Consider the following 72089-nt stretch of genomic DNA (forward strand, 5'->3'; position numbering starts at 1 on the left):
CATTTAGTGTGATGTATGACCAGAATGAAGTTCATACCAATTAGTAAACCAATGTGTAATCATCAACTCTGATACAGCCATGGTACAATACAACACTTAAGCACGTTAGAAGGGCCCAGTGGGGCAAAATTGCAGTATTCGAAATTGTGTAAATAACAGCACTAGTGTTGATGAAAGTGGCTATAAATCACATGGAGACTAATAGGTTTTAAGAGCTGTGTACTTATTAATTAAAGTGAGGCCAACTTACATTTTAGAAACCTTCTTCCCAACATGGCACACATTCGATGTACTGTAAAACATGCATTTATTACTGTAGCATCCTACTCACGCACCACCTGATCTTGGCTTCCATAACCATCTATATCCCGTCATGCTGATGGAAACATCATTATTGGGTAACTAATTGAAACAATTCATGGAGGTTTACAGTATTGGCTCTGTGTGCTGCCCTTTCACCCATGGGTTTGAAAAGTTCTGCAAGTAGATTTTTAGAGTTAATTTTTAGTTAGATTTGTACACAAAAGATTGGCTTAGGTTTGATTTTGCTGTGATCGGTTTCACAGGTATTTTGGAAGTTCTGCCCTGTGATCTAGGAAATATTGATGGTGTTCTGTAAATAATTATTTGCAATAACAACTAGATTGCAAATGACTGCCCTTTTTCCTGTTGAGTAAGCTATGATTGAGAATATCTTATGACTATATAGGTCTATATATTATAGAAAATAAATGTCAGATATTATTGCAAATATTCTACTTGCTAAATTGTCAGTAGATAGTGATCATGATTGTATGACTTTCAGCTTTTCCCCTACACTAAAAACAACTGACATCAAAGGTTTGAAGTTACCACCTACTGTTGAGTATGTTAGGTTGGCAAAGATTTATTTTTCTTTTAATATTGTTCATTTTATTTGTTTGTTTGAAGCTTTGTGTATATAGTTGAGTCCTTGCTCACACTTTGAGTTGATATGTTTTCTCTTCACCGGTGGCAAAATTCTCACTAGTGACTGCTTGTTGTATGCAAATGATAATCTGGGAGGTTTCATTTGTGTACATAATATTTCTCAGCAACTCTGATGAGCTGTGTGAGCAGATGGGTTTGCACTGAACAGTTAAATACATTCTGCAGTGCTTATGACACTCAAGGACTGGAATGAAAAATTTTAAAATTTTATGTGCAGCGTTCTGTAGTAGATTTGTGTGGCAAAAAACTCATACAATAGTCTGACCTTAAAAAGTATAAATGTGTGTACACACATGCATATAAAAGAAATATTAGTAGGGGTATGGTGGTATAAGGCTATGTTTTTGTTTGTTTTTTGTTTTTATGTTAATAACTATGACGACTCTGACAATAGAGGCAGAATACGGACTGGGAGCAAATGAGGAAACCACGTTTCATTTGAAATGGCATTTCTCTGTCCCTTTGTAAAGACTAAAATTGCACGCCACAAAGCTTAAGTGTGTGGTTTTTTTTCCTATATTGTCTGTAGAATTTATTTAGAATTAACTACAAATGGACTAAACCTTATCACTTTGTAAAAATTGATGGCTGTAATATTTTCCGAAATTCTGCCATGTAATACTGAGATGTAACAAACTGAATACAGCTAATGCATTTTTTTTATGTCTGTACAGATTGTCAGTTTAATAAGACTATATGCGATTTTCTTACTTATGGTCTTGTCTGAGTGATTTGCATTGTAATGCAGTCCTAAATTCAAATCCACAAACGGGTTCATGGGATAAAGGTTTCGCCATCACTAATTATAACCCAGAATGTGTTTCACACCAATTCTCTAAGATGCAATCTCTGCCAAATTCCAAGTCAGAGGTATTTTTATCTGTTCTCTGCTGACCCCTATTGAGTATTTTCAGTACTGCAGCTATTGAGCAAGGTCCAAGCCTCTTCTCACGCACACCTTACCAGTCCTCCGAGCTGGTGTTCCAACATGTTCCTAGTGGACCTGTCTATAAACTGTCCTTACTGGGAAAAACACGAAGACCCTTTAATCAACATCATCTACATTTTATGAATTGAGGGAGCTGTGGAGATGTGGCATTCATTTCACTCACAATTGTTACAGGTAATCATCCCCTGCTATAATTTAAACTGACGTTTCAGTCTTTTTCTTCAGTATTATCCAACCTTTCCTTAGTCTGTGATGACAGTGAACTGGTGCATGTTCTTCCTTTGGATCTTCTCAGCATGATCGTCCTGAAGGCCCAGAGGTGCTGTGGTAGAAGGATCCACATCCGTCCAGCCATCAGCTTGCTGGTTAGGCTGCTGTGGTCCTCCACTTTCCCATGATCCTCGGAGAAACAGTGCTGCCCCTTTCACAGTAATGAGAAACGTGCCTGTAAGAATGGCCTCATGTTGGAGCAGTCAGAGTAGACTGGATATTTGCAGAGGTGGGTAGAGTATTCAACAATTTTACTCAAGTAAAAGTACAGTTACTTGAACCAAATGTTACTCAAGTAAAAGTAAAAGTATGCATCCCAAAAATTTACTTGAGTAAAAGTAAAAAAGTACTTTGATTAAAAGCTACTCAAGTAGTCAGTAAATGCATGAGTACTGTCTCGTGTCAGTAAATTACATCATGGGAAATTGAATTACGGGAAACAATGACTTTTAATGATAACAAAAATAATTTATTATAAATAAATATTATATATATAAATTATTTATTATAAATATGTATTTTTGTTTGTTCCTAATTATTAGGCCTGTGTAACTTTAATGTGTTCCACAAAGGCACTAACTGATGAGACTGTCAGTCAATACGTGTAGCTACAACTTGACGCCAACTGAATCAATTTGTAGCAGACTTAATCATCATATATTGCTAGTGTGTACAATCAGTGTGAGAACTGGTTTTTAGTATTGCACTGCGTTACATTTAATAATTACATTATACAAACGTTATGCCTCAGAGATATAGCATTACACAAAATTATACATACAGCAAACGTTATCGCATCGTGTTTCCTCATATTTGATGTTGAGTTCTTGTAGGCTGAAATGTCCACACGTTTGCAGACAGAATTGGCAACGCCAAGGTTGCAAACTCTCACGCATTGAGCGTGAGACACACGCATTTGGCTGTCTTCACACGCTTACACGCCAAACATCCGATTTCTCACGCCGAAAAAAATCTAGTTTATTTACCTCTGATCCATATCTATGATTCAATGAGTTACTAGTTCGCTCTGGCGCCAACCACTGGCGATCGATCGATCGATATAATACTTAATTTGTGTTCATTTTACACCCCGCCCCCGTCAGCAGTTTACATTCACCACCCAAACCCCCACGCCCACCCCGGTTTAAATCTCACTAAAAGTGATCTTGAAAACTTGGCAACCCTGCAGCGCATTATACAGCTGTCCCTTTACACGTTTGTAATGTAAACATTGGCTGTATGAGGTCAGGGATGCTCGGTAGGTTTTTCTGTCACTTTCTTGCTACGGTGGAGAAAGTTTGCGTATGTGATCACGTGATTGACCGGCTTCATTTGATTGGTCACTCATACACGGGTGAGACGTTGGTCAGTCTTCTCACTGAAAAGACTAATTATTTAAAAAACGAAAGTAACGGTAATGGTAGCGCGCAGCTCAAATCCGATTGTAACGGAGTAAAAGTCTCGTTTTTCTCACCACATATTTACTCAAGTAAAAGTAGAAGTCTTTCATATTAAAACTACTCCTACAAGTACATTTTTGTCCAAAAATTTACTTGACTAAATGTAGTGTCTGTGTTGCTTGCTCAAATTCAATTATATATATATATATATATATATATATATATATATATATATATATATATATATATATATAATTTAATGTGTACGTATGTGTGTACACATTTTATATACGATATAGGTCAAGTAATTGCATTGCGTTGTTGATCATAACCAATCAAAATGTTGATTCAATGTCATCTTTTCAATGTTGAATCACAGTTAAGACTTCAACCCAATAACAATATTGATTTATAGTTGATTTATGGTCATCAACCAAAACCAACCAAAAAAACCCAAAATCAACATTGATTCAATGTTCCTTTGCTATCTGGGAACCGAGTAAATGTAACGCGTTCCTACCCACCTCTGGATATTTGACACCACCAAACAGGAACTAGCCTTTCGAGAAGAATGTAAATAGTTTCACCAAACAACTAACACTGCAATTGAATTACTGTTTGAGTCTTCTAATTTTACATAAGCATGGTTGCCATGAAAATCACCTTAAAAGACATTCTAGGCCAGTTGGAATAGTTTGATGACTATTTTAAACGGAAACTTAGGTTTACTGGAACGTTTGTGGTGTTTAAGCTTATTATTAGAGTAACAACAAGTAATAATTGCAAAATTTGATTTAAAAAAATCCCTTAGTTAAAAAAAATTGTAGTAATAATTTCAGATGATTGAATGTTCTGTTCTTTTGTATACACTATGGAAGCATCCATTCTGGAAATTGATTTATGCCACTATAGACCATCTTTCAGCAGTAAATTAATTGTTACATTGATACAACAGCAGTCATGGTCTGGTTGGGGAACCGGTCTTGTGACCAGAGGGTCGTGGGTTTGATTCCCAGATCCCAGGCCATGACTGAAGTGCTCTTGAGCAAGGCACTTAACCCCAACTGCTCCCTGGGTGCTGGGCTAGGGCTGCCTACCGCTCTGGGCCCGTGTGCACCACAGACCCCTAGTGATCACTAGTATGTGTTTGTATTCTCACTGCACAGATGGGTAAATACGGAGGATTATGATTGGAGTGGAAATCACAATTGACAAATGTGGCACGATTACATTACGATAGTATTTAAATGTTTATTTGCATTACTTGAAATGTTTATAACTAATCAAACTGACACCCACTCACAGAGCAGAATAGAAAATTATCGAATAGAAAAAACATTTAATGTAATTCAGTCTTAGAGAAACATACTTAAACTTTTTGATCACATAACATTCAAAGTATAATTCCTGGAGAGGGAAAATCACCTTTGTAGTGCACCACTACCTTATGGATACGGGCTACTTTCTGTCGCAATCTGCAATGCAGATGTAATTGGAGACCTCCTTAGAGAAATATGAATTAGGTTATACTGTATCACCAGTTGTAATAGACATTCTGTTCATGTGTACGATTGGCCTGAGGAGTATTCAAGAAAGTAGGATTTCTCAGTTTAGCCAGAAACAGCCAAAGTCAAGACTAATCGAGAAGATTCGAGGTACATGCCTACTGGACAATCACGTTTGACCTTATCTAAACTAGCTAAAAAAAAAAACAGGAAACCCCTGCTTCAGAACAACCCCACCCCAAGTTTAGATTTTTTGCAGTTCTTCTTGTATCCAGGAGATGGCGAGCTTTGAAAACACTTTCTTGTTAGTAAACCAGCGCCATCCCAATAAGTTCATTACCGTGCAAATACATACACAATCATATGGCCTATGTAATACATCTTTGATTTTTCTCTTGTTATTTTTAAAGCTGGTCTTTGGCGTGGAGTGCTGTCTTAAATGTAAAACATTAAGGTCTTTATTCATACAGGACCGCAGCTGCATTGCTGCATTTTTTACTTAGTGTGGACCAATAGATTTAATTCAGTTCATTCTGAACCATGATGGCAGCACACGCTCCTGATCAAACACCGACACGCCACGGAAGAATACAGCTGTTTTGTCTAGAGATGTCCTGGAAGTAAGCAACGCAGCATTTTATACGGGTTGTTTTCCCAAGAGGAAATCCATAGCCTCCTTCGTTTATTTGGGCAGACTTTTCTGTGACCGTGGTATTATTCACGCATTCATACGTTTTCTTGTTTCGCACAGCTGTGTGTGTGTGTGTGTGTGTGTGTGTGTGTGTGTGTGTGTGTGTGTGTGTGTGTGTGTGTGTGTGTGTGTGTGTGTGTGTCTGGCAGGCAGGCAGAGAGAGGGGTCTGGTAGGGTAATCAGAGCTATTGTTGTCCTGAAGGCCATGAACTTGGCCTTTTGTCTGCGTTAACGCTCCCGCTACGCAGCTGCACCACGTGCCCCGGAACCCCCGCCGGTGTCGCCGTATGCGCTGCAAAACGGACTGGAGTAAGATGAGCAGACTGTGGTACAACTTAGCTTACAGCTTTACAAATGTATCGGTAGACTGCTGACCGAAACATGTCCGGCCACATGCCATTAGGGAGAAAACAGTACAATCTGAATGTGGCAATTCACAACAGTTCGATTTAAGAAATGAATGGTTAATAGGCTGCCATCGGCTTTTAATTCAGCGCTATTAGGCGACATGACTATCACAGGTTGTTGAGGTTTTTGTTCAGGACTCTCCTCTCTCTCTCTCTCTCTCTCTCTCAACGACGCAAACATGTAATTCATGGTAGGCAAAAAATGATCTGTTGTATGATTGACAAAGGTTTACGCACATATAGCCTGATATTTTAATATTTCATATCCCTCCATATGACAGATTCCTTACCGCGTTTTGGTTAATTATTCTTGAAGAATAAAAACAGAAGGAAAAAAAGTTTTTGCTTGACATCCCACGAAAACTGATCGAATCTTTCCAAGCATTGGTCTATAGTAGTAGTAGCTAATAATAATAATAATAATAATAATAATAATAATAGCCTAATAATAATACAATGTTACTGTTCAAATTCATGTTCAACAATTGCTATTAAATGATGATTGGTATTGTGATTTTATTGGACATGTTGTGGTCTAAACATTAAAAGCATTGAATTTGGGGGTAAATAATTAATACGAGCTATTTTGCTGCAGTATACGCAACGTTTAACTCGAATTGAAGTTCAAATTGGGTGAACAGAATAATTTTTAACGAGTACAATATTGTTTTATTCTTGCTCGTGGCGCACGCTGTAAACAGTATTCACATTCAAATGAAATCGACTTTGGCACTGGCACAGACGCAGACAGGCACACGGCAAGACACCCAGTAAGTCTGAGCGGCTTAGAGGTCTATTCAGGATTTGCACGAGTCATTACATTCTGCTCGACACGGATCATCTTAAGATATTCTACGTCAGAGGAGAACAGTTCTTGTAGGGGTGAGTCTATTGTTTAAAAACAATCTCGCATGTATACGATAAAACAGTAACACTGTCACTATACAAGAGTAAATGAAATGAAAGACATCAGATCCTGCATATTAATGAAACGTGTCTAAATACATTAGTATGAAACCCTGTTTTTTTGTCACTGGATCACAGCGATGTTCCACCAAATCGTACGAAATGAACATACAGTATGAAGGCGTGAAGGATGAACGTGTACTCTACCGAACCGAAGAAACAACTTCATTAGGCTAAACTAAACAGGCTGTATTCTCACACACCAGACAAGCACAGACCCTGTTGAACATCTGAAAATCTGGTGCTATCTTATCTTTTTGTTCCTTGAGTTTTCATGAAAGTTATTGTTAGCAGCAACATACATAACTTTTTATATATATATATATATATATATATATATATATATATATATATATATATATATATATATATATATATATATATGTGTGTGTGTGTGTGTGTGTGTGTGTGTGTGTGTGTGTGTGTGTGTGTGTGTGTATATGTGTATATATATGTACAGAATGTTAAAATATACATACAGTGCCTACACACTGTAGAGTATGTTTAAAATATATTTTATATATAAAATAGCTGCATAAAATAGTTTAGATATTACAGTCTAGAAATATAGTAGCTATAACCACATCAGATAACTCTACGATGTTAGAATGTATTTGATAGAATGTGTAGATGTCAGAAATAAAAGGTTTTTACAAGAGGAAAGATAAGAGATGAGAGCCAGTCACAACAGCAGAACACAAGAGAAACGCTGTCCCACCGCAACTATCTAGAGGGGAAAATCAGTAATATTTTCAGAGGTTTGCACAAACAAATATATGATTTTAATACCATAACATGAGATAATAAAAATGGAAGTTTTGCTTGCTAATTAAATTCAGCGTAGAAATCTGGAAATATTTGTGTGTATGCAGTTTACTGTCCCTATTTAAGGGTAAAGCTCATAACATCTTGTTAAATTTACAGATCAGAGCAGTTCTTCTGTGTCTGAAAGAGGAAACGCTTTGAAGAGGAAGCATTTTGAGATACACTTCATGATCAAGTGGTGTATTAGTCACCTCCATTTTGTTTCTTTCTTTCTTTTCCTCTTTATGTTTTTAATAACTTAATAAATAAATCTTCAAATTCCCTTTGATGCTTTATTACTAATGATAGGTGTATTTAGTTTTTTCTTTCAGTAAAATAATCCAGTGTACTACTGGGACAGTATTTCCCCAAACCCCAAACAAAAGTGTAGTACTGGGTTAATCTTTTCAGCCTTCAAAGTGTTCGGTGTATTAAACATTTTTATTTAAAAGTGACAACATTGCATGCAAATGAGCATAATTCTCCTGGGGCTAGTGCATTATTTGATTTTAGCATAAGAAAACAACACAGCCATTACTTTCTGTAGGACAGTTCACATTCTGAAATATGAAATATACTGCAGAAATATAATAGATCTATTGCAGTAACTCTGAAGACATATTCCACTCTATTAATGTGCTACTTCCACTCCCAATTTTCTAAGGGCATCATGGTAAAGGTGAACACACATGGCAAATTTATGTTTCAACAAACTCTTGATTTCACAGTAATCCAAAATTATACAGATTGTCCTTTTCACAGATTGAGTATTTCAGCCAATACTGCAGATCCGAAAAGAAAAAAAGAAAAAAATTCTGTAAAAATAAATCCGCCTGCTAACATTTTTACTGATTTTATGAGGAAAATCTTAAATTATCCTGGTGCAATAATTGAACCTGGTGCTCCAATGACCCTAACCTTGATCATTCTTAATTGTATTTATGTAATATGTATTTATGTAATAAAATTGTTTTCTGTGTTTATAACATTGACACAAAATGCAAGTGACAGAGAGAATAAAAAAGATTGTTAGCCTATAGGGGTAATTAACTCATATGAGATAAATCTGAAAGGGAGATAATTGAAACACAGTGACCCAAGTACAGCCTTAAGGCAGATAGCTGGCATCAAGCCAGTCAGTCACACACACACACACACACACACACACACACACACACACACACACACACACACACACACAATTGCAAAAAATGAAATAAAGTGTTCAAAGTGAACACACTTCACGGTGTTTTAAACTAGCAGAACAACTAACGTCCTATTCTTTTGACATTCTACAATGTGTATATTTGGCAAACAGTTTGACTGCTTTCTTTGATTACAAAATCCAGAACCCCTGAACTATCTCGAAAATTCAGTATTTTAAGCTCACACAATGCCTCCAATTAAAGCATAAAAACATTTGCCTTCTGTGTCCTTAAACAGTCTTAAACAGATTGTGAATCTATCTTCCTAATTTTCTCATTATTGCTAACAATGTCATGAATAACCACCGACTTCTTGCTTCCTGTATCACACTTTCCGTTTATATGTCGATCTAAATAAATGTAAGCGGGACCAGATCGCTTTCCTGACGTCGGTAGTAGCTTTTTGGCGGTGATGACGAGTTTACCCAGTTTTCAACAACAGAGGGCGCTACAAGAGCATTTGTTTTATACTGGGAGATTACCAACTAAGTGGAATTTTAAAATCGCATATTTAGCCGTGTTTTTATATTTTAAACTTTTGTTACAGTGTGTTTTGTAGAGCTATGATTATGTTATATGAGTGCTATAAGAAGAGAATCATTTTATTAGCGACGGTGCTGGCATTATATGATGTGTTGGTTGAGCGACTAAGGTAATTTTTTACAGGCCCTCTGACGACGATCTGACAAGCAAAGGTGCTGGAGACACAGAAAGATCCTTGTGCGCACCAGAAGTCCATCGAGGCATCTATCAATTTGCTGTAAACCTCTAATGGTCACTAAGAATAACAGATAGACTTAAATAGATGTAGCATATACTTAAAATTGCTTTTGAGATCACGTGTTTGTTTTTTTGTGATTTATATTTAAGTGTTGATTTCAGATCTATCATTAGCCAGAATTTGACCAAAGAAGTTACCGGATTCGTAAGGCCTTATTTATCCTAACGACCGTGTTTTAATGACTCAGTAAACTTAGATCTATCGGTTATCTATAAAGTAGTGTTTACGCTATTTTAATGAACTTTCATTTAATGAAATCTAATTTGTTTCTGATTATGTAGAACACGATAGAAATGACGATATAACGTAGCATAGAACAGACAATAACTGAACGAATTTTAATTATCCCGCGAAGCTCCCTATAATCAAGTCACAGCTTTAAGTCTTTCGTACAGTTGTGTTTTTACAGCGTCTGTGTGATGCCACACCCTCAGCTGAGAAAATGTATCGACAAACATACAACCAAACAACTAAAACAATAAGATAGGGATTGAAAAGCAAATTTTGTTTTTAATAAACACTTACAGGGAAAGACGTACTTCCAAGAAAACAGGTGGATCTCCGCCTGCTCGTGCAAATTAGTGAATAAAACTAGCTAATTTAAAATAAAATATATAACAATAGCAGCATAAGACTGAACACTACTATATGACTCGGACAAACGTCAAACATTTTAGACCTAATGAATGATCAAAACGTAGGATTGGACAAGAATAACACAGGCATATTTAGTAATATGTCGTACCACACAAGTAATTCTTAATTGTGGGTCAGAGTAAAGAACATCCCATGGTCGTGTAGGCTATTGCTACAAAATACAATATATAGGCCTATTGATAAAATACAACTTTTACCATTAAAATTTGTGAAATTAAGAAAATATGCTAATGTAGGAAACTGGCAAATCGCATTCGAAGTCAACAGTTTGAAAAGAAGCATATCAAGGATTTATGTCCATACGAAACATACTGCAGACTTTTATTTACCAAGTTCTTAGGTTTAATTCAACATTTTTTCCTCAAAGCGAATCTCATGGTGACTTTGCAATGAAAAAGTAACAGATTGTCAGTTTAATTAGGATGCAAGACGGACATGAAGACACACTCGTGCGCACACGCATATATGAACACAAAAGAATTATCATGACAAAAGCAGTGAAAACGGTCAGAAATAGAAGTCACCGCTTGAATATGAAATGTTTGACGTACAAAAGATTGTATACAGGTAAATAGCAGCTTATCAGTGCACCTGCACCTTTGCTACGGACATTAAGCCTAGAGGCCTAAAGTACTTTTGCAACTGTTAATCAAAAAACGTGTTATTAGTCTGCGCTTTTTACTAGACCTTTGACAGTCAATAGAATCCATAGACCATTGATTATCCCTTGTGTTCCTTTTGCAGTGGGAATTCTCTAGCGGAAAAAATTCAAATGTGGCTCGTAGCCACACATATTAATACAATACGTAATACATAATGTGACTTACAGTTGCATATTAACAGCGTAAGAAGAAGAATAAGAAAAATAACAAAAAGAATAATCTAATTTCTTTTAAAATGTATAATTCATAAGGAATTTGGGTTACTGTATTTCTATCGTCCGAAAATATATATAACTCTTCATCTGGTTGTCACTTATATAATAAATATATACCATGTTTTATATGCATTCATTTTAGGTTTATACTTAAATCTAAAATTAGATTGAATATTATTTTCACTTTGGCTAACCTATATTTATGCCCGCAGCCTATTCTAAAAAGTAATAAGGTAAGCTAGAGTGTTATAATCTTAGTTGTACTAAGGCTATAGACCTAATTAAAATCCAGATAATGAACGCAATGTTCATCCTCGATAAATATCAAGCGTAATCCAGCACATTTCTTGCCTTGTGGGTTTCTTTGTATAAGCTAATAAAAACAAAATCTCATATTATTCAATTATTTTATCGAACCCAGTGGCAAAGGATATATGTCTACTCTAATATTTAAGATACCTTACGATAATCTATAAATTAAATAGGCCTGTAGCGTAAAAAACTGCATAACATATTATGCAGGCTCGACTTTCCGAATGGGATCCCAACATACATCTTACAGCATCGACATCGAATCTTAAATATCTTTTAAGTTTTGATTATGTGTACATGTGTTTAAACCTAAATGAAGGACGCAGACTCTTTTGGGAAGGTTATAACATATAAACAATCGTACATGCTATACTCTAATATGGACTCTCATCTCAACTTTCATTAGTTTACTTTTCTCTTGTCTATAAATTTACGCTTAATATATTTACTATGAAAAAATGTTTGACGTTATCGCAATGTAATTCCATCACTTTGCCCCTCCGTGCCGCTCCCTCCCTCTCTCCTTCCCTCTCTCTATCCCTCCCTCTCTCCCTCCCTCTCTCACCATCGTCGAATCTTATTGATCCAGGAGGCGCTAATTAGCCCTTCCCGCCGTGACTGTGCAGTACTGCACATGCGCACTGTGTTAATTCCAGCCATTTTTTGCAGGAAAGTAATTAGCAGGAATAAAGACGGAACATTTTTTTCCCCTGTGTCGTCAAACACCACTTTCGCCTCTTCCCTCTAACCGAGCCACGGCACGTCGTCTGCGTTACAACCAAATACTCTTTTTAAAGGCTTTAAAAATAAGGATATACCTCTTCGAATAATAATTTATAAGCTAACTGACCAAATGGAAGTACGCGAATGGGATCTGTAACCGCGACGTGTGTTTACTGGAATACAAAGCAAGGGTAGCGCAGACGTCGAAATGTAAGTTTGTGTGGGGCCGGCTGTGATCCTCGGTGGACTTCAGCTACATGTTTCGGGTTGATTCACGCTTGTCTGCACTGTAGATTTGTGCTCGCACACTGTTTTCATAGTTGGAAGTTGCGTTTGCGGCCAGTTCCCTTGTTGCATACCTGTTTTTATTAGTCGTGCTGCTCCTGTCAGCTGTCGGGGCGACAAGATCCTCTTTTTTGGGGGTAAAGTCGACAGCTTTTTGTTTTTCGAAACATGGAGGTGGTACGTGGGGCCAGCAGTGACGGGTTCGGCGGAACAGTTGTGTAAAATGGTGTCCGACGCCGTTCAGCACCGCGGCTGGAGCGGAAGATCCCGATAACCGGAATCCAGTACCGAGCGCGCAGATCCGTGTGTGACCGGGTTTAAGACGTCCGATCGCAGTTTCCTCAAGTCTTCGGGTTTGTTCAAAATGCCTTTTTAGTGCAATTTCATGTAGCTTGGCCTGCACGGGATGGTCAAAACAGACAAACTTTCTGTTAGCCGGTTATAGTTAAAAAATAATAATGAAAAGCGAACGTATCTGCGCAGTACAGAAGAAGTAACATTGTCCTAGATAAATATATTTGGGTACGAATGGACCACCTGTTTCTTTTTTTTTTACCTCGTTTCACAAAAGTGTAGCCTAACACTGCTTATGCGCTCGACAGACAGCTGTTATGATCACAGTGTTTACATTTCCCCCCAAAGGATACACACTTTCCGTTTTGGTACAAGGAAAATCGGCCACTGTCACTCCCGTAGGAAACGGCAGCACTTTTCCTCCAGCGCTTCCTGTATGGTGAAGGTGTGGTGATGCAGGACACGCAGCGCACATCGTTTCATGTTTAGCACATGATGGGTTGGGGGTGGGGGAGTGGAGGGTCAGGGAGCTTTGACTGAAAGGTCAGAGTTCAAAGTGTTGGAGAAAGAATGGTGAAAAAGGCAGATAGGATGAAAGAGGGGAGAGTGAGAAACTGAAGATACACGCTGACATGCTGAAGGGGAACAACGGAGTCCTCATCAGAGGGATCAAATGGGGTGTGTGTGTGTGTGTGTGTGTGTGTGTGTGTTTGTTTGTTTGTTTGTTTGTTTGTGCTATATGTGGTTCAGTGTGTTAGGATCATTTATGCATTGATAGAGTTTTATTTATTTATAGTCCGGCATCATCAAATAATCACATTTGACAAATGATCTGTTCCTAACATAGATCGCAACCAAGCCTACATGAATGAAAAAGTCATGCAGAGCACAATATGGCACCCATAGCGGTCATGGCAGTTTTGCTATGACCTGTTCTGTTTTACTTCAGACACCAAACACCTATATGGCCGACATGTTGTCAATGAATCAGATAGTAGTCATTTTCCACTGTGTGCAGCTAGTGTAAGTAACTTCTTAGCACTGTGAATGGGGGTCAGTGGGAGGTGGCTGTGTAGCTCTTTTACAGAAAAGCTGTGGAATTGACTCCATACCAGCTTGAGAAGTCAACTTTGTTACGCTTAAGTGTTGGATAAAATAAGCAGGGTGTTTGGTTCTTGTTGACTGGTGTTTGTTATGCTGTTTCCCCCAAGATGATGGTTTATAGTGGTTAACATAAATGTGCTATTTTATTCACATTTTAAATGCAGATCTTTCATGCCAAATCATTTAGTTCTTAAAAGTGTTTTGTTAGGTAAAACAGACGCGTGCATTTCTCTAGCTTTGGCTAATATGTTTACTTGTCACATTCAAAGTGTGATATGAGGTGTCCTTGTAAAGTGTTCAGGCTTTTTTTGTCTAACCTTTTTAGAGACGCACTTAACAAGGATTGGTATTGCGCATTTTAACCTTTTCAAGCTTTCTAAAGGATTTCATTCCTTTGTATCCCCAAAACGCATTGTATTAATATTTTATTACTTAATTCATAACATAATCGAGAATGCTGTATTCAAACAGTGTATTTAACATTTTGCGACACATTTTGAGCTCTCCCAAGCCTAAATTTCAAGTTAGACCACAAGCTAGCAGGGTGGTGTCCTGTTCAACCACCCATTCACACAGTAAATTGCTAAAAGTGAAAGACTTTAGTTTAATTGAGAACACACACACGATAAAGGGGATTTTAAAGTAAATGGGTGTGATTGCTACATTGCTGGGGGGTCAATAAATTAATTCCATCAGTATGAAATTAAGTGAAATATTAATGCATTCTATGTAACAGTTAAGTATTGCAAAATATAATCAGTTCTGTCTTTACTTGTACTACTTTTAAATATTCCTGGTTGTTTTTTTTATTTGTTTATTTATTCACAGTGAGAGCTTTAGGCCTAATTGAAATTTGTTCCACCTTCAGTCACATCCGTGCTACTGAGACTATTGCGGCTTTCTTAGACCACTGCTTCTCATGTCGAGCTCTAGGAAATGAAGGGGCGCTTTTTGGGGGGTAGAATCTATTGTACATACATTACACAGTTAAAAAATAAAACATGTAAATCACGATTTGTGTTCATCTCCAAAGGGTGAAAATTCAATTTTACTAAGCAAAACTAAAATATCCATGGCCTTTAAAGTATGGTGTATTGCTAAACCAAATGTCTGGAAGTTGCTGGATGCTAATTTTGTTTTCACCAGACTATTAGGTAGCATATTATTTTGGTGTTGCAGATCATGCAACTGATATGCTAAAGCTCCTTTTCTGTGAATAGTACATATCATTTTCCAGTGAAAATAAACAGCATTTATTTTATGTTGTGGTTCTAACACTGACAGAAATGCTCATTGCTAACATATTCATCCCACCTTTGTCATATACCTTTTTTTATTGTGATGGACCTCTGCAGTAGGCTTAGTAGTAGAGTAGTATTGATAGCTATTTTTTAATAACAGTTTAATAACAGTTTTGCTTCCTGTAATCAATTTCTATATGAGAGATTCATAGATTGTTTGTGCTGTGTTATGAAAACTATTGTATAAAGTGGTGTAAAAAATTCTTAGTCCTTATAAAAGGTGTATTACCATTTTTACGAACTGTTAGAAAAAATACTTGCAATATCTGCATATTGGCTTGGCAAGGCTGTTAAGATTTTCAAAAGAAAACACAAACCTGATGAGGTTTACTCTTCTGATAATATAATGTAAAAAAAAAATAGCAGTAATATGTGATCGAGCTGTTCCCGTTAGCTGTGTTTGGCATTGATTGGAGCAGACCTGGTGGTCAGTGGTTATTGTGTTTGCGGTCCTGTGCACGCATGCGTACGCCGCATTTCTCCCTGCTTATCATAACAATGGCTGGGGAAGGGGTGAGCTGAACAGACTTGCTGATCAGTTACTACAGCCTCTGCCCCCCCTCCCTCCTCTCCCTGCTCCCCACACACACACACACCCATGCTCTGCACAATTGCTGTGCGCACACACACACTGCCTCTCTTCCATGGGGCCCCTGTTGTCAGTGTAAACCTGCTCTCCATTACATTCTTGGTGTGAGGGAGTGCATGTGTGTGCGCCCCCGTGGAACACTGTGGACTCTACACAGGCTTAATAAAGACAGTCGCGTAACAGAAATGATTCACTGATTGAGTTTCTCAATTCTCATCAGAGTCCTCAGCAAATATTGAGCCACACAGCACTGTCTGCCACAGCACAAGTGGAGGATCTGTCGTAGTTCTGCGATTGCTGAATGGGTTGCAGTTTATATGAGACGTTCAGAGTGGCGTCTGTCATTATGGGCACATTTATATAACATGGTCTTCCAGAGGTTGTGACTTGTAGTTAGAGCTGGGCGATATGGCCCTCCAAAAAAATCTTCGATTAATTTTTTTTAAATCCGATTTTCGATTTTAATAGATTTATTTTCCTCTACTAAAAAACTAAAGATGATAAAGGAATGGTAAAAAAAAGTTTTAATTTATTTTTCACTTAAATTTCCCCTTTGGGGTTAAAGTGCAAGCAGAAACAAATTGTAAACAAGTGAGAACATTCAGTAACTTTTAGAAGGTTTTCTCCAACATACTTTAAGCATTGACACAATGCAACCTCAAACTTAAAATAAATAAATAAAACACACCCTCAAAAAATAAATAGATATAAATAATTTGGTGCCCTTTAATAAAATGGAAAACAAATACAATTGAACAATTCTTGCATGTTGTACTGACAGTCACGCTGTCTACATTCTGATTAAGAACAGGGCTCCCCTCACTTTAGCCTAAATTCCAGCACTTTTCAAACCTGAAACACAATGTAACATTAAAATTCGTCAGGTAAATGTTCCTTCCACTGTTTCTTTATACTACCACAGTTTATACTTTATACTACAATAGTTGCCAGGTTCGCGTTTTCACGCCAAATTGGGCTTGTTTGGAAAATCCAGCCGCGGGTAAAAATTATGGGGTCGCGGGGTGCGGTTTTTTGGTCTACTTTTGAGTTGGGCTACCGCAGGAGTTACAAGTCAACACTAATAATGGATCGCGATATAATACTTAATTTGTCTCCATTTTACACACTCGCGAGGTGCCCGGAGCCGCGCGCTACGGTCACTCGCGAAAGTATAATCCATTGAAGCGGGTTCGGTGACCGAGGCAGAAACTGCTTAATCCAAAATATCCCGCGGAGGGAAACTTTATTGACAGCGCAACTGAATAGCACTCTTCGCTCTCTCCCTCTATCGGTTTCAAACACCTTACAGCGAGGACTTGTTTGGTCTACATCTGACGCCGCAAAACCGAACCAACTCCAGATCACGGAGCTAGTTGCTCTTTTCTTGGACACAAGTTCCGCCGTCATGTTTGTGTGTGTGTGTTTTGAGGGTGGATGGGTGGGAGGTGCTAAACTCACTGAACTACGGGAGCCCACAGTGCAGCGTCGGTGGTGAAAATTAAATCTCAGAAAATCGATTTTCTTAAAAACACATCGTCCTTAACTGTAAATTCGAATTAATAGATAATATCGATTAATCGCCCAGCTCTACTTGTAGTTCAGAATATGTTAGTTACTCAGTTACAAGAAGCCTTTGTTAGAATGGCTATAGGACACCCAGTATATGTACAGTCACAGGCACACATTAGGATTCTTAATTAATGTAAAGTTATCAACATTTGAACCTCAGCATCCTCTCATATATTCCTTTAACAGTACACTTAGTTTTTAGTGTTCATACATAAGGGCGGGCAAAATGGATTCCAGGTATGGGGTGGTCCATAGGTATGTGGACAGTGACTCTGTGTTTTGCTTGGTGTGGAGCATTTCAGGAGTGTTAACCTTTTCTTTATTATTTGAGGCCTTTTTGTTTGAAGGGGATAAAAATGAATTGGACTGCAGGCTGGGGAGATGTTTGCTGTTCAGCTTGTTTGTTTGTTTGTTTGTTGTATGTGCACATGACTGCTAACAAAAGGTCTGGGCTGGAGAGCTCTGGCTTTTGCGTCTGGCGTCTGTTCCTGTGGTTTCTGAAAGTAACGACCAAAAAAGCCTTTAAATCGGATAATTAGAAGGCTGATTGGTGAGAATGTCAACCAGAAAGATAGCCAAAAGATTAGTTGTGTGGAAATATACTGCTGGGTTCATGGTAAGAATGCTTCACTGAGGTTGGCAATAGTAGCCGACCTGACATACCACCAGAAAGGGTTGAAAAGGTCCAGAACACCATCCAGGATACAGGCATGATGTGTGAGGTTTGGGCGAAAAAAACGCAGAAATGTTACCTTTATAAAATGCAAACAGTACAGCCAAGATACATTTTCTTATAAAGTACATAAAAAAACTTTGGGTTGTTTTTGGAGGAGATAAAAACAAAATCTGTGTGTATTGGAGTACTGCAAATTGTAGACAAAAAAGTAGCTAGTCAACCTATGTGAGAAGTGGTATTTCCCAGTGATGTGTCAGCTAGCAGCAGAAGCAGGATGAACTCTGGTGTACCTCTGTGTGCAAAACGCTGAGCAATGTGCACATACAGCAAGGCCTGTACTATACGTCGACAGTATTTTAGTTTCAAGTGCTTGGTATGATGATATAAGGTGACCAATAGAGGACTAGTTTATACATGTATGATTCAACAGTTCAAATTCGTCTCAATTGGTAATACAGTGCAATCCCACTGACATTCGTTTCTTCTAGATGCTTGATGCTGGATGTCCACCCAGGTGAAGGTCTGCCAGGTCTGAAGTGCATTCACATTCAGTCCTGAGTTGAGTGGCTTTTTGACTTCAGTAGTTTCACTAGTGCAGGGATGTCAGACTGCATGTCACTGCCTGTCAAGGACGTTGTGAAAAAGTCCAAATTTGCGTTAGAATCGTATTTTGGGTTACTGTCATGCTGCAAAGTGAAGTTAACTGTTAACCAAGTTCAACGTGTTAGACGTGGCTCAATATATATACAGTTATCCTAAACTTATGTTCATTCATCATAGACTGTTGAGCAAATGGTTTGTTTTTTGTAAGTGATACATTTGTCCAGTTAAGATTTGATTGTTCTGAAAGACCTCATTATTGTTAGACAGTTTCAGAATTCTTATGATCGTGTAGTTACTTGTTAATGCTCAGAATGCGAACAAAAACGGGTCAGAACTGAGGGATGTGACGAGGCAGATGAAGGGTTGAAGCACTTGGTCATTGTTCATACAGGTCCTTCATGCCACATGCAGATGTTTGGTGTGAGCAGATGCAGTCATGCATTCGACGTTGATCATACCGCATCAAAAGTAGTCATGCCATTAAAGTGCATTGAACCAGAAATGATACAAGTAGAGTCCTTTGCAGCCATGGCATTTTGTGGGCTCACAGAGCCTTCAACAGTCAGAAGAACCATAGGCTACTCTGTTTCACTGTTCTGCAGCTGTCATCCACTACCCACCAAGAAGTTCACAAGTTCATTTTACCATAGCCACTGAATACTCATTGTTTCCCTATGGTTTTTGACACTTGTGTATAGACATGAATCTGAGCGTTCTTTGACCTTGTGGGGTCACCTGCATGTTCAGTTTCTCATCAGATCTACACGTTGCACCCATGTTTCCTGTTCAAGTGAGGGTATTTTAACTTTTGGCCTTTGACCCCTATGTGTGCATGTCATTTAAATTTTTCTGGTATGTCGTTTAGGAAACACATCAGCATTCTGTTTTCAGATTCTGTTCTTTGTTGATCTTCAAGGTCTGGACTACAGTCTTTTGTCCTTTTTTATAGAAAGACCCCTTTTTCACTATCACCTATTCTGTCATGCTTGGCTTGACTGATTTAGTGTTTTTCTGAGGTCTTCCAGCCTTTCTCTCTCCACTAGTCTTTTTCACTTTTTTTTGAAGTCTCTCTTTTGGCTTGTGAATGGATTTAGTGTTTCTAATGGAAATGGTGCATTAAATCAAAGATCAAAGCCAAGCACACAGCAGAGGGGACAGCTGTCCAAACACACAGAGACTGAGAGAGTCTGAGAGACACAGAGACTAAGAGAGCAAGAGCAAGAGAGGAATTTAGTCAAGTATATTGTCTGGTAAATTTATTCAAATGTATTGTGGCTTAGTAAAGCTAGTATCTCAAATATACATTCACAGTAAGATGTATTTGTTTTTGCTAGAGTAGTGTAGTGTAAATGCATATTTTTTGTAATATCATAAACAGAACCTGATAACTTCATGTAAGACACATAAAGCAATGGATGTTATGTGCTGAGAATACCTGTTCAGCCTTTCTACTGAATACTTTATGCAGAATCTTTACAAAAACGCATGTGTACACACATGCAAATTGGTTTGAAATGCATCTTGTCTCCTGCTGTGTGCCCTCATGTAAGGTGTCCCAAAGATAAGACTAATTAACCTAGCTGCTAATAAGGTATGTTATTAATTACAACACGCACATACAGTGTGCATACAGTTTCTGTGCAGTATCATCGATAGATACAGGAAATAAACATGTATTTATTAAGCTTTGTGTATGTGTGTGTGCGCATGATCAGACTACTTTGTGTGAGCACCACTCTCTGCTGTTGGGATACTTGTGTTCGACTTGCCTTCAAAGCCTCTTGATCCAGGCCTGAGGATTGGATTGAGCTTAAATCAGTGAACACATCCTTAGTACTGTGGTAGCATCCTGCTCTGGCTTCCAGTAAGTTGCTTAGCATTCATGCTATTGATTTTTCTATAAGCACTTTAACCCCCTCCAGCAGCCAGGATCAGAAAGAGCTCAATATAACCATCTGAATCTCGGCACAATCTGCACTTTTAAACTGGGAGGTTGAGCAATTACCCCAATGTGCATGCACACACAGACACACACGCACACACACACGTACAAGAACATAAAATGTAATTTCCTCAATTCCCAGCAGATCCCCCTTCAAATACAAATATCCCTCAATCCTCACATCCAACTGCGCATGCTTTAACTATAAAAGTGCCCGAGTTAGAACTCCAAACATAAACTAACATAAGTGCAGTGCGGCTTTGCATGTATGTACATACTGTAGGCCTATACACAAATATATCTGTGACGGCAGATGTTGAAAAGCTCCATGTAAATAGAATTAAACTGAAACCACTTCTTAGTCAAACAGCTCGGGGGCTTTTGCAGCCGAGGTCTCTGGAGAAGCCACAGATGTCAGGGAGTGCAGCCCGAAGGCACAGACACTGAGCAAACCACTTTAGACGGAGCACCCTGTACTCCGTGGCCTTCAGTTTACTAATAGGGAGCTTACTGCAGATGGAGGAAGGGGAAGGCAAGGGGACAGGCTTCACAAGACATTCATTGAAGAGATTTTTGTGATTCCAAGAAAGTTTCCTCATGTAATATTCAGTTTTCAGCATTGCAGCCTGGCAAAACGCTATTGATCGCACTGTAGCCTTTTTTACCCAGTTTTTTTAAATTATTTTTTTATTTTGGCTTGTTCACTCACTCATTTGGTGAACAGCAGCAAGTTCATAACATTCTGGGGCACCGTAAAACACTACTCATTTTAGCACCAGCCTTTGTCTTCTTGGAGGCGTATTGAGTTGCTTGTATATACTTTTGCACAATAACTCTTTCCAGCTATTGGTAGTTTTACTATGGACAACGCATCTGAAAATGTCACGTATTCTCAGTCAGGATGTTACTTAACAACCACCCCCCCCCCCCCCCCCCCCCCGATCTCTCTCTCGTTCTGTAGGTCAGGGTGGGATGAGTGTGTCCAGTAACTGGAAGGATGGAGTGCTGTGACTCTTTCTCAGATGATGGGACCTCCAGCCCTTACATGAACCGGCCACCAGGGTTCTGCAGCTCATCTCCATCCAGCCTGCTACTCTTGCCTAGAAATAAAACCTCTGAGCTGAGTTTGCTCACCCCATCCAACAAGAGGGAACTGGGACAGAATACAGGAGTAGACGGGGAAGGCTCGGGTAAAAGGAGGACCTTGGGAGGCGGATGTGAACGAGGAGTTGATGAAGAGCAGGTTGACGAGTTTGCGGCAGGTGATTCTTTAGAGAAAGATGTAGAGATGAGAGAAGAGAACGATAAAGATGAGGAAGATGAAGATGACGAAGAGTGCGATGATTTAGAACATCAGATTGGAGAGATAATATACCAGGCTGATGGATCTGTTTATGTCCTAGAGAGCCAGAATCAGCTGCCATTTGAAGTGGTTCCATCCTCTTCTCGTCCCCCCATTATTAGCACTTGCCATTTTGCTTTGTCCCAGAGCTCTTCGTTAAAGAGCTTTCATGTCTTCCACCTCCGTAACCCCAAGAACTGGTGCCACCTGGCTGGAGACGCCCCTGCTTTGCTGACCTGCCTATCCAAAGATGGAGCGCTTGCCCGGACGGGCCTTTCTGAAGCGGGGCGGGTGCCTTCTGCTAGCCCCCCCATCCTTCTGTGCTTTTTCTGTCACCTGTCGTTCAACTGTGTGCGTGCATTCCGAGGTCACATTTTGCAGCAACATGACGTCACACTTGACGCGGACGAACGGCACCTGCTTTCGCTTCGGCACACCTGTGCCATCCTGCAGCCTGTAGGCCACAGCGGCCACCCGTTCCTCAGCTTCCTAGAACCAAAAACAAGCAGCGAGCGTGCTGCGCCAAGCCAGTCAGCGGCCCAACCAGGGCACCGTGCGGTAGGCGTGCCGAGTCGGCAGGAGAGTGAATGCCTACAGATGTCTGAGACGGGACTCCCTCTCCAGCCCTCTCTACCCAGAACCCCCCTTCCTACCTCAGCGCTGAGCCCTGCCAAAGACCCTTCAACCCTGGGGAGAGAGGGCACAAAGTGGAGCAAGGACGATTACATGTGGAAAGATGGCACAAGTTGCAGAGAAATGGACGAGCGGCCAAGTTCAGAGGTCATTTGCTCTGCAGACCATAGAATGAGTAGCATTGACGGCAGTGGCGGACGAGAGCACGCAACTGAAGTGGCTCTTTCAAACCAAAGCATTCCCAATTCTCCCAACTCTGTCACCACAGCAACCAGCTTTATGAATAACACCAAATCTCGTACAGACTCTGAGTTAGAGTGTGGAACAAGCTTTAACTGCCACGGCCGTGCTCCACCTTCCCCTAGTGTGCAAACCCCGCCCATAGTCACTACTACAAAAGACCTTGCTGACCAAGAGAGTGTGATGGACACTGAACCAAACAACTTGTCGAAGAAGGGCTGTGCCATGGCAGATGGAGCCAGAGGCAGAGTGTGTGACGACAAGCCAGCTATCACTTACTCTGACCTACCGGAGAACTTTAGCAATTCTCAGTCACCAGCCGTCAGCCCGTCTCTGGCCCACACTAACAGATCTCTTCCAGAAGATGGCCAGACCGACACTGGGTCTAGAGGGAGTTTGTTGGCTGCAGATGATGGTGTTTTTGTTATCGGGCAAGACGGTATACAGGGATCTTCCTACTGTTTTGGGGGTCAAGCTACCATTACCCACTCGCGAAATTCCTGCAAGACACTGAAGTGCCCCAAGTGCAACTGGCACTACAAGTATCAGCAGACCCTAGAGGCCCATATGAAGGAGAAGCACCCAGACTCTGAAGAAGGGCAGTGTCCTTACTGTAGCAGTGGGCAGAGCCACCCACGCCTGGCTCGGGGGGAGACGTACACCTGTGGGTATAAGCCTTTTCGTTGTCAGGTGTGCCAGTATTCCACCACCACCAAGGGCAACCTAAGTATCCACATGCAGTCTGACAAACATCTCAACAACATGCAGAATCTGCAGACCCAGGCACGACCACAAGCTCCACCACAAATTCCACCTGCACAATCCAGCCCCCTGTCTCACACGCATACCCCCCAGGCCACCTCTACCTCCCCTAAACTCCAGGGGCGTGCCGCGTGGCGATGTGAAGTGTGTGACTATGAAACCAACGTAGCGCGAAACCTTCGCATACACATGACCAGCGAGAAACACACACACAACATGCTCCTCCTGCAACAAAACCTGGCCCACATGCAACGTCAGCGACGGCACAGTACCACGGAGCTCTACCGCTACTGCCAGCCCCAGGGCAGGCTGTCTGACCCCGGCCTGGCATTTCAGGCTGATGAGGCTGTACAAGAGCCTCCCCAAAATCTGGCAGAGGTGGATGCTCCAGAGGCCATGTTTGAATGTGTGCTATGTGGCCATTACTCTTCAGACAGCCTGGAGACTCTTGGTCAGCATCTGGCCAAACAGCGCTCGCTTCCTGATTCCAGTTGGAGGAGCACAACTGGCGACGCCCACAGTTGCCGTCTCTGCCATTACGCCACGCCCCTGCGGGCCAACTTCCAGCTGCACTGCCAGACTGATAAACACCTTCAGCGTTACCAGCTAGCAGCACACCTGCAAGAAGCCAGCAGCCACAGTGGAAACCAAGAGGAGGATGAGGAATGGCTGCTCAGGTGCATGACCACTGGCATCCAAGTGCAGCTAAGGTGTAATGCATGCAACTACGAGGCCAACAGTCTGGAGAAGCTAAAACTACACACAGTGAACCCCACACACGAGGCCAGCTTGAGACTATACAAGGTAAATTCTTCCCAGTCAGTGATTTTGAACTGGCGCATGTGTGTCTTTGAGTGTGAGCTCGACCTCAAACATTACATTTTGCTGACATTACATAGTGCTGTTAATGTCATTATTTGTTCAGTATGGGACTGTTTCCTGAACATGAATTAAGTCTAGTTTTGGATTACATTGCACTACAATGGTGACTCCATTGGAAATGGTTTTCAGCATAGGTTTGGTCTGAAAAACTGTTCTGGTGTGATATGATTAATTTGGCTGAAACATCTCAGACAAAACACTTTTGATTACTCATTTTTCATTACTGTTGGCATTGTACCTTTTCCAAAAAAGTAAATATTTTATATTTATAGTGACAAGCTAATATGATCTAGAAAGTTATTACCTGTTGTCTCGCTCTTGAATAAGACATACACGCTTTGATAGATGAGATGGCTCTATTGATTTAGTCTGCTGTCACCACCTACGTCTTCATGCTGAGCCCCAGCAGTCAGTTCTGAGAGTCAGTTCTCCAAAATCCATTGCACCACAGAATTGATTCTCCCAGTTCCAACCTAAATTCAAGTACCTTACCAGATAACCTTTTAAAATGTAAATGAACATTGTGTGAACAGTTTGTTGTAGTTGAAGTCTTCCTTCCATTTCTGAAGTAGATTTTGGGAAGGGGCATCGCAGGCAGAGGGTAGAAACTGCTCATTTGCCTCCCAGGCCTCTGCAGTCTGTTTAGTAATGGAGATTGATTGTATGTTATTTTTTCCCCTCCTGCTAATGTGGTCCATTAGCCCAGCACATCTCTAATCAGTTTAGAGTTCAGCCCAGCAAGTGGACTGGTGTTTCTCATTGTGCGCATGATTGTATTTTACACACTCAGTGAGCTAATTCTCAATGAACGTCAGATTGAAATCCCAATTTTCTAAAGGAAAAATGACTCATGACTGAAACTGAAAACGGTAAAAGCATCTGGTATGCTAAGCTAAGTTACCAGAGAAGATAACATGAGCTACTTCACCATCTTGGTTTGCTATGCCAGAAATGTATTGCTAACTGGGTATCTTTGCTAGCGTATGAATCATGAACTAACTTTGCTAGAATATGAAACATGAACATGAGCTACTGGTGTAACGCTAGCTACCTATATGGGTATCCAAGCTAGTAAGCTTACTAGCTTTGGAACATTTAGAACAGTTAATGGTGTAGAGTTAACACATCTCAAATGTAGCTATAGATGTAGCTACAGTGGAAAAATGCACAAAAGTGAAATGCCTATATGGACTTTTGCCTTATTTTTTGAATGTCTTAGTCAGTTCCCCTATGCCACACACTCTTTACTGTTGTAGAGACCAGCCCATTTGCTCTCACAAGAAGAGGGCATTATTATGTTTTTGTAGCTAGCTTCCTAGCGCTTTTAAAATCAAGTAGAGTTGTTTACATATTACAAAAAAATCCAGGACTGTTAAAAAAGGATTGGTGTTATCACCCAATGAACCAGTCCTAATTATGACCCTGTTTAGTGGAGAGTACTGTTGCTTCTATGGGGTAGACCATTAAATGAATTTAATACTCTTTTTTTAAAAGAGTGCTTAGCTTTGCCTTTTTGGCCTGGACAATTAGAAGAAAAGGAATATGACTAATGTGTCTTTTTTTTCGCTCCTCAGTATCTACAGCAGTTTGAAGGAACTGTGTCTGATGGTGGGTGGTTGCACTGTGTGCTGTGTAATTACTCCACCCAGAACAGTCTCAGTCTTGTGCAGCACTCCAATTCATTGAGTCACCAGAGAGAGGAGGGATTACTCAGACTACAGCAAATCCAGAAAGGCTTCCAGGATGAAGAGGAGGAGCTTGGTGCCATGTTTAAAATAAGAAAGACTCCTGCACAAGATAATGGTAAGAGCAAGTAATGTGTGGTCTTTCAGTGTTTTCTGATTCATTTTCTGGGATATGAGAGAGCTTTGTCTTTAGGAAAGCAACATTTGAAGGTCTTTGGAGAAATTAAAAAATCTAAAAAAAATAGAGATATTTTATAGATTTCAGTATAAAGACCCAAAGATGCGAACATTTACCTACTCTAACTAATTACACATAATACACGACACATTACACATAATTACACATGACAGATGTTTGTTTTGTGAAGGTTTTATTAATACCGTTGTCATCCTGGGTAAAATCGTTAATTTGTTCTGTTGATCTAATATGTTCTATCTCAATCTATTGTATTTTGCTTAAATATAATGGTTCTCAGTATAATTAGTTCTTTCTTTGAGGTTCTAAGCTATACAGCATTTAATGATATTAAAAATAGCTTTAAAGAAAACATCAAAAATATATAGGAAATTTTGTAATCCCTACCTGTCTAGAAAAACAGCATCTTTTTTTTTTTATTTTTAATCAGAACAGAACACATTGTAGTCCCACACATTAATATCGGGTCATGGTGAACATGGTGAACTAGCAATTGCTAATAAAACCCATCATAAGCACAAAAGATAGTTAGGCGACCATGTTGTCTGCTGCTCACTGCTGGAGTGTTGTAGCTGGGGAGAAATAAAAAAGGGGGGTAAACCAGCAGAGGGGGGAGGGGCGTAAAGGCGAGCAGGAAAACAGCAAGGCTGGGTGTAAAGAGAACAAGAGAAGGGGCGCTTATTGACTCTGGGGTAATTGAGAGAAGCGGGTGGTAGAGTCAATTAGCATTTGGTTCAAACCCCAGATCAACCCAACTAATGACTTAAACAATAGCCCAATGCTTGCACTCTGTCAGTGTGAGGGAGAATGTGAACACGAGTGAGAGATTTTTGTAGAGAATGGCAGAAATTGATTGTGTTAATTTATCTGCCAATAATCAGGCTTGTTACGTTCTCACTGCCTGGAAGGAGGCCTTACTAGAGGTGGTGGCTAATCAATGCAGCCGATAAAGGCCTCACCCACTAACAAGGAATGAGTTAATTAATGCTATCCAATTAATCTCTAAAGGGGGCGAATAAGATAGAGTGAGAGAATGTGTGCAGGAGATTCCCTCATGTCCAACTTTGAGAAAGTCATACAGACTTTACATGTTTGAGTTGTTCATTTGTATCTCTGAGAAGGAATTTTTTTCATTATGGATGTTATGTTTAGTTTAATTTGTGAGATATTTGCTTAAAGTGTCTGTAAATAAAATATTTAACTTGTTTCCTTTAGAAAAAAATTTCCCTCTCTCTATTCCATTGTGTATTCACCTGGGCAGGTCAGAGAGAGTGTGATGAGGCCGTCCTAACATTAGCAAGAGAGCCCATCCCTTCTAAAGTTAATTTGTAATTAAGGATGTAATTATCCCTTTAAAGTGTTTTTTCTATTGCAAAAAATATCTAGCACTACCTCTAGTTAAAAAAATAAATAATAATTGAAAAAACATTTAGATTTTTCTTATATTCCATTCAGCACAGGGACACTCACTCTTCGCAATAAAAGGAAAAAATCAAACATGGAGGCAAGACAGGAGGGAGAAAACCGTTTTCCTTGTGTGTAGTCCTGGCTGGGGTTCCACTGCGAGCTGCTGAGCGGGTTGAGTGTGTAAGCCGCAGCATATCACGGGCCGAGGTGCTGAGTGACTCGCTAGCGCTTCTGTTAGAAGAGGCTGAATAAACAGCAGTGGAGTGGATCACTGTGTCTCAATGGCTTACTATTGATCTTTGTAGAAACGCAGGGCATTCCCTAATTTATAATCAATAGTGGATCAATTCTGCCGAGCGTTCGTGTACTGATCTCTGAGCCGAGCAGGAAGTGCTGATGAGGTGTGTGCCGAGAGTGTGTATAGAGTCTGTTAGTGCGTGTGAATGCATTTTATCACTTCATTATTGGCCAGGCTGACCTCACCGCCCTGATGTGGATTCATATGCTCTTTCTTTTGTGCAAAGTGGAAACACGTCAAAAGAAGTGCACCGGTTTGATTAAGGTTGTTTGGTCAGTCGGTGCATTTGTATTTTATAGCTATAGAATTTATAAAATGTAAAACAGATACTTGGAAATACATATGAGAAATGTGTGCTGAAATGCTGACATTTATGCACCATATAACCTTGCTGTAAAAAAGCTTGTATTCTCTACATGCATATTAAATATATTTCTCATCCTCATTGACGGGCTTGAGACCCTTAATTCTTAGCATCAAAGTGTTTCCCATTTTATAGAAATCCTACTTGTACTGCTGTTTTGGGAAACAGATATTTCATTTTTGCGCTTGCGTTTCAATCATCAGTCATTGTTTGAATGGAGCAGTGCAAACTCGTTGGCTTGTCCCTTATATAAATGTTCATTCCATTTCTGTTTTTATTTTATTTTACCATGTTTTAATTTTTTCTAAAATGAAATGCCATTTAAAAAAAGGATTACCCAAACTGCATGCCAGATTCTTGGCCAGCCTTCGTGTGTGCATGTGTGTGCATGTGAAGGAGTGTGTGGTGGGTGCAGTGGAGCGTTCATAAGCAGAGCGGATTGGACAGTTTCAGGTTATGTGTTCTGTGTTTATGGCTGTGTAGGTCTGATAGGAAATCAATAGTATGTCTGTCAGGATAATTGGTGTTCAGCTGGCCTCTCCCTCCTTCTTTCTCTCTCTTTTTCATAACAATCCTCTCTGAACAACTAGAAGATACCTCAGCTGTCCTTTGATTGGTCTGTTATGACAACCCTTATGGCTTTCTGTCTCCTCTGGCTTTGCAGTCTCTAATCCTACCTACCCAAATCAGCCCCTTCCCCCACAAACGCAAACAGTCACTCTGTCAAGGAAGCAGAAAGCCAGAAAGCAGGGACAGGGGGGGGTGGTTTGGTTGTGGCTAGAAGGTGGCGTCCTATGTGTCCTGAGGCAATGTGTCTTGTCCTTCTGCAGCTTGGCCAAGCTATTAGACACTGAAAAAGAACAACAGAATATATCCGCTCTCTTTTGTGAAGGTTCCTTTGGGTTTCAGCTCAGAACATTCAATCTCTCACTGTGAAGGTGACAAACTCTAATGACAACACATGTGGATATTTTTTTACTTGTAGAGTTATTAGAGCTCATGTTGTCTTAATTCGTTTTACACATATTTAGCAAAAAGCAGAAAATATGCAGACTGTGGAAAGGTCTTTTTTTTTTAAGGATTTTAAAAATCCTTTAAAGATCCTTTTCCTGCTAAGCCTGTTATGCCGTTTTCAAAGCATTGGCTCTTCCTCTAATTTGCGCAGTGAAATGGAGTCTGAGTGAGTGACCCTCATGGCCTCTTCAGTATTATCTCCCTCCTGTGACTCTCAAAGCCCCGTCGGTCAGATGAAGCACTGCTGACACGGCTGATTTTCAGCGTTTCTCTCTCTCCATGGCTTCTCTCTCTCCGTCTCTCTCCTCCCATCTCTTTTAAGCATTGGGTGTGTGTACTGAAAAGCAGTAGCTTGTCTATATAATTTGTGTGTGTGAAGGGTGGTGGTGGTGGTGGTGGTGGTTGTTGGGGTAGGTGAAGCCTGGCCCTGATAGTGTAGGGTGACCCCTATAGGTTATATTTTGTAATCCCAGAGCACATAGACAAAGGAAGATGCTATTTCTCCAATTGATGACATTTTCTAAAAATAATCCTATAATTCCAGAAAGGCTTTCACACCAAATATTTTAACTGGAAGAGTAAAATGATGCACTATTGAGTTAAACTGTCTGTATGTTAGATTGTCAACATTCTCTCTCCCCACCCCTAGGAGATGTGAATGAGATGGAGTCACCCACTGAGATTACTGCTGACCAGGAGGACCGGACCAAACATGTAGACACAGGGGGGGAGGAAACAGGTCAGAAATACCTCTAAATGTCTTATGCTATTCATGCAGCGTGGATTTCAATCTCTTACAGTAGACAATTTTGTTTAAATGTGATTATAGATAAATCTGAGAATATGAGCTACAATTTATTGTGGGTTTGATTTTTCTATAGAACCATCCATTCATGAGGAAAAAGGACAGAGTGAACCTCATGCTAGTCCCAAACGCCCGATCTTTGCGCCTGGCGAAACGGACGACTCCTCACCACCAAAACGGCCCCGAGCTCAGGTGGAAACCGCCTCAGATCAGGTGAGACTGGAAGCAGACGACCCACGCACACCTCGGAGTTGTTTTTTTATTTTTTTCTCCCCCCCTTCAGTGTTTGAGAACTGAAGCGTTTCTTATATTTCCTGACGCACCAACCTCGCTTGTCACGTCGGAGAACCCACGTTCTCGCTCACACGCCTCTCCCATGCCCTCCCTCAGGTCCGACAGTGCCCGTTCTGCCGGTTCTGTCACGCCGATCTCGGCCGCCTGCGGAGTCACGTGATGATCCAGCACGCTGTGCAGCCCGTCCTCCGCTGCCCGCTCTGCCAGGAGACCCTGCGTAGCATCGCTCTGCTGCGCACACACCTCGCGCACTTGCACAGTGTGACCGCAGACTGCACACAGAAGCTCATCAACACGGTGAGGCCCAGCCCGAGACCCGGAGACCCAGGCTTAGCCCGCCACGGGAACGGCTCTGATTTTCAAAGTGCAGCATTAACAGATGACGGCCTCCTGCTGTGCATCTTGTTAAACTCACTTGTAATTGGCAGTTGGACTGCACGGGGACGGTGGGACCCGTAAATGCACACCGGCCGCAATTTATATTTCTTGATGGAACTTTGTGTCACAGTACTGCATTGCCCTCCTTCAACCCTCTTAATTCAAAATGAAACATTCGTCCTAAGAGGTTTTGTGTGTGTGTGTGTGTGTGTGTGTATATATATATATATATTGTAAGACATGCAAGTTGTTTAATCTGTATGTAATTAGTACATCAGGTCTGTGAGTTACATTGTATATTTATTAACATTCCTTTTTTTATGCGAGGAAAATGAGAATGTAAAATTTTATTTGTGATGATGGTCTTTAAGGAAATATGTGGGTTTAAACGTTTAAAATAAGCTGGAACTTTTGACCCCACAGAAGTAGACTTGTTTTTCCTTTATCTATTTTTGGTAATTCACTGGCAGGCCTTATTGAGCAAATAGAGTCTTCCAAGCAATGTGACGTTTGCCAATCTGATAAGCGTATTCTTTCTATGTATTCATGCTTGTGCAACGTTTGGTTTGGTGCGAGGGCCTTTTGTCCTTTATTTACCTCTGCTCTCTTTTCTTCTGCATTGTGTATTCATTTTTCTGGGTCCTTCCGCCTCTGTGTCATGTTCCCCATGTCCCCCCTGCTCCCCCTCCCCCTCAGTTTCGTCTAAGATAGGGTAATGAAAATAATTGAGCTTCATTAGTCCTGATATGGTGCTAGGTGGTTCTCGTTATGAGCCGTGCTTCCCAATTATGTGCTCTAAATTAAATGTGACCTTGAGTGGGCCTCTGTGCTTGCCTCCTGTCTTCTAATGAAGCACTTTGCTGAAATGGTGTGCTTTGTGATGGAAATGGCATCACATTTTATTTTGTTGTGTGTGGTTCTGCCTCTCTATGTCTGAATGCATTATATATCTGCTGATCTGCTCATTTTAAAAGTGGTAAAAATGAAGGTAAAGATGTGGCTTTTTTATCTAGAGGTGGCTCAACACTGGTATATACTAGAGAGGACGTCCTAGGGCTTCCTGTCGCACTTAACCTATGAACCCCCTTAAGTATTGCTTCATGACGGCATCTTTTTTTTGTAGTTTGGATCAAGTCTGTGCCTTTTCAGTTCACTATAAATTAATACATACCTGTTACTACGCTACTGAAAAGGTGGCAGGTAATGGCATAATTGTGACTTATAATTTAAATGACTGAATAATGCGATTTTGTTTAATTAACGTTTGCCATACATTTCTATTTCCACCCCCTCCTTCACGGTCAGGTGATTGCCTCAGATGTTCTGCCAGAAAAGATGTTCTTACCAGTACAAGGCTCCAGTTCCCAGCAGACAAAGGCAGATTCCAGTTATAATGGAGTGAAGAGACTTGATGGTAGGTATAAACCAGTCTCAACTCGGCAATCAAGAAGAAACAATACAGATTCACTGCATGAATGGAGTGAAATCTCAGGAGAACACAGAATAGAAATGCATACAAACTGTGATCTTCATTTATTTTGTGTAGTGCCTCTCCAAAAGTGTAGAACTGGGCCATCATTAATGGTACTGAAGGAACAAAATGGATATGTTCATTGTGCTGTGCAGTCCATAAATCATTTGCATTGGGATTTTTGTTGCATTGGCGCTGTGCATTTGTACAGATTTCGAATTTGAAATTATAATATTGCTTCACATTTTAATGGATGACGTCCAGATATATGAGGTTACAGAGATGAGTTGGTATCGGTTCTAATTTCTTTCCACAACCCCGGTGCAGGTTAATCTTTAGCCTAAACTCTTTGTCCCAGAACTGTTTTTTTTTCTGTCTCAAGGCTAACCAGTTACATTTTGTACTGAAGCCTCTATAGGCTCACCGAGGCGGTATGTCTTAATGTACAAAACAGTTTGTTTTAAAATATCTAATAATCGCCTGTCTCTGTTTGCTTTATTCTGATATTTCAACTTCACAAGAGCTGTTTTACTGGCTCTGACACTACATTGGTTGTGATATTGAGAGACAACAGAACCTAAACTCATCACAACTTTTATACAACAACTAGTTTTTTGGAGCTTTTTTTGGTCTCCTGAAAAGTAAACACTGAATAAAAATGTTAGAATTATTTCACATTTAACCCAGTATGAGTGTACCTATTTTCATTTTAACATCATAGTCATTTGTTTCATCCTAAATTGTTCAAATTTTGACACCTGAATAACAAAAACCATCACCTTGCAAACACTTAGGCTGCACTAGGTGTTGAAGATTTTGACTAATTTGCGGTTAAAATGTCTGGAATTGTTTACAATGACAAATCATGACCTCCTTAATGTAATGTAAACTGTGAACTTAATGATAAATTAGTAGAACATTTTGCAGTAAATGTCAGTTATGTGTCTGCTTAAAAAAAGAATAAAACATTGTATATACACAATAACACATCTAAAATGTTTTGTTTGTTTTTTGGTATGTGTAGATCAAGGCGAAGGTGAACAGGAGAGAACAACTACATGCCAACCAGAGATATTTAAAAACCAAAAGCCACCCTTAGAAGATGCAGAATCCACCAAGGAGAACACGGCTGCTTTCCCGTGTTGGCAGAAGGGCTGTAACACTGTGCTTCCTTCCTCCAGTGCTCTCCAAGTGCACATCAACCAGATCCACAGCCAAAGGCCTCAAATGCCAATTTCTGATCGCCATGTCTACAAATACAGATGCAGCCAATGTAGCCTTGCCTTCAAAACTGCTGAGAAGCTTCAGCTGCACTCCCAGTACCATGCCATCAGAGCTGCCACCATGTGCTGCCTCTGTCAGCGCAGCTTTCGTACACTTCAGGCATTGCGGAAGCACTTGGAAACCAGTCATCTAGAGCTGAGTGAAGCCCAACTGCAGCAATTATGTGGCAGTCTGCTGATGACCGAAGACCTCCTGGGTGGTGAAGACCAAAGTCTTGCTGAGGAACAGGGATCATTTGAAGAGGAGAGAGTGAAGGAAGATGAAGAAAGTGACGCAGAGGAAAAATTAAGCCCTGGAGACAGCTATTTGAGTTTACTTCGAGAAGATGTTGAACCGAATTCAAAGCATTTTATACCTCAGAGAAAAGGCCCAAATGTGTCAACAGAGAAATTTTTGGATCCTTCAAGACCTTTCAAATGCACAGTCTGTAAGGAATCTTTCACACAAAAGAATATTCTCCTAGTCCACTATAACTCCGTGTCACACTTGCACAAAGTTAAGCGTTCTGTGCAAGATTCTTCTACCCTGCCAGAGTCCGTCAGCAGCAGTACTGACCACAAACCTTTCAAATGTAGCATTTGCAATGTAGCTTACAGCCAGAGTTCCACCTTAGAGATTCATATGCGATCTGTCCTACACCAAAGCAAAGCTCGTGCAGCCAAACTCGATTCATCAGGAGCGAGCTCTGTTTCTGCTAACCCTCTTCTTGGTAAGGCAGCTTCATTAACAGAGAGTACTTCCAGCTCCCACACAGCCCTGAAGTCCATGTCTGCTGTGAACAACATAAGCTGCACCTCTTCAACTCTCGATCATCCCCAGCTGAACCACCAACAGAGCACTGACAACAATGTCTCATCGAGACAAAACACCGGTCACTCCTCGATGTCTGAGGAGTATAAGAAGAAACAAACAAACACGGTGGCTTCAACCAAAAGGCACCATAAATTACTACAGCAGCAGTTACAGCAACAGCAGTTAGTACAGTCCCAAGCTCAGATCCAGCAGGAGCTCCAGAAGAAAGCAACCCTCCTCCAATCCCATTTGTTCAATCCAGCACTACTTCACCATTTCCCTGTCACAACAGATGCACTCCTTCCACTGCAACAGCAATTGCTACTTCCCTTTCTCATCCCAGGAGGGGAGTTCCAGATCAATCCTGAACTAAACCTTAAAGGCTTAGGGTTAAACCTCAGCACAGCAAAGCCAATGGCATGTGAAGATCCCTCTGAGTCAACACCACAGTGTAGTCTCATGTCTTCTTGTAAACAGCCACTGAATGGAGATGCCACATATGCTCCTAACCAGTTACCATCTCTGGCTCCTGAGGAGAACGGTCCTGTTCCCCAAAATGCTAGTGGTATGACTGTTGATCTTCAAAGTAACAAAGGTGTGGTTGAACAGAGCAATAATCAAGCAGCAATGAAGGTTAATGATACAACCTCTCATGATGGTATTGATGGATTCAAAGCACAAGATCTTGAAGATGAGGTTTTGAGTGGTGGAAAAATTAGCGCAGACTTAATTCCACCACGAATAGCTCATGATGCACCCGGGAATGTTTCAAAAGCTTTGCTGGAGAACATAGGATTTGAGTTAGTCATGCAGTTTAATGAAAATAAGCAACAGTATCAGAAAAATCAGGCTGAGGCTGTACCAAATGAACAGACATTGCCCGACACCAAAGAGGTGGATCATTCAGAGGTCTTTGGGAAGCTAGTGTGTGAATCCTGTGGGAAGCTTTTTTCAAATGCATTGATACTAAAGAGCCATAAAGAGCATATTCACCAATCCATTTTTCCAATACATTCATTAGAGAAATTTGCCAAAGACTACCGTGAACAGTATGACAGACTTTTTCCTTTTAGACCTACAACTCCTGAAGATTTTTCCCCTCCCCAATCTCCTGCTTCATCTCCACCCCTTTCCACTTCAACAGAACCACCTCACCAAATGGCTGCATCATGCATTCCTGTCTCTGAAACCATGGTGACCCCCTCTTCTGTCTCCACTCCTCAAGTTCCATTAGGACCACTTCCCTTATCCATTGACTTGCCGCTCTTTCCCCCACTTATGATGCATTCTATGCCTCTCCAGGCTCTGACCACTCAACTTCCAGTTCATCTACCAGCTGTTGAAGCTGGTCTCACACCTGACTTAGCACAGCATCAGATAACTCCTGCTCTGATGCAGCATGGTAAAAGACCGCGAACCAGAATCACAGATGACCAGCTAAGAATTCTACGACAGTACTTTGACATCAATAACTCCCCAAATGAAGACCAAATCCAGGAGATGGCCAACAAATCTGGTCTACCACATAAAGTTATAAAGCACTGGTTTAGAAACACACTCTTTAAGGAGCGCCAGCGCAATAAAGATTCTCCCTATAACTTCAGCAATCCACCTATCACAACACTCGAAGATGTCAAAGTTGATTCCAGGTCATCCTCTCCTGAGCCTTCAAGACATGAGTATTCTGCAGGAAAGCGGTCCTCAAGGACCAGATTTACTGACTTCCAGCTGAGAGTACTGCAGGATTTCTTTGATGCAAACGCTTACCCTAAGGATGATGAATTTGAGCAACTCTCAAACCTCCTGTATCTTCCGACTCGTGTCATTGTAGTGTGGTTTCAAAATGCTCGTCAAAAAGCCAGGAAGAATTATGAGAACCAGGGTGAGGGTGGAAAAGATGAACGTTGGGAGTTTCCTAACGACCGTTATATTCGCAGTTCCAACAACAACTATAAGTGTAAGAAATGCAACATTGTTTTTCAGCGCATTTTTGATCTCATCACTCATCAGAAAAAAGTGTGCTATAAAGATGATGATAATGAAGGACAGTTTGACCAAAATGAGTTTTTGATGGATCCTAAACCTCCAACTCCATCTGAATCCTCAAGCCCTACTCCAACACCCTCCACCTCCAGCCTTTCAAATTGCACGGAGTCAAGTACAGATGTGAAGCATGTAAATAAAGAGCAGTTAGACCACATTAGTACCTCTGGCCCTCTTACTGAGGAAGCAACTTGTGACCCTTACCACAGTCTTGGTAACTCGAAGCTTGAAGAGTCAAATGAAGTGCTAAATCCTCATGATGAAGAAAAGCTTCAGACAAGCATGGAAACATGTCCCCTGTCCCCTCTGCAAAAGCAGTCTAAAGTCTCTGTGTCTCAGACAAGCCCAGTTCCATCTCAGAATTCTCAAAAGAATTTCAACTCTGTGACAAGTCCTCCTCAGCCACCACAGTTAAAGTCGGTACAGCAGATGTCTCCTTACCAGTGCATTCAGTGCAACCTAAGCTTCCTTTCTTTTGAACATTGGCAGGAACATCAGCAGATGCACTTCCTTGTTGCTCAAAATCCTTTTGTTACGCCGCAGTTCCTTGACCGCCCTGTGGACATGCCTCTTATGCTTTTTGATCCAGCTAATCCTCTTCTGGCCAGGCAGTTACTTTCTGGGGCATTTCCACAGATTCCTGCCAATTTGCCCTCAGTTGCAGCCATTCCTGACTCAACCATAAATTCCTTAAAAAGGAAGCTTGAGCAGAAATCAGGAACCAGTTCTCTGGAAAATGACTGGGACAGCAATGTGGATGATCCCCAGCGGGACAAGCGCATGAGGACAACCATCACCCCAGAGCAGCTGGAGATATTATACCAGAAATATCTCTTAGATTCTAATCCAACACGCCAAATGCTTGACCACATTTCCCAGGAGGTGGGCCTCAAGAAAAGAGTTGTTCAAGTATGGTTTCAGAATACCCGAGCCCGTGAGAGAAAAGGCCAGTTCAGAGCTCTGGGTGCAGCCCAAGCCCACCGACGATGTCCATTCTGTCGTGCACTTTTTAAGGCACAAACTGCCCTTGATGCTCACATACGCTCACGACATTGGCATGAAGCCAAAAATGTAGGATACAGCATGGCAATGACTGGTATGACTCAGGAAAGCTGTTTACAGATGCTAAACCAAGGTGACCTTTTGGCTTGCCCAAATTCTCCAACTGGTAAAAGCATGGACCTGTCCTCACACCAGCAGCATCTGAGTCCCAGGCCATCAAAGGTTGGGGGAATGGATGACTTTGGAGGACCATCAATTTTAGCACAGGTGTCCTTTGAACGTAGCAAGCCAGACAAGCCTAAGAGTATTTCTGTAAATATGTTCCCAAATGGAGTTACAACAGATGAAGAAAATTTCCCTGTTGAAGGGAAACATAATAGTATTGATCATTTATCTTTTAGCTCTGAGAGAGAGGCCTCTTCAGAAGGTGAAGACAAGTTGTCCTCAGGGCTGGTTAGCCCAGCAATGAGTTTCAATGCTAAAGATTTTGAAAACGATTTTATGTTGGATTACAGTGAGACTTCAAGCTTAGCTGATCCTGCCTCTCCTTGTCCTGGAGGGTCATCAAACAGTCAAAACATAGATGGTGACAGACATGGTCAAAAACGCTACCGCACCCAGCTAAGCAGCCTGCAAGTGAAAGTGCTTAAAGCCTGCTTCAGTGACTACAAAACTCCTACCATGTTGGAGTGCGAAGCTTTGGGGAATGATGTTGGACTTGCAAAGAGGGTAGTACAGGTGTGGTTTCAGAATGCTCGTGCAAAGGAGAAGAAAGCCAAGCTCAGCCTTGCCAAGCAATTTGGCACGGAGAGCACATGTACTGAGAGGCCCAAGACAGAATGCACTTTGTGCTGTGTTAAATACAGTGGTTGTCTCTCTGTGCGGGACCATGTCTTCTCCCAGCAGCATCTTGCTAAAGTAAAAGAGGCACTAGGGGGACAAATGGACAGGGACCGGGAATATGTGGATCCTGTGAGTGTTCGCCAGCTGATGTCTCAGCAAGAATCAGATCATTTAAAGAAGTCAAGCGAAGTATTGGCAGTTGCCCATCCACAGTCTGCAGAAGGTTCAGGGGTCTTTAATCACACCACACCTCAATATTTAAATGTGCCAAGGGCAGGCAGCACATCAGTAGCAAGCTTCTCTTCAGCAAAAGCAGGTATTGTATGAGAGTTGTCAAGACTTGTGATCTTACTTCATTAAATGTTTAATATTAGATCAAAACATAATTTTAAAATATGTGGTGTTTTATCCATTGTGGTGTTATGTGACATGTTTCTGAATGTATGATTTGTGTGACCCTGTATAGATCCCAGTGATCTCCCCTCAAATGGACAGATCAGCAGATCTAATGCATCATCCTCTGCCTCCGTATCGGCTACCATTGAAAAAGACCCAGTCAGCACAACCAACTCCGTCTTAACCCCAAAGAATACAGAGTCAGACTTGCAACTCCAAGTTTCCAAAGAGAATAACTCTGAAAATAACAACAATCCTACTGAAAAGCTTGAGAGGGCTTCCACTGGCAATGCTAGTAGTCATTCAAACTCTCGAATTAGTAAAGATAAACAAGACTCTTTGACACCAGCTGCATCTACACCAAAACTTGGTAAGGAGTTTACCATGGACCCAGCTCAGCTACAAGCTCTGCAAGCAGCAGGAACAACTGACCAGGCAGCCTTGCTCTCTACTCCCCTTCTTCCTTGTCTTATGCCAGGATTCCCCCAGATTTTCCCTCCACAGATCCCTACAACACTTCCCGGTAGTTTTCTGCAGCCCATGTTTGGTATGGAAAGTATGTTCCCTTACAGCCCGGTCCTGCCACAGGCTCTAATGAGTCTCTCCCCAGGCTCCCTTCTCCAACAATATCAGCACAATTTGCAGGGAGCACTGATGCATCACAGGTTGCAGCTCCAACAGAAACAGCTGCTGCACCAACCTCAGAAAGCCAAGGCTAGCCAGATCTCTGCTCTAGCCCGTTCTCAGGATCTTGCTCACAACAAGGAGTCTGTCTTGGACTCAAACAAACCTGGGAAAAGTTCCTCTTCCTTCTTATCTGGCAACACGAAGATGGACAGTAATTTCCTAACCACCCAATGCATTGTCTCCAAAGTGACGTGCAGAGAGAGAGGTAAGGATGCCACCTTGTATGACTGCCTTGCCTGTCGCGTCTGTCTCAATGGGAACGATGAGCTCCTCCAGCACCTGGAGTCCCCTCAGCACAGACAAAGAGCAGTGGAGCAACCAAATGCCAAAGAGCATGCTTCTCGCCTATTACCTCACACCAGTCCCTCATCTACCTCGCAGCCAAACCCCCCCAACAACCAGACGTCCCCTCCAAGATCACAGCCCAAGCGGTCCGGACCAGACGGCTCCCCTGCCATCTCCAGACCAACGGTTTGCGCCCCCAGCGTTTCACCTGATCAGCCTACGCAAGTTCCGTCAACCTCTACAGCTTTAACTGGGGCTGCACAACCTGCCTGTCCTGTTTCACCATCACTACAGCTTTCATTACCTTCAACTGTTACCTCAAGCCTAAATGGCCATGCTATGAGTTGTCATTTAAAACCAACAGACTCTGCTGGTGGATGTAACAATGATGGGTCAGCAGAGCAACGGGAGTCCACATAATATATTGGAGCTAGAGGCTGAGTGCTGACTATTGCAACTGTAGCTGTAATTTTGTCTGCCTTGGAACAGACTCCATTGTATTAAAAAAAAGAGAGACAAAAGAAGATTGGGAGAGAAATGGAAGGCATCTGGTGGAATAAAGAAAAAAAGACATGAAATGAGAACCCAGTGATGGTTTGAAAAACTTTTAAAGGGACTGAATCCTGTAGGTAGGATATAACTTGCATTTTCAATGCTTGTAACCAAAAAAGTGTCAGTAGAATGTTTTCCCACATCAATATGCTGGTCAATTTAAACTTGAGAATACATAAACACTGTTTGGAAACTGAAATGTGCACAGCTAAGAACTGGAGTAGAACCTAAGAAGGTTTTATGATTACCTAATAACTAACTAACCAAAAGTCTGTTTTTTCTTTGTTTTAAACACACTTAAACACAAGTTTTACACCATTTAAGTGTTAATATAATATTGGCTTGCTAAACTAATGTATTGTATTTTAATGTTGTCTACTCTCAGGTCAACATGTATTAATTTTGTTCTGCTACTGAACATTGGTGTTTAAAAAAAAAACTTAAAAAAAAAACAAAACAAAAATAGTTCTGATGTATACCAAGAGAAAAAAAGTTGAAATCCAAAAGACTTCTTAGAAACAAAAATGTTAAAACCTAGTTTGCTTTGTCATTGAATCTTCTAAATGTTTTTGTTTTTATATTGGACAAGAACATGTCCAGATAAAGACTAATGCAGACTTTAATTGTGAGGAAAAAAGTTTATTTTTTTGTTTGTTTTTCTTTTTTATTTGTTTGTTTTAATCAAAATATTGTGTTAATAATAGATACATGTATTGACATTTTGGTGTTGCGTAGATTGTTATTCAAATGACTTAAGTGTAAGGTAGATTTAAAAGAAATGACTTTGTATATTTAATTTTTGTACCATCCCAGTCAAAGACACTTGAGGTTGCCAGTGTTAAACAATTTATCCTGTCTGACCTTGTTGAACAGTCTTACTGTACAACGTTTCCACTTGCGCTGAGCTGAGATAACGGACCACATCTGTAAATGTCAGTGCAGATTTAAGAAATGGTTTTGTTTTTTCTCCTTAAAACCTATAGCATTTAATTTGTGCACTTAACTTTTTTAAAGACTTTTTTTTTTTACTTTGTTGACGGTAGTTTCTTATTCTCCTCTTGAACAAAGTAATTTTCTTTCTGAATGTTTCTGCATTTGCCATATATGATGACACCAACAACAATAATGTTACTAATGAAAACAATAACTCACAGTATTGCTTTAAAGGAAAATCCAAAGATAATAACGTACCATTGGTGCATACAAAGGACGGGGGAAAACTCTTTATATTTGAGAAAAAATATTACTGTTTTTAAGGAAAGGAAACCTTTTTAGATGATGGAGTCAGCTATGAGAATACTGTTTAAACCTAGAACATTTGTGACCTCATATATAAAATGAACAGAAAACCAAAAACCGCATGGGCTCTCTGCTGAGAGTGTAGGACAGAACCGAAGTGCAGCCACTGCAGTTTGTAAAACAGGTGGAGATCATTCAATTTACCTTCTGTCACCGGCCTAGGTATTTGTCTGTGTTTATTGTTGCTTTTATTTTTATTTGTTTTGCTCAACATACTGGATTTTATTTTGGAGGAAATACAGTGTGCTGCTATCGTAGTTTTGTATTGATACTAAGATGCATGCTCGATTTTGCTTTTTGCTGAAGCTTTAAAGACTACACACTAGCCAGAGCTGCCCGTGTCCCCATCTCACTGCAGTTTCGCTCACACACGCTCCAAGACTACTGTGAAGACTGTGAATGAATATCCATTAACCACGTTCCTTTCTCCTCTCTAAACAACCAATGTTAACTGAACCAACAAATGTTGAAAAACCAATGATGTTATATTTATACAAAAGTTTGCATTCCAAATATCACATTGTTGTTTCAGTGAATTGTTTTTCTTGTGTTCTCCTGATTAGGGGGACTGTACTGTGTCCACTCATACCTGAGTCTGGGCTTGCTGTGAAGGACTCTGTTTACTGTATGTGCTCCTGGAAATGTTGTTACTGTTGCGATCGCCAAATAACGTACGTGTTCATTATGCACTTGTGTTTCTCACGTGAGTCAATGGGCTAGTGTCTCTCCCATCCTCTTATACAAGCATTCAGATTCAATAAAGTCTGCTTCATTTTACTAGATCATCCTTTAGCTTGGGCCATTCATATTGTTGGTGGTCCAGTGGTGCTCAGTCATTTCCATCAAGGACTCTTTTCCCTAAAACAGTTTTTTTAACCCAACTAAGTAATTAATTAAAGGCTTAAAAAATACATTACCACAAAATTGTAATATTCTATTGGGTATTGTTTGTATATTGTAACCTGATTAAGTGTACACTGAACTCTACTTTGACAATCTGGAGGAGACAAGCAATTGGCAAGAAAATTGGAAATCAATGGAGGTTAAATGAGACACAATCAGTGGAGCTGAGGTTTAAACTGAAATTCAAGTTCATGTGTGTGCAAGTGGGAGAGGAGGCATCTTGAGCATGACGCGTGGGCTGCGGCTTGCTGCTGTGCTGAGAGAGGACGTACACTTAACTGCTTTTAGCTGCGCATGTGTGTGTGTGTATGCATGTGTGATTGCCTGTCGGGGGTGTATTGTGCTGGGAGATGAGGTCTAAATTACATCTCACCTCAGAATGATTTCTGCGCATCTCATTAAGAGAGAGTGGAGAGGGGGAGGGTTTGAAGCAGCAGACGAGGGAGAGGAGCACTCCACTTGAAAGGGAACTGGAGGGGCTCGATTGTGTTCGTAAGAGAGCAGGCAGTCACAGACATTTTGTTTCAGCATCACTGCCTTCAAACAGGCTTTGAAATCAAATACCTTTCTCGTGTGATCAGGCACCCGCTCCAAATGAAAGCGTGAGATGAGGCAAAGAGAAAAAAACATTGCGAGAAGCCAGAGAATAATACCTAATAACAAAAAGGAGAGCCCACATGGGCTCCTGAGAATTTCAACAACATGGAACATATTAAGTGAATATTGTAATACATTTTGCTTAGAGCTCTTCCCCCAAATGTGCATGTTCATGCATTTGAGCAGAGTTAATGCAAGTTTACAAAACAAAAGAAATCTGTAAACACCAATTATGCCTTCCTGTAGTAATTAGTTGCTGGCTTTAGAGAAAACTGCCATTTCTAAGGCATGAGTAATTTGGCTGTTTACCCCTCACCATCCTCAGAAGATAGAAATGATTCTCTGTTTTGAGGGGTGGGGCAGCAGGAAGAGTGTCATTGGCTACTGCAGAAGGTTAATTGACTTTGCGCTTAACATGCTAAATTATTCCAGTATGCCTGCATGGCATTAGCGTTAGTGAGCCTCTCACTGCCGAGGTCATCCCAGACCAGTCATTAATTAAACTTGTGACATTTAACCAGATGAGTTTCCTTTGAGTGAGGATGATATTATTAATATTAACAGCCTCATGTGAATACTAGCTGTAACTGACCATGTTTTAATAGTATCAGGAAGATTGAATCTTCTTTAAGCAGCAGATTTTAAAAATAGAGGGATAGTGCTGAGATCCCCTAAGGCAACAATAAACAGTTAAAGTAATGTTGTGTGGCAGACATTTTGTGTGTGAAATCTAGTGGTGTTTGGCGGACATGTTATGGATGAGCACTGAATGGGTTTCTCTGCCCTTAATAAGCAATGAAAGATAACACAGGTGGGGACTGTTTATTCTGCAACAAATTGCCCCAACACTCTTAAAAAGGACAAATGCTAGCCATGAGGTGTGTGTAAACTAAGGGTACCCGGTGCCTTGTAGGACATTTTAAGAGCCACATAAGCCATTTGAGGAGTTCATTCTCTCTCACCCCCCACCCCCACCCCCCACCTTAATTGCATTTTCTAACATGGGGCTATAAAATTATGATTGATGAAATTTAATTTCACAACTGCTCCCTCCAACACGCACACTGATCACCCACTGAAATACGGGGTGAGTGATTAGTGATTGCAGGTGTAAGTGGTGTTTTTAAAAACAGCAATGAGAGAAAGCAGAAAAAAACAAAAGGAAAAAGGGAAGTGTTGGTCCTGTAACTGCTGCACGACTAGGACCACTCTCCCCTCCCCCCTGTATTAATATTGGGCAGCAAGGGGCCATGGTAGTGATTTCAGCGTCTCTCTGATAGATGCGACTTGCTGATATATGATCTATGATGCGTGTGCAGGAAAGCTAGCTCATCTTTATTCATGAGTCTTGCAATGTCATTTTCTGTTAAAGTGGCAGAACCCACATTCTTAGCTGTAGCTTGTTTCCACACCTTCATAGTAACACCGCAGATGTTTTTGTGATTTTACAAACCCCTTACAAGGGTTTTAAGATCACGTGGATTATGAAATGCTCCTCTAAATTACACTTGTTTGGTGTATATTGTTTGCTTCAGATCTCATGAATGTTTTTCACAGAAGATTAGCTTTTAATGGCATTAGCGTTATTTTTCAGTTTAGCCTTTAATAGACTGGCCAAGTATATCTCATGTTGTCTCTCTCCAGTAAAACCATTTTAGGTTATTACAATGATCATCTGGCAAGATCCAGAAACTGTTCATTTGAGCTCACCGCTCAATCTTAGCACGGGGCTTGTGAGAGATATCTAGGGACTGAACATATGTACATAAAATACAATCTACTATGTATTGTTTCAGGTTTTTTGCCCATCTCTATCCCTTTCTTTCTCTCTCTTTTTTGCCCTCTGAGAGCACTGCTTTCCTCCAGTAGATGTAGGAAGAACCTGCCGCCTATCTGTCTCTGAAATGACTTTTTAATGGCCAACTGGATTTGTTCATCTATCACAGGCCTGTGTCTTTCCTGATTCTCAGATAAACTAATGGATTCTGTCCCTAATGCTCACACAGACACCAGAACCAGCTCCTTGTTTCATGTGCACTGCTCTATATCTTATAGAAATGCATTTATTAAAGTTTATCAGACGTTGGGCACCAGTTAGAATATTATAACTGGAAATATCATGCATTGTTAAATAATAATAATACAGTATTGCTGTGCACACTATGCAAAATCAAACAATCTGTGGGTTTTTTCCCCATGAAGTATGGCTTTCTCATGTTTTAGCAGATTGCAGTTATTAATCATAGTCGGGTTAAGATCAGCAATAGCAGGGTGAGCAGGGCTAGAGGGGGGTGAGGCCTGGCAGGGGGGTCCAAGGCGGGGGACTTTTTTAGAAGTCAGCCCTGTGAAATGAGATGCTAATCAGAAGCAGCAGGAGCGTGAAGGGGCTGCGCGTGGCCACAGCGAATATCTCACACTGATATGATAAATTATGCTAAATCTCTGACCCTGCGTGAGCCTCGGGGAGACATGCCGCATTGGGCCGCAGTGCTGGGACAGCAGCGCAGGGCGGCAAGATGGATGCCGTTGGAAGGACAGCACAGTGGGAAGATTAGCAGCATGGTCAGAGTGCCATGAAGACTTCAGAAGACACAGGGGTGGAAGGTAGCATGGGGGAACTATTTGCAGGTAGGCTTGGCGTAAAGGTGGTAAAGGAAGGCAGGCCGGATTGCGCAGGGGAGGGCATGTGACCGGGTGTAGCGCTCCGTGGCTCATTAGCATGAGAAAAGAGCACTGCACAGTAGTTATGCTGCTCTGTCCTGGCTTGATAACAGCAAGAAGCGTGCCAGACAAACACACACTTAATGATACATGACATCTCTCCAGGTGGCAGTGCGACACCACATGTCTTCCCCTACTTTCTGGGCCTGTCCCCCCTTTTCTTTCTTTTTCTGAAGAGAGTACGTCCCTGGAGCGCTGCTTGCCCCTTGGTTGTTGCCTGCGAGCAACTCCATAAGGACTCGTCTAGAGGAGAAACACGTTTACGTCCAGTTGGGATTGGGATTGGAAAGGGGGCGATGGAGAAATGTATGCGCGCAATTAGTGTTGAAGTGGGATTACAGTTCATTATTAAACGATTTTCAAACATGCTTCAAGTGTAGATTAGAATGACTCAGGACAGTCTTGGCATTAACTGACCCATGTTTTTTACTGATTTTGTGAGGGAGAGTGAGAAAAAAGACAAATATTCTATATGCTACTCACTACGACAGAGCTAATAGAAGAATATTTTAATACAATTTTATATTAGCACCCCCATACATATCCACGTACTGTCACTTCTTCATTATGCATGATGGATAGCCCAATTTAAAAAGCTGCTGAGAGAGTCTAATTTAGGCATGAGATTTTTAACGAGATTAAACATTTCACATTCACAGCGGGTAATCAATGCAGACGTTTCTATCAGACAGACCTTACAGCCCCAGTGTTTACATACACGCTTAAATATATCCGTCAGAGAGTAATTACATTAAAGTCATACTGGTATTCAGTCATTTTTTTTGTGTTTAGACATTATGCTCCCTTTTGTGCTTGTATATAAAAATCACTGCATGTATGTAGAAATATGATGAAGCATACATTTCAAACCATGAGATATTGCTTTTCTCTCATTTTTTATAATTAACAGGGAATGAGGCATAGCTCTTTTGCTTATTGCTCTCTGAGTTGTTTGTGTGTGTGATGCACAATCCCAGATGTGCCTCATCTCTCTTCTTCCTGCGGGCTGTCCCCTCCTGTGACTCAGGGTAGTGCAGGCCATTTTCCTTGGGCTGCAGGCTGAGGCATGATTTATTTGAGTTATGTTTGGATGTCCAGTGTAGAATAGGCCATTGTGCTCATCACAAAGAGAAAAGCCAGTCTCAGCAGCTAGGCAGATGGCACATTTTAGAATTAGAGACAATAGTGTTCACCCACAGTTCTATTAAAGAACACACAGAGCTGCATACTAATCATGCATTCATTAGAGTAGTGGCCAGTGAAAGCCACACATGAAAGGTTTTACATCCTCTTTAACATAAAATCAGAGATGAGATTGACTTCCTTATACCCATATTCAAAAAATGTCGCATGTGGTATTAGGAAATCATTCCATAACATCAAGTGAGCAGTTCAGAGAGTCGTCATCCAGTGTCATGGGACGTGTTGACAGAGGCTTTTTAAGAATATCATTAGTCACAAGGCCTGATTAAATGCAAAGGCCACAGAAAAGAAAAAGCATGCAGGTAATCACAATCTCTAACTATGCTACCCTAAGACCCACTGATCGTGTTTTCATACAAGCAAACAACTTTGGATTATGCAGTTTAGCTAAAACCCATATGGTTGAAAACAGTTCCCTTATTCCTATTCTAAACCAGCTTTGCTCTCTCCTCCCCCTTTTTGCAGGTGCAATTTAATGAGATGCAAATGAGATATGCGTACAACCAATCTCCTGCACCATGATTAAGCACAAGAGATTAACCATTTTCTCTCTCTCTCTCTCTCTCTCTCACACACACACACACACACACTTTCTCTCTCACTCTTTTTCTCATTTTGTTAATTCCATTGTATGCTCTGTCACTTCATTACAGAACTGGTGCAACAGTGATATCCAACAGAAAGAACAAGACAAGAATTCCCTTAATTTATCCTCCTGTTTGTGCAAATGTTAGCTTCTTTCCAGCTTCAGCCTGAAGTCAGCCTGAAGCAAGAACAGCTCCTAGCCTCCGCTGTCTTACTCCGGCTCTCCTCCCGTATGTGTTGTCTCTTTTCTTTCACTGCACCCTTTTGTGGTCTTTTTTAAATCCATTTGCATAATGAAGATGAGGTGAAATTAAGATCCCCAGCGGAGCTGAGATGAGGAGGCTGACGATCCAAACCTCATTAGCACGATGAGATTAGCATATCCACACGTAATCCTGCTCAACTGCTATAAAAAAGAATGGAAAAAAGGAAATTCAGGCATGACAAATTAATTCACTAATTTCGCAAGGTCGTTAACGTCTACTTCCGAGCTGTCATAAGGAGGGTTACTCCGATAAACAATGCCTGTGTCGAAATCAGTTGTTAGCCTTACTACTGTCGCTCCCCTCAAACGTGGAGTTGAGGAGGTGATGCCAACGTAACATCTGAAGCACAAAGGTCTGTAAATCCCTCCTTCTGAGAGGCAAAACAGAGAATGACGGAGGGACGCAGGAGAACAAACGTGCATTATTTATATCAAACATCCAGGAAAATTTTCAACTCTCTCAGAGCTGCCGTACTTTTAAATTTGTTTTCTGGGCATTAGTCAGATGAAGAGTGTGGTCATCCCTTTTTGGACATATAAACTCTTCACTTTTTCCATGGTGAAAAGTTTGGTACGTTGTAAAAAAGTGCCAATGTTGCTAGAGTTTCAGAAGCGTGAATAACAGGGTAAATCGCTTGAAGGAATTCTGATTGTCTGTCCGTCCAACAGGGAGTCCACCATGCCGTCCGTCCTGTGTGTACACCACACAGCCGCTCACTTCTTCACTCTGTAACACATTCTCAAGTCTACTTTCTTATGATCATTTAAGGAAAAACCAGTGTAAAAAACTTTAGCGTAATCATTGCAGTCTGATTGCTGAGTCATTGCCAAGTGCTTTGAGGCCTCCAAGGTTCCTCTCTCCACCCTCTCATACTTCCTCTCCACTCTTGTCCACTCATTTCCGCACCAGTTTTACAGTAAACCGTGCTCCCAATTCCAGTTTCTACAGGTGAAAACAATTCCACAATGAAAGAATGCGCAAGAGTTTTTCACACGCTCTCTTCTTCTTCTTCTTCTTCTGCTTTTTCGATGTCTCCTATTGTCCAGCCATTCTCACACCACCTGGAGCAATGTACCCAGCGAGCGAAACGAGGGCACCGTTCTGCTCACAGTGCTGGCATTCGCCGGCGTTCCTTCACTTAACCGTGCCCACCCGGCGCTTTTGTTCTCGCACGCGGTGCTGCCACATTTCTCCTCTGTGACCATATCTGTCACACTAATTAACCCAACAAACTCGGTTGGTGTTAATTAAGCTGTCGAATCAAGAGTGTTTGTCGCTCTTTTGTTTTCGGGTTCCTGTCCCTCGGGCTCTTTGTCTTTGCCAAGTGGCACGCGTCGGGAGTCGTTGCCGCAGAGACATGCTGGCACCGTGCCATTCTTGAAGCCGAGCCAGGAATCCAGCACCAGACGGCATGCCAGCGATCCTGGCATGCCGCCGAACATTAGCGGGTGTTAATGCGCAGTGCCAACGCCATGATGCGGGATGTACCCCGAGTCCTGCGGGATCCCCATGGATGCGCCCCTGAAGAATGGCTGAGGCAGCGGACAGTGCCTGGCTGGGAGAACCACTGTGTTCCTCTCTCACAGGAAGACACGTCAAGAAGATACGTGGTGGCACACAGATCACCATGAGGTAGGACAGAATGTACAGAGTGAGAGAGAATCTCTTTGACTTAACGACATTAAATGGATTGGACGTTATGGATTGGAAAGGATCTGTTCCATCCCTGAAAAACAAAGAGAGAAGACATATTCGTCAACAGACTCAGAGTTCTCATCAACACGGTGAACATGTATTGCACCCACACTTACTCAGGTGGAGATCTTCATTGGCTGGTGTAGTCTGAAACTTTTCCTAACTTCCTCGCACCCTACAAATCATTTCACTGTGGGCGATGGCAGCTGGGTGATGACTATTTCTGTCTCTCTTCTCTTCCTCTCACTGATGCCCGCGTGCCTAAACACGCTCGCTAGCGCCAGCGCTGAGTGGATGGCACTGTGCCAACCTAACACGACCACCGAGCTCATTCGCCACTTCACATCAGGCCCTTCCCCCCCAGCTTCTCCTTCCGACAGCGCGTCTCATCTCCACTACTCTCCCCTGGACCTCAGATCTGTGCATTAGAACATTTTCCTGTCAGATATGCAGGGTGTGATCCTACAGGAAGCTATGTATAGTAATGCATGTAAAAAGCAAGTGGTCGTGTGCGAGCGTGCACACGTGCATGCGCACGTGCCAAGCATGCACAAGCAAATGGTCAGGACTCAACATCCTTTTTTTTCCTGTTTGCATGAACAGATGGTCTTCGCTGTGAATGTGTTTAGTTCATCGCTTAAGACACCCAGATTTTCGATTCTTGAGTCCTGTCAAGTGGGGCCCAACAAGTTGTTTTCTCCTTCTGTCCTTTTTTTCTTTTCTGCTCCCACTTCATTCAAACAAACCAAGCGTGAAGCACTCCGCAACAGGAGGTAACCACAAAGCAAATTAACTGTATTAGCATATCATTTAATAGCATGAATATGCAAAAAGATGTGTAATTTATGAGATTCTGTTCTAAACAATTCAGATCCCTCCCCTTTTAAAACATTCTTTTTTATCTATTTCTCTTGCTTTTTCTCACCTCATCTTGTCCCTGGCTCTGTCTGGACTGATTCAACAAAAATGATCAGGAATCAAGTCTATAAATAGAGTACACAGTGGACTAATCAAAACATATTTTATTTCATGATTCCCTGTGTACTGTTCAGTACTGTTCCAAATTTACTGCAAGAACAATGCAGTAATGGTAAGAGAGAACTGGGTTGGTAATACTCAAATACTGAATAGCAGAAATCACTTCTGAATCATCATATCATGTCTTCTCCTCCTTGTTTTAAGGAGTCATAAAGTGTATGGAAAACCAGCCAAATAGATGAAACGGCATCTGAAAGACTCATAGAAGTTTCTGAGGTTTCCACTTCAGCCACTTCACCTCTGGCTCTGATCTACTGTCACTGTGAAATGGAATGATCCAAAAATCTGAATGGTTCTGATCTACTGTGACTGTGACATGATATGATCCAAAGATCTGAAATGTTCTGATCTACTGTCACTGTGAAATGAAATGATCCATAAATCTGAATGGTTCTGATCTACTCTCACTGTGAAATGGAGTGATCCAGCTCTGGTTAGAAATGTTTATTCAGTTCACTCTGAATCCAATATTAAAACTCTGTTTCCTTCAGCTAGTTCTTGTTAAACAACAATGTCATGAGCATCATGAACAAACCTCCATGACTCAGTTAGGCTAAGTCAGAATCTATACTGTGACGAGACAATGTCCATTGCTGACGTGGGTTTCTAACAGTAAAATCGGTGGGCAGAAACTGGATACATATTACATGGATTTGTACACGTGTAGTATTCTCTAATTATATCTTAATGTTCAAGTGTATTTGCAATATACACTCACAGATTTTTTTTCTTACACGTTTAGTGTCTGTGTGAATTTTCAATATTTAGTATGTTGACGAGAGGTCCTGTGTGTTTAGCTCTTGGTCACACCCTTCAACTTTATAACCAGATGTGTAATATAAAATTAAAGAACAGTGGTTTACAAACTCCTCACACTATGCTAATATATGACACTTGTACTATAACGTACTATATTCTATCAGAGCTTAAGGCTGTGTTGTTATTTTCTCCTTCCCAAGTTCTTTGGGATTTTTCTTCTACTTTATTAGACTTATATCTAAGCAACAATATGTTTTCGTCAGCAAGGCTTTAGAGTGCTTTAACCCATATTGAAGAATACTGCAAATGAGCAGATCCAGTGTCATCGTGACCACATTGCGTGTAAACAGAGACTCGCCACACATAGATTAGATTATCATCTTTAGTCACCACTACTGTTAGGTTTCTTACACACACACAAATATGCACATACACGCACACACAAGTGAGTTATAGTAATGGGGGACTAGGAGAACACGGTGGTATATAAATCACATTTGCCATCAGCCTTTGGTCTGACCATTGACCTGAAGAGTTGTATGGTTTTCAGGAAGGTGTATGTGACCTGGTTGATAGTTACAAGGTCTCTGCTCCTCTACACCGTATTATTCTCACATCTGTCCATTAGTGGGCCAGAGAGAGTAAATCTCTCTCAAGCACATCCTCTTGCCTTTCCCTTCTTTTTCCATTTCTAACAAAAGAGAGAAAGAGAGAGAGACAGAGAGAGAGAGAGAGAGAGAGAGAGAAAGAGAACGCATGGGAAATATTAAGAACAGCATGGAATTACAATTGCCATGCATGTCACGGGGCCTTCAGGTAGTGTTGCCATGGAGATCAACAGAGGGAGGTGTCCTATTATGTGAAGGTATCATATTTGACAGGGATGCTGCCTCTTACAGGATTTTGTGTGTGTGTGTGTGTGTGTGTGTGTGTGCGCATGAATATAATATATGTGCACATATCTGCTTTCGAATATAAGCCTTTCTTCACAAAAAAAAAGTCACCAGAGTATTTCATCTTCTCAAGTTCATTCAATCCATTAATTCTATGAAAACATCATATTTGAAAACACCAAATTCATTTTAATGTATATTGTCATTTGTAGGAACGGTTGATAACACAGTGTTTTACTAAATCTAACAAATGAATAGCTGTGGATTTTCCTAGTTAATATAACAGACAACGGTGCCACCCACTATCACATTGCCTGCATCCAAACCTACAGATCCTCACAGGTAATGCTGTAAATCTTTCCTGGAACATTTATAATTTATATAGCCAACAAGAAGATTCATGTATTATCTGAATTAAGGGTATTATTACAGCATGTGTGGACATTCTTGGGGATTGCAGAGATCTATGCTGTGTGTGTGTGTGTGTGTGTGTGTGTGTGTGTGTGTGTGAGAGAGAGAGAGAGACAGAGAGACAGAAAGAGTGAGAGAGGGAGTGAGAGTGAAAATGACAGAGAGCCTTGCCTCGCCAGCTTGAATTGGGTTATGATAGAAGGAAACCAGACCATTATAGTAGATTTTCAATGTATAGAAACGTGTTTGTTAAAATTCTTAACCTCAAATTCACAATTTCTTTTTTTGTTGTACAGTTTTTCACACACTACTCACTGAACGTTATAAATAAAAATGATGCCGAATTAAAAGTCATAAAGGGGGAAAAAAGAAAACAATCATACAGGGAAAAAAGAAAACGATCAAAAAGCAGTTACATAAAGCGTAGACACAAACACCAGAGGGCTAATTCTGTGTGTCTTGTGAAATGAAATTCAAGGCTGTTTCCAGAGCATCTTCAAGAGAAAAATGGAGAACAAAGACTCTCGATGTCTGCTGCTCGTCTTTTCGGCCCTAACTGCCACTGTGTTATTATGGGCTGTTGGTCTCTTCCTCGGTCTTTCCTCTATAGCACATTTCTAACTGCTGTTACTCAAAGCACAGACAAATGCACATACACACACCAGCTCCTGTGAAGAAATAGTATTATATATTGTGAGACATTTTCTTTCTTTTCTGTACCTTCCTAGCCTGAGGTGTTGGTCAAGAGGAGAATATCGTGCTCGGCCACTGCCTGTACAGCGTGCGTGTGGTTTAACATTCAAAGACAGATGCTGACCCCCAGGGGTCATATGCTGAACTGCAGCCTTTATCTGCTGTATTCATCACAGCCAATCAACTGCTATTCTGCAGCACCACTGACTTTCATACAGATAATTATCACATCAAAAACACAAACCCCAGACTTGATAAATTAGTGTAGTGCACATAATGGTTATACGAATTCATTAAAAATTCACAAAACCCCCACAAACTATGTATAAAACTATTGCTGCATTATTTATAATGGTTGTGTGTTCAAGAGTGAACCAAAAAGCTACAGCTTTAATATTTCAAATCCAGTATGAGATTCATCACCAGTGCATTTCCTGTCTGTCATGTTTCGACTCCGCCTCATCTGTCTCTGGCTCTGTCTGTCTCTGGCTCTGTCTGTCTCTGGCTCTGTCTGTCTCTCTCTCCCCCTTCTTTCGTCCTCCTGAAAGCTGCAGTAATGTGATTTCTGTAATGTCATTTGTCTGTGGTGTCTGGTGTGTGTGTGTGTATGTGTGTGTGTGTGTGTGTGTGTGTGTGTGTGTGTGCATGTGGACAGTGGGGAGGATCTTGCTCCAGTCTGGATGATTTATGATCTGCATTCTGCCGTTTTTCTAAAACACGTTTCTCTTCATTTATTTTAATCTGCAGAGCGATTAGTTCTCGCTGTCACCTGCTACACCATGTCTGAGCTCCGCATTAATGAGACGAGCAAGAGCATTCATAGAGAAAGCAGGGAAAGATGCAGAGGAGAGAGAAAACTCGAAACGATCAGGAGACAAAATGAAGGCAAATACTTTCAATGATGCCCACTCAGAAATGATAGGTTTGCAATATATTTAGTGAGCACAGCAGAGCGGTGGTTGTCCTCTGCTCTGAGAGGACAGGACGGCTCAGGCTTCTCGGCAGCAGGATCTTTATATGTCTTTAAATGAACAATCAGCAAAAGTGGAGGTCAAGCCACTGCACCCAATCCAAATCAGTCCTTTTATTTCCATGGCAACACCTTCCTCTAGGCACTTGATTGCTTCGTGTCTCCCTCTGGTCCCCCAGTGCGATGCTCGTCCTGTTGTCCTCCTGCAGCGCGTCTCTTCACTTCACCGTCCTTCACTTAAGCTCCTATTACGCGTCTACAAAATGCTTTTAATTGAATTCTTGATTGACGTTGCTGGAGCAGCAGGACGTGGGGCTGCTCAACCATGTAGGGTTGTGGGGATCCTCTTCATTCATTCCTTCCTGTCGACCTGTTAAGGTTTTACAGGCACTGAGGCCTCCATTCACATCTATGGATCGCGCAGCCGATGTCCAATTATACTTGGATGCGACAAATAAAGCTATAAAGCTGTAGCAATCTGCAAGTTGCGTCCTCTGTTTCTCTGCTACAAGCACTAGGTCAAAGGTCATGCTAGAACACTATGACTGTCGCTGTTATTTAAGGACACATTTTATGCACCAAAATACTCTGCAAAGGTCACTCACAATATTTGTTTCTGTGAAAATTCACTAAAGCAACTTTGTGTATATACATATTGATATATGTATATGTGCACATCTATCTATCTATACACATAGATAGATAGATAGATAGATAGATAGATAGATAGATAGATAGATAGATAGATAGATAGATAGATAGATAGATAGATAGATAGAGTTGTTCTATCTTTCCTTCATGGGATGACGTCTACCTGCTTTAGTTTGTATTTGTATTGAATTTGACAGTCTCTCACTTGCTCTCCCTAATTACTGCATTCACCTCACTAGGGAGCAAGGTTTAAATAAAGACCTGATCACATTTTATGAGGTCAGTAGGACAACACACACACACACACACACACACACACACACACACACACATACTCTGACGGAGAAAGAGACAGAAGGGTGTTTCTCCTCTGTATTGATCTGCTGTCAGTAAGGCTTGTTCTGCTGTCTAAACATTATTGATTACTCCTCCCTCAAGTATAGGGCTCTCTGTTCAATTTTCATTTTCCAGCTATTTGTTCCTCTTTAAAGGGACCTGATTCTGCTTGTAAGTCAATACACATAAAAGAAAAAGACTGTTTGACAGAAAACTGCCACGCTGTTACATTTTCTCCTTCCTTTTGTGCCTTTTATTGAACTTATCTAATTAATTCCCCAAATATTCAGTATCGGTTCTTTTTTCTTTTCATTATCATGACTATTATTATTATTATTATTATTATTATTATTGTTCGAGTAGTGGCGATATTAATTGTAGTCATTGCTTTGGTGTCATCACCACCTACTGGCAAGAATTTGAATTGCTACTTTAGCTCTCACTATTTACCTACTTGAAAAAATTAATATCGCTCAATTAGTACTGTAAAGTAAAATAGAAAAGTAGGAGTAGGTTTTATTAAACGTTCACTTCTAAAACAATCTTGGATCGTAGGCTAGCGTTAGATTAGCTAAAATATACTAAAATGTTCATACCTTTTTATTTGTTCGTTTGATTGCCTGATTGATTTAAATAGTTAAAAGCCTAGCCTCTAAGGAAGAAAGTAACGCGTTCTTCCGCTATTTTCTGACCGCACTATTGGAACTTGATCTCTGATAGTCACCTTGTTCTTGAACATGAAACAGTACACACAAGAACGGAGTATTGTAACAGCGGAACTTTCTAATCCGCGCTACATGATGTACAACCAGTAGATCTTGCGCAATTTGGCCTACGGACTTAACGTCTCATTCACCACCTTGTAAATGACAGCTATGCAGTTGCAGTGCGGTATTATTTATGTCCTATGGGTTTCCCAAAACGATTGTAACGCAAAGTAGTCTCGTTATCTCACACTTAAGAACATTTCTAAATGTGTGTTTCCCGAAACACCCCGTAACTAATGCAGTAATTGCTGATGTGCGAGTAAACGAAATGAATTTTCCAGTGTAGTAGATTGTTTTTCCATGTTTCTGTATTAATTTTGGAAAGGATTGTGTGATAACAGGCTTGTTATGTAAGGGATATGTAAGGATAAGTAGAAATTGCAAATGTTTGGCATGTTTTACTTTATGCATTATTATAAACCTAATAATTACTATTAAGTGTTTTCCTAACGATCCCTTTTTAGTACAAGAATGTGAACGTGTATGTAAATCGGTGGTTTGTTTTCGACTGGCGTTGGTTTTCCAGCGCAGGTGTTCTTAAAGTGCAGGCATTCTTCGTTTTTCTTACATCCCATCCCGTCCAAAACACCACTTGGTCCTACTTTTCTTCACAGGGTAAGAGCCAAGAAGTGTCCGGTGCATTCAATTTAAGTACTGAGAATAATCAGCCACCGTTTTTTCAAGTTCTTCCTGGATGAAGAATTAACGGCGTTTTAGTGATCGGATGAATACTCACGTGTAACACCCAAGACGGACCGGACCTCTCAAAGCACTTTCGGGGGTGATGACGGACTTTAATGCAAGTGTAAACGGAATGTATCTTAATGTATCCGCAGATTGGAAATGTGCCTGCCTGCTGACTACTAAAGTTAAAGCGGCTGTCAAATAAACTCTTCTCCTGCTCCTAAGTGCAGGCATTTGTTCCCTTACGGGTTCTGCTTTGACAGCGTATAATACAATACGGGCACCGGCCCGTAGAGGAACTCTATTTACAAGCAGGTTTCAGAAAGGAAAAGGGAAGCGATATTTGGGTTTGGAGGGGGGCATTTTAGTTAAAAGTGTAAAAGGAATCCGGTCAGAGCTAATCCAGATACAAACTTGATATGAGACACATTAATTGTATGTCTCATATTTGTCTCATATTTGTCTCATATGTCTCATATATGTCTCGGTATTTTTGACGAACGTCTTGAAAGCAGAAACTGAATGGGGGGTCAAATGTTTGCAGGCAAAAACTTGATATGAACATACAAGTCTATATAAAAAAACCTGCTACTACCATCATGGTTTATTGTATATGAAAGCCGGACAAGGGATGTTGACTCGCAGTGAAATAAATCCACTGGTCCAATGGCATGTGTCGTCATGGCTCAGACATGTCCTCTGCATTTAGGGCTGCTGGGCTTGGCTGTCTCAAGCTAGAAGCAGCAGTCTACGGCTGCACAATTTCTATTAAATGTGTTTTAATAGAGTAAAAGAGTTTATAGCACTGGTTATCAGGAGCTCCTGTGGAACATTACAAAAAAGAACTCAAAACCTGGAATAGCCTACTACAAAAGCTAACTCAAAACTAGTCTTCCTGATTGAACATGCTGAAGTCCTTACAAGTCAACCAATCGTTTCCTCTGACAAAAAAAAAAAAAAAGAAAATTTTCAAAAGGATCATAAAGATTAGTAACACGACAATTTCAGTCATAAAAAAAAAAAAAAAAGAAAATGAGGTTGAGAAAATGGGTAATCATTTAATGAATGTTAATGCCCATCCACTCTACACATAAATGATTAAAGATCAGATCAACACCCGTTATCAACACATACATGAAGAAAGTCCCTCTCCTTTACAGGGCCTGCCATCCTAATTAAGTGGATGAGTGGCCGTGAGAGTCATCGTGCCATATTCTCTTCATACACCTCTCAACAGTTCACTAACATGGCACAGTGGCACATGGCAAGAGGTACTGAACAATTACTTCTAGTCTGGATAAAACACTTGGTTACTGTGTGTCCGAAAGTCTGAAATACGACCAATATATAAAAAAAAAACAACAAAAAGGGAAAAAAGTACCAAGGACACAGTGTGCAGTTCATAAATGTGGGTTAAACCAGATTCCCTCCCACATGGTGCCCTCCATGGTGTACTTAAAGAGTCTTTGGGGCCTTATGCACCAATTCTGATCTATCTAGGTCTATCTAAACTAAAGCAGCTACAATCAGAGAAATCAGTAGTGAAGAAACAGCGGGTCCACAGTAGACCACATTGTCTATGTCCCACTCACCCACAGGGACATTCATGTGCATATAAAACTCAGGCAAACACTAGTGGTTTCAAGTCAGTCACTAGTCATCTATAGATCTGATGTATTTCTCATAAGCAGCTTCGTCCATTAGAGCGTCCAGTTCCTCTGGTACTGATACTGTCATTTTTATCAGCCAGCCTGCACAGTACAAGAATAACACACTTGTTAGTGCTTAACAACATTAACGCATTCTAGCACTGCTTATGGTAATAACTTCCTCAAAATAATGGCTCACATAAAAATGTTAAATCCAGTCAAATACATATTACAAACAGCTACACAATTCAGTCAAATATATAAATATTACATAGTTTAATATCACAGGGAATCAGGAGTTTAATTCTCACCCTTCTAGGGTTGGACCAATAACACTATCGTCCATCATTAATGGCAGACAAACATCACAGTGTTGAGCTGCTGACCCCCCCCTGCACTTAAGCAAAATATTATCTAACCTTTTCTTTAAATAAAGGACACCGAACACTGTCACACAACCAGTTTTAAGTAACCGTCACATATGGACGCATGTATATATTTTAGTTGTTGCAGTGGCTCAATTAATTGTAATTTGTTTGAAAATCGTTGAAAACAATTATACTACACACCCCTGTCACCCAACCCTACACCCTACGCTCCTCCTTTCAAATGTGAGGTTATCCCAAACAGACGAGAACACAGTGTACTGATCTCACCGTCTTTGTAGCAAGACTTATTCACCAGTGCTGGGTTGTCAGAAAGGGCGTGGTTCACCTCAGTCACCTCCCCGGTTAAAGGTGAGTACAGCTCACTGGCAGCCTTCACGCTCTCCAGAGCACCAAACTCGTCTACACCCACACAAGCACAGACACGTGCACACGCCCATGGGATTAACAGTGAAACTTATGTGAATCTTCTCATATATATATGAGCAAGTCCCACTTAAGCTAGAAAGTGTTTGTTTAATAAAATGTAAAATTGTTGCTTCTTTTTCATTCTTCCATGTAGTGTGATGTGTCAAACATTACTGAGATTTATATCGCAGCTGTAGTACAAGGCTAAATGACTTCATGGTGTCTTGCTTCACCATATTATTATATAATAAACAGCAAAGCAAGCCTAGACAGCTCATTACATTGGGAATAAGTGTATTCTTTCTACATGTTTCATACCATTAGACTGGACTTGTACAAAATAAGTCTACATAGCAATAGATAGTCAGTCACACACACACACACACACACACACACACATACAGGTATACAGTGTTTATGAGGACAGCATGCAACCACCATGGTTTAGGAGGACACTGCTTTCCTCATACCCTATCAATGAAATATATATGTCAAATAATTCAGTTTGGATCCATTAAGATACATCCCACTTAAAATTTTGTTTGTGGATAATAAAATCATGTGAACTGAGCATCTGACTTTTTACAGGTTTGAGGGGACACAACAAAACATGGTTTGCAGGGACACACATGTTTACTAGGACTGTTTACATAAAACACACAAACACAAACTTGAAGGTGGATTACCAGGACAACATGGTTTACTAGGACTGTTTATATAAAATACACTAACACAAACCTGAAGGTGGATTACAAGGTCATATATGGTTTACTAGGACTGTACTATGGAATCATTCTTATTAATCAAAAGTATGTTGATAATACAAGTAAAAATCTTGTCAGTAAATTATTTACTTATTAATTTGTTACTTATAAATTCCTATATCATATTTTAATGTTTAATACAAAGGGGAGACTTTTTAAGTCTCCCCTTTGTATTGCAATTAATAAAATTACTTAATATCATATGTAACTTAATAAAAAAATAAAATAAAATCCATGCATTAAAATATTGTTTATCTCAATTTAAAACACATGGAAAAACATTTTATATTTGAGAAAACATTTATTTGTGAACAGATTTACATGTAAAAGTTTCTGAGAGTGTATTACAAAGTCAGTTTTTACAATTTCAATATTTTACTTTTTGCCCTGCAGCACATTGATTCCTTAATACATATGAATACTTTTACCCTGGCTTACAAATCTTTTGAAAATTCTTTAAAAACATCTTCAAAAAATCTTTAAAATCTTTAAAAAAAAATAATTATACAGTGGTATAAAACATTTAAAAAATGCCATCTAGCATGCAACATAAAAAAATGTATGACAGCATACCAGAACGTAATGCCAATCCAACAACTAACTTGAAATACTAACCTGGAAATAAACAAAACAGAAAAACACTTCGACAGTGGCTCCCTAACTGTATATCAGTATAACTCAAGGCTCCAGTTTAAGAACACCAAGTATGACTTCTCGAGAACCCTTACAAAAGAAGACTCCAAATATCAAGTACAAGCTCACGAGGCCCTTCCAAGAACCTACAGAACATTACATTTACTATATACAATACAATCACAACTATAAAAGTCTGCTATCAGTATAACTCAAGGCTCCAGTTTAAGAACCACTAAGTATGACTTCTCAAGAGCCCTTAAAAAAGAAAAGACTCCAAATGTCAAGTACAAGCTCATAAGGCCCTTCCAAGAACCTACAGAACATTACATTTACTAGATACAGTGGGGAAAATAAGTATTTAGTCAGTCACCAATTGTGCAAGTTCTCCCACTTAAAAAGATGAGAGAGGCCTGTAATTGACATCATAGGTAGACCTCAGCTATGAGAGACAAAATGTGAAAAAAAAAATTGAGAAAATCTTGTCTGACTTTTAAATAATTTATTTGCAAATAATGGTGGAAAATAAGTATTTGATTACCTACAAACAAGCAAGATTTCTGGCTGTCACAGACCTGTAACTTCTTTTTTAAGAGGCTCCTCTTTCCCCCACTCATTACCTGTAATAATGGCACCTGTTTGAAGTCGTTAACAGTATAAAAGACACCTGCCCACAACCTCAAACAGTCACACTCCAAACTCCACTATGGTGAAGACGAAAGAGCTGTCGGAGGACACCAGAAACCGAATTGTAGACCTGCACCAGGCTGGGAAGACTGAATCTGCAATAGGCAAGCAGCTTGGTGTGAAGAAATCTACTGTGGGAGCAATAATCAGAAAATGGAAGACCTACAAGACCACTACTAATCACCCTCGATCTGGGGCTCCACGCAAGATCTCAGCCCGTGGGGTCAAAATGATCACAAGAACGATAAGGAAAAATCCCAGAACCACAAGGGGGGATCTAGTGAATGACCTGCAGAAAGCTGGGACCAACGTTACAAAGGCTACCATCAGCAACACACTACGACGCCAGGGACTCAGATCTTGCAGTGCTAGACGTGTCCCCCTGCTTAAGCCAGTTCATATCCAGGCACGTCTGAAGTTTGCTAGAGAGCGTTTGGATGTTCCAGAAGAGTATTGGGAGAATGTCATATGGTCAGATGAAACCAAAGTAGAACTATTTGGTAAAAACACAACTCGTCGTGTTTGGAGGACAGTGAATGCTGAGTTGCATCCAAAGAACACCATACCAACTGTCAAGCATGGGGGTGGCAACATCATGCTTTGGGGCTGTTTCTCTGCAAAGGGACGACTGGTCCGTGTACATGAAAGAATGAATGGGGCCAAACCTCCTTCCATCAGCAAGGGCAATGAAGATGAAACGTGGCTGGGTCTTTCAGCATGACAATGATCCCAAGCACACTGCCAGGGCAACAAAGGAGTGGCTTCATAAGAAACATTTCAAAGTCCTGGAGTGGCCTAGCCAGTCTCCCAATCTCAACCCCATCGAAAACCTTTAGAGGGAGTTAAAAGTCCGTGTTGCCCGCCGACAGCCCCAAAACATCACTGCTCTAGAGGAGATCTGCATGGAGGAATGGGCCAACATACCAGCAACAGTGTGTGCCAACCTTGTGAAGACTTACAGAAAACGTTTGACCTCTGTCATTGCCAACAGAGGATATACAACAAAGTATTGAGATGAACTTTTGTTATTGACCAAATACTTATTTTCCACCATTATTTGCAAATAAATTCTTTAAAAGTCAGACAAAATGATTTTCTAAATTTTTTTTCACATTTTGTCTCTTATAGTTGAGGTCTACCTATGATGTCAATTACCGGCCTCTCTCATCTTTTTAAGTGGGAGAACTTGCACAATTGGTGACTGACTAAATACTTATTTTCCCCACTGTACAATATAAATCACAACTATAAAAGTCTGCTATCAGTATAACTCAAGGCTCCAGTTTAAGAACCACTAAGTATGACTTCTTGAGAGCCCTTACAAAAGAAAAGACTCCAAATGTCAAGTACAAGCTTATAAGGCCCTTCCAAGAACCTACAGAACATTACAAGCTCATATGGTCCTCTTTAAAGCAAACTACAAACTCAGAACACCCTATTTAAAAATGGGGGTGTAAAAACTCATAAGGTCCTATAAATGAAAAGAACCTACAATGCATAGTGATGTACATACTCATAAAGCATGGGTTAAAGCAAGAAATTTTCATTTGACTGAAAATTTTTCCTGGCAAAAGACAATGCCAGCAACTACTGAAAATGTGGTGTAGTTGGGACACAGCCTCTTTTGCCTAATTCTACACAATAAACACATTTATAAAGTATATTTATCTAAACAGCCTGTGTAAGGAGAGAAGAGATAATCTATGAAGCGACAAAATGCAACACCTGAACAATAAATATACATAAATGTTTATTTAATGGGAGTTTTCTGGGGGTCCTCTTCCAGAAAATTATTTAAAGATCAAGTCAAATTTAGTGAATCCTGGTGAGTTTTAAAAGGTATGAAGTTCTCTTGTTTTTATCAGATTCACTATCGCATAAACACAAGCAGTAAGATTACCTGCTTTAAGTAGGTATGTTACAAAAAATTAAATGTCCAAAAATGGCAAATTAAATCACACCACTGGATAGAGATTTTAAATACAAACAGAACAAAACCATCCATGTTAAGCCTGGTTTAAGCCTTGAAAGTATAAACCAGGCTTAAGCCTATGTGTCTATGTATACACATTTGTGGGTAACATCTATTTTGGGTATTTTTTATCGCTTCATGTAGTACCTGGTGTATCTGAAACTTAATTTCAGATAGAAATTCCTCAAATGCGTCCATTCTACTAGCGCGGCTCGCGCAAATTTACAAAATTCGAGAGGTGCACGACCTCAGGAATCCACTGCACGCGAGGCGCTCGCGCACGGGCGGAGCCACAGCGATGACGTCATTTTCGCCGCGCGGACCCTCGCGCCGCGTCAAGTATAGGCGCGAGCGGCGCGAGGGTCCGCGCTTCAGCGCAATGAACAAAGTCATGTTTGTTGGGGTCATACACCTTAACAAGGTGGAATTAAAGCACTTGTACGTCACTTTCAAGGTCCATTTCAACACGTTTTCAACGTTAAATTTATTTAAGTTAAATATTTCTACATATATTTGAAATCATTCGCTTTTTATCACATTATTTAATGGTTGTTTATTTTCAAAACGCCCAATCTTAACGTCTTCACGTTGTCTCATGTTTCGTCCTGGAATTACAAGAAAACTGTTCAATCAGACAGATTGTTGTGAAACGAAGTAGTTACAATTTCAAGCATTTTAAAGTACTTTAGCCTAAATTCCAGCACTTTTCAAACCTGAAACACAAAGCAACATTAATTTTTGTCAGGTAAATGTTCATTCCTGTTTTTGAGGGGTGTTTCTTTATACTACCACATATCGTTTCAGACAACACTGTAAAAAGATTGTGACGCGGCAAGTAGCCTCTGCCGTTCGCGCATGTTTAGCGCGAGGTGTACGGAGTCGCGCGCTAGGGTCAGGCAGGAGGGAGGTCACTTTTCTACGTAATGTCCGAAAATCAGAAGGCGGAATGACCGCAAGTCAATCAAATTACACCGCCGTCATCCATCCAGCGCTGCTGAGCGCCAGTGAGAGGATCATATTTCGGCCACAAAACAGATAGCACGCGCGTGTGTGTTGTTTATTATGATTTGACGGATTTTTTCCCCAAAAAAATCAAATGACGGAAATCCGTCGTAGTGACGGAGAACTTTAACCCATGTCATAAAGCCTTATTAAAGGCACCTACAGCAGATAGTGAGTTATTTAAGTGGAGCACCCTTGTAATATAATCCCTTGTTACGTACAAAATCTCTAATATTTTGAACTGTCCGTGTCTCCAGAATTGGGTGTTCTGCCTTTCTGCAAGCATCACATTCTATTAAAGAAGCTAACTTCCCATTCCTGGTGTGCCGCCCAAAATGTGTCATGACGGCTTTGACATCCGTGGTGGTCCAAGGCTTCTTTGTGTAGGCCCTTTTCCTTTTTCTGACGAGCTCTATTATAAATAATTAATACAGTTTAATAGGATTTTTAAACAGTCATTAAGAAATAAACATGCACAAATAAAATAGAGTGAACATCAAAAATCCTACCATTATTGCCTGCAACAGAAGTCTCAGTAGTGTCTGCGCCAACATTTTCACCTAAACAGTACATTTCAGAAATCGTTTTTGCAATAGTTTGATAACGTGCACAATTCTAAACATATGTAGAGCTATAATCCATCCTTGTACTACAGCCCTCAAAACATTAATTCCTTAATACATATGAATACTTGAACATAACAAAAGAACTGACTGTTTTAATGGCACAGCATTACAAGTATAGGACATATTTTATTGTATTATAATTTAGCAATAAACATTGGAAAACTTTAAAGTTTCTTTTAGGAATATTATCTTATGGAGCAGGACTGAAGGGAACGTTGTAGTGTAGCCTGGTGAAGGCCTCTGGCTTTGGGAAGGTTTCTGGCTTGGAGAACCTGACAGATACCTTTAGATTGAGGACCCCAGTGGAGCCCTTTGACTTAAGAATCACAGCAAAGGCCTCACACTGAAAAATGGCAGATGAAGCTGGCAGTTTGGGAAGGCAGCTGTGGTATGTTGGAGGTATCTAGCTTGTGTAGCTCAGTAGGGGCCTCTGACTTGAGAAGCTTGCACTGTGACGAACGTGACTTGTATGGCTGGAGGCTTGTGGATCAGTGATGATAAAGACACTACAGCAGAGGTCTCAGACCTAGGGATTGGAAGCCCAATGGAAGATTGGTGAAACTTGGAGGGTCCTTTGGCTTGGGAGTAGTGGTGGAGGCTAGTTGCTTCTGAGCCTGTTTGACATGAGGTGAAGACCCTGGGCAGCGATAGATTAAGAGGTGACTTTTTCAGTCAGGGAGCGCCTGGCTTGAGGAGCCTAGAGGTGTCTTTTAGCTTTTGGTGTATCTGAGGCCTAGAGCTTCGGGAGTCAGGTAGGGGACTCTGGCTTGGGGAACCTAGTGGGGCACCTGGTTTGGGGATACAGTGTTGCTTAAGGAGCCCAACCATGGCCTGACAGTACCTGAAGTCCCAGAACAGCCACAGGCTGATTAATGTTAGAATTAATCAAAGTGGTGATGTCCTCCATTTTGAAGGGAAACAGAAGCAACAACAATGTCAACTGCAGGTAAGGAGACTTCAGGCCTGGTCTTCTGACTAGTAAACCCTTGTTCCAAGCTCTAGGAAGTCCGGTGAAAGCTTGGAAAGTTCAGTGGAGGGCTCTAGTTTCTGGATGCCTCAGTAGAGGCCTGTGACGCAACGTAAAAACAGGGAAACAGGAACACTACATGTTCTCTACTAAATGCAAGACAGAGGCCAGTTCCTCAGCCAGAGGAACATGCACATACTGCTGATGTGATGGACCAGAGATGGGACAAGACAGATTCAGAAACAGGAGGTTGAAGACCCACTGAGCAGGAAGCAGGGAAGCTGGCTGAGTCAAAGATCTGTTGATTAAGTTGCTAGGACTGGAATAAGCCCCAGATCAGCCAGACAAATCACATAGGCATTTAACAGTAGAGAATAGAATGTCATCTCAGAACACACTACAGAACTCTCTGCTGGACTCCAGCAGAACCAGGGTGCAGATGATGTCCAAGAAGAATAAGAGTGTCTTCAGTAGACAAAGAAGCATTGGGACATAACTATTGATCTCTATTATTTAATTTTTGTCTTTTTGTTCTAACAGCCCTTCTGTTTCAGGACTCAAGTATTTAGTGTATTGGTATTTGTTCATGATTCTGTATGTGTACATTTAGTTATGATTTACAGTTTTTGACGACTGCTAACATGCGTTTCCAAATACTTGTGATACATTGTCAAAACACTAAACACAACAACACATTGACCTCACACAAATAGCCAAATAGTAAATATCGTGTTCAAAAGCGCATTTTCTTAACTAAATAACAACTCTGCATTTCACAATGCAAACAACTTTGTTAAAACACCTGAACCTGGTTCAGTATCCAATCATTCTTTCAAACACTAGCACATATTCTCTTTTCGAGATGAACATAGTCAATCACTGCACAACCACTGTAAAAAAACTAACATTTGATGGCAATACAGAAACAGTATTACATGTAATGTTTTACCCTCTCCCAGCAAACAACAGACATTTTACAGTAACTTCTGTTGTTTTCTTAGTCAGTTCATTTTTACTGTAATCCGCTTCATTTGGACTTTTTTTTCAAATGTGTGCATTTTTGGCAACATACTGTCTACACAATGAGTGATATTTACTGTTAGGTACTATATGGAATGTAGATTAGACAAAAAAGGAGTCAGTAACAGTTTTGCAGTAAAGGGTATATTTTACTGTATTAGGGACATTACTGTAAATTGTGGCCTAACCCAAAAAATAATTATCGTAATTGTAAACATAATTAGCCATGGTCCCATATGTGTAAAAATACACATATACAAAAAAAGCCACACAAGGGGGAAAAACAGAATATAAAACTGAACAGTCTTGTTAGGTCTAATCTAAACGGCCTTCAGCAGTTGGCCACATGTTTTCATCCACATCACATCTGATGTTGGCCCTTGCCATGGACCTGGGAAAGAAAAGCTTGGTATGTCTTATTCACCCCTGGCAGTCTTCAGCTGAAATGTCTCTGCAGTCGGGATCTATTGCATCCAGGAGGGACATTTGGTCATGGGGCCGATGATCATACGCCTTCCACCTCCAGACTAAAAAAAGTTCCTTAGTGGGGTTGAGGAAAGGCGAGTAGGGTGGGAGGAAAAGGGACATCACTCTTGGATGGTCTATAAACCAGTTTGTGATGACATGAGAATGCTACATTGTCCCATCACAAATGTCCTGGTGTTTCCTCCCACCTGTTCCATTTCTGCTTCTGGAACCAGTTGTTGGTAGAGTTCATTCAAAAATCAAAGAAGGAGGTCACTGTTATAGGGACCAATCTGGCATTTGTGAAGGACCAAACCAGCACTTGAGATTGCAGGACAAATCGTTATATTTGCTCCTCTCTGACCCGGTACATTACTGTACTTCATTTTATTTCATTGATCTATATGTGCAAAAAATGTGTACAACAGTAATAACTTTTCAGTTGCCTTTGTTTTTGCAGAACTTGGCATTTTATACAATATTTAAGGTTTTGAACCTTAGGTTTTCATTTTTGGCATGCTGTGTACAAGCAATTGTAAATAAGACAAAAACGATCCAGAATTTTGTTATTGGATAACCTTGTGTGTATAGAAAATTTAAGCATTATAAAAACATGTAAAATGACTGCATTTTGTGCCATAACAACATGAATTGAACTAATAGTATAGCCACTGAAAACTGCTGTTGTGTTCACTGTGTTTGGAGTTTTGAAAATGTGACTACAGATTGGACAAACGCAGCTTAGCAGTCGTCAAAAACTGTAAAGGGACATGATTTCTATTTCAGGACTCAAGTATTTAGTGTATTGGTATTTGTTCATGATTTTGTATGTGTACATTTAGTCATGGTTTAAAGGGACATGATTTCTATATCGGGTCATGTATTTAGTGTCTTGCTGTTTGATTATGTCTGCCATCTTTGTACATTTATGTACACATACAGAATTATGAACAAATACCAATACACTAAATAATTGAGGCCTGAAACAGAAATCATGTCCCTTTAAACCATAACTAAATGTACACATATACACAATTAAGGACAAATACCAAGACAATAAATAGTTGTCACGATATAGCTACTATCATCCCCTGTGAACCATATATAAATTTACAAAGATGTCAGTCATAACCAACAGCAAGACACTAAATACTTGAGTCCTGAAATAGAAATCATGTCCCTTTAAACCATAACTAAATGTACACATACAGAATCATGAACAAATACCAATACACTAAATAATTGAGGCCTGAAACAGAAATCATGTCCTTTTAAACCATAACTAAATACAGAATCATGAACAAATACCAATACATTAAATAATTGAGGCCTGAAACAGAAATCATGTCCCTTTAAACCATAACTAAATGTACACATACAGAATCATGAACAAATACCAATACACTAAATCAGGGGTGGCCAACCCGCGGCTCGCGAGCCGCATGCGGCTCTTTGCCTGGTTTCATGCGGCTCCCCAGCCGGTCCGCGGGCTCACCTGCACAAACGGGGCGACACACTGCTACATTTTCGTGGTGCGCGGTTAGTTTACAAGCCTAGCGAGCCGCTAATACTTTTAAAACCGTCGTAGTGGAAAACACGCATTTGACTGTCTTCACAGCTAATAATATGCACTCGCCACCCCCCCCCCCCCCCCCCCCGCCCGCCCCCGCCCGCCCCGCTCAACAGATTACACTCGCCCATGTACGATGTGGCTCTTTGCTGTAACACAGTAAGAAAAGTGGCTCTTGGTCTATGACGGGTTGGCCACCCCTGCACTAAATAATTGAGGCCTGAAACAGAAATCATGTCCCTTTAAACCATAACTAAATGTACACATATACACAATTAAGGACAAATACCAAGACACTAAATAGTTGTCACGATATAGCTACTATCATCCCCTGTGAACCATATATAAATGTACAAAGATGTCAGTCATAACCAACAGCAAGACACTAAATACATGACCCGATATAGAAATCATGTCCTTTTAAACCATAACTAAATGTACACATACAGAATTATGAACAAATACCAATACACTAAATAATTGAGGCCTGAAACAGAAATCATGTCCCTTTAAACCATAACTAAATGTACACATACAGAATCATGAACAATTACCAATACACTAAATAATTGAGGCCTGAAACAGAAATCATGTCCCTTTAAACCATAACTAAATGTACACATACAGAATCATGAACAATTACCAATACACTAAATAATTGAGGCCTGAAACAGAAATCATGTCCCTTTAAACCATAACTAAATGTACACATACAGAATCATGAACAATTACCAATACACTAAATAATTGAGGCCTGAAACAGAAATCATGTCCCTTTAAACCATAACTAAATGTACACATACAGAATCATGAACAAATACCAATACACTAAATAATTGAGGCCTGAAACATAAATCATGTCCCTTTAAACCATGACTAAATTTACACATATTATAGAGAATCAGAAACAAATACCAATACACAAAATACTTGAGTCCTGAAACAGAAATCATGTCCCTTTAAACCATAACTAAATGTACACATATACACAATTAAGGACAAATACCAAGACACTAAATAGTTGTCACGATATAGCTACTATCATCCCCTGTGAACCATATATAAATGCACAATGATGTCAGTCATAACCAACAGCAAGACACTAAATACTTGAGTCCTGAAATAGAAATCATGTCCCTTTAAAACATAACTAAATGTACACATATGTGGATCTGAGGTAAATAAACTGGATATTTTTTTTCGGCGTGAGATATCGGAAGTGTGGCGTGAGAGCGTGTGAAAACGGTCAAATGCGTGTGTCTCACGCTCAATGCGTGAGAGTTGGCAACCCTGCGTGATGTTTTAGAAAGCAAATTAGCAACGCGATCATAATGCTAATTTCCGCTAGCGACCCTATTGGATTTCCAATATAACATTAGCATCAAGCTAATTGTGCCATATAATTTCTTAGCTATTCACACCAGCACAGTACAAAACACAATATAGAATGAGTAGCTCTAGCCTGCTGTTTAGATCACAAACATTTATCAGTGCTTTGATGCTTCTACATGAGAAAGTATGCTATACGTGATGTTTTAGAAAGCAAATTAGCAACGTGATTATAATGCTAATTTCCGCTAGCGACCCTATGGGATTTCCAATATAACATTAGCATCAAGCTAATTGTGCCATATAATTTCTTAGCTATTCACACCAGCACAGTACAAAACATAATATAGAATGAGTAGCTCTAGCCTGCTGTTTAGATCACAAACATTTATCAGTGCTTTGATGCTCCAACATGAGAAAGTATGCTGTACGTGATGTTTTAGAAACCAAATTAGCAACGCGATTATAATGCTAATTTCCGCTAGCGACCCTACGGAATTTCCAATATAACATTAGCATGGAGGCATAGAGGCCCGTTCTCTCCTTTAACGAGTCAGCGACAGACCACACCGCCACACGCACAGCGATGATCACAGCTGCTTATGAGAGTGCGCGTTTATCTGTCACCGTACCTGTTTTTATGATTTTAATTGTTTTGAATGAATGCTTGTTTTGTCATCGTAAACATATATTAAACGTCAGACGTCATGTGGATGGCCCAATATGACAAATATGTGTATTCCCCACATGGCATGAAATATAGGAAATAATACAAACAAATTACTTACTTTTAAATTCTGTGATCCTGCCCCTCCGTGAAGATCCTGCCTCTGTGAAAATCCTCCTCTTTCACGGGAAAAAATGATGCCTTCGTTCCGCGAGGAAATTGGTTACATTGTTTCGCGGGAAATGTTGTAAAAATTCCCGCCAAATTGTGTAATACTTCTATACCATTCATTGGTTTCAGAGGACATCATTGTAACACACATACACATTGTGGTATAAAAGGACATTTTTTGGAAACTCCAAAAATCTCTTGGGGATTCTTAATCCTGTAAAGCGCTTTGTGACAACATGTGTTGTGAAAAGCGCTATACAAATATATTTGATTTGATTTGATTATATTTATTTAAGTCAGAAAACAACATTCATGCTCTCGGAATTACAAGGACACTTGGGATGTCCTTGTATACCTGGGTGTCCTTGTAAGGCTGGTCAGTAACCTTGTTTTTAGTCTTTGTAAACCATATAGACACACACACACACACACACACACACACACACACACACACACACACACACACACACACACACACTCAAATCTTACCTGACTGGGACAGCTTTGTACCAACATCAGGGAGACCACAGTAGACGACGTCACCCAGGGCCTCCTGAAAGGCACCACAGCACAAGATGTTACACATATGACATCTGTACCAAAGGATTCACTTCAGAAGAATCCCCCATTCCCTGTACGTGTCAAAGAGTGGACTTTCTGAAGCTGTGTTGGTGGGTTTTTTTTTTTTTTTTTGATGAATGCATGTTTTAAACGTGCACTTATGCAAAAATATAGTTCTTCTGTTGTATTTATGTATTTGAGGTTATT

General features: G+C 40.5%; 2 protein-coding genes and 2 long non-coding RNA genes across 6 annotated transcripts in view; 1 reads left to right on the forward strand and 3 right to left on the reverse strand.

The window, feature by feature from the left end:
- Nucleotides 1-1430: 1430 nt before the first annotated feature.
- On the reverse strand, nt 1431-13575 carry LOC143496492 (uncharacterized). 2 transcript variants are annotated; one of them, XR_013125616.1, is made up of 3 exons: nt 13453-13575; nt 12876-13198; nt 1431-2339 (listed from the first exon to the last, which is right to left on the reverse strand). It is a non-coding gene; the product is annotated as an uncharacterized LOC143496492 (long non-coding RNA). The 2 variants fall into 2 exon arrangements; XR_013125614.1 differs by having other exon boundaries at nt 13358-13550.
- Nucleotides 12485-42615, forward strand: zfhx3a (zinc finger homeobox 3a). Its single transcript, XM_076992580.1, has 9 exons — nt 12485-12726; nt 21841-24660; nt 26313-26541; nt 30352-30441; nt 30584-30720; nt 30898-31098; nt 32485-32593; nt 33675-38930; nt 39081-42615. The coding sequence occupies exons 2-9, from the start codon at nt 21877-21879 to the stop codon at nt 40400-40402; spliced, it is 10128 nt and encodes a 3375-aa protein (XP_076848695.1). The 5' UTR covers nt 12485-12726; nt 21841-21876; the 3' UTR covers nt 40403-42615.
- Nucleotides 42616-58043: 15428 nt separating this feature from the next.
- Nucleotides 58044-72089, reverse strand: part of gcsha (glycine cleavage system protein H (aminomethyl carrier), a) — a 15746-nt gene continuing 1700 nt past the window's right edge. The window contains exons 3-5 of the mRNA XM_076992634.1: nt 71811-71874; nt 59311-59442; nt 58044-58756 (exon numbers count right to left, since the gene is read on the reverse strand). Coding sequence (XP_076848749.1) covers nt 58659-58756; nt 59311-59442; nt 71811-71874 — 294 coding nt within the window. The 3' untranslated portion in view covers nt 58044-58658. The remainder of the gene's footprint in view (nt 58757-59310; nt 59443-71810; nt 71875-72089) is intronic.
- LOC143496485 (uncharacterized) lies at nt 63960-71804 on the reverse strand. 2 transcript variants are annotated; one of them, XR_013125611.1, is made up of 3 exons: nt 71272-71804; nt 65016-65066; nt 63960-64918 (listed from the first exon to the last, which is right to left on the reverse strand). It is a non-coding gene; the product is annotated as an uncharacterized LOC143496485 (long non-coding RNA). The 2 variants fall into 2 exon arrangements; XR_013125610.1 differs by lacking the exon at nt 71272-71804 and having other exon boundaries at nt 65016-69215.

Source organism: Brachyhypopomus gauderio, chromosome 2 (genome assembly GCF_052324685.1).
Source record: "Brachyhypopomus gauderio isolate BG-103 chromosome 2, BGAUD_0.2, whole genome shotgun sequence".
Classification (NCBI taxonomy): Eukaryota; Metazoa; Chordata; class Actinopteri; order Gymnotiformes; family Hypopomidae; genus Brachyhypopomus; species Brachyhypopomus gauderio.

Coding starts and splice junctions, on each gene's coding strand:
- zfhx3a (XM_076992580.1), top strand. CDS start 21,877: ATGGAGTGCTGTGACTCTTTCTCAGATGATGGGACCTCCAGCCCTTAC. Junction 26,542..30,351: donor GACTCCTGCACAAGATAATG/GTAAGAGCAAGT, acceptor CCCCACCCCTAG/GAGATGTGAATGAGATGGAG. Junction 32,594..33,674: donor TGGAGTGAAGAGACTTGATG/GTAGGTATAAAC, acceptor TGGTATGTGTAG/ATCAAGGCGAAGGTGAACAG.